This window comes from Trematomus bernacchii, unplaced genomic scaffold (assembly GCF_902827165.1).
Source record: "Trematomus bernacchii unplaced genomic scaffold, fTreBer1.1, whole genome shotgun sequence".
NCBI classification, from domain to species: domain Eukaryota; kingdom Metazoa; phylum Chordata; class Actinopteri; order Perciformes; family Nototheniidae; genus Trematomus; species Trematomus bernacchii.
In genome coordinates, this window is record NW_022987910.1 from 5,301,857 (window position 1) to 5,362,804 (window position 60,948).

A 60,948-nucleotide genomic window follows, 5' to 3' on the forward strand; every position below is an offset into this window, starting at 1 on the left:
AACAGTGGGGCAGATAACAAGGAGAGCACATCTTCCTTCTCCTCTTCTGTTCTCCACCACAAACTTCCCAAATCCTTACAGAGAACAAACAACTCATCGTCCCTCCATCTCTTTCACTTACCCCCACTGCGAAGTCTTTATTTCAAATCTCTTTCAACCAATTTGCTACTCTATCTCTTTCTGTCTCAGTCTCTATCTCACTCTTTTTTTCTTTGCCAGAGAATGCGAGACTTGAGTGCCCTTTTCCTGTTGTGTAAAATTAAAAGATCTCTGTCCTTAAGCTGGGTCCTGTTCTCGTGGATGAAGATATCAACGGACACAGCTGTCGTAACTGTAGAGACGGCCACATCCTGCCAGAGATAGTAACAGAGACATTATTACTTTATTCAACCGAAGATGTTCAATATTTATTTTGTACAATCACACAGACATATTCAGAGAATCCGAAAATGTGTCTGACCCCCAAACTGGTGTTAGGGTCTGAGGAGAGTCTGTGCTGCATGGCGTGACACACCTGGACACATCTGGATCGGGGAGGCCAGCCCTGCTCTGACCCCCGGCACATCTGGAGCTGACACACTCCGAGACAGCGAGGAGATGCATAAATAACACTCACACACATGTACTGTATGTTCTTCATGGGAAATACACAAACGCAGACAGGCATTCACTTCTGCTCCAAAGAACATACGGCCTCATGCAGGTGCCCTGTGAAAGTGTATTCAGATGCACACAGAAATACATAAATGTATGCTGAATCGTGTACTCACAGACACACACGTAGACCAGATGGTCCGTCCTGCCATGTCATGAGTTGTGAGCCTGAGGTTTTATTTTATGTATGGAAGGAGACTAGTGTTTTATCACACTGTCTCAGAGAGAAATATGAGCAGGTGCTGCAGATGTTTGAGGGACATTTAACCTCCCAGAAGAGCCCACTAACAGTGCCGGACAAGACATCCCTCAGCGTCGAACCATAGATACAAAATTATCTGTGTTGTGGTATGCTTGAAAAAAATAACTGGTCATCTGGAGCAGAACCAATACCGAATGGTGACAGATAGTACAGTCATTGTTTACGCAGTCCCTCATTGTTGTTTTTTGCCTTTTCCCAATTCATTGTAGAAGAGCGTAACAAGTCCCTTGAATTTATTGGAGGGCTATTCAGATAACCGGTTGTTCAACCACAAAGGGAGACATCAAACAAAGCAAAATCTTTCAAATTAATAGATTTAGTTTGTTTTTGATGTCTGGTAGAAACTATCACCAGGTGCCCCCATCATGTCTTTGGAAGATCTCAACCTTGCAATGACAGCATTTTAACCTTTGCTTGCTGACATACAAGCTTTTAATCCATAATAATTTTCCTAATTTCTCCATACAGTATGTCAAATATGAGGGTGTGCCACATAGCTATTTATTTAAACTTGAGGGGGGATTGATGCCCATTTACTTACCTATTGCTCATCCAAGACACTCACTTTTTTTAAATTAAAATCACCATACATCCCAATCCTTTCCGTTATCTCTGTGATTCTTCTCCACAGTCCTCACCCTCTTAGAATTTATTTCAACCTCTGCTGTATTTCTACTGTTATAGTCTGTGTTTAAATTCAGCTGTAGCTCATCCACTACCTTCACCCAAGCCCGTTTGGCATCTGCTAAATCTCTCCCAGTCATCCTCATCCTACTATAAACTGTTTGCATGCAGTGCAACTGGTTGTCATGACGCTGGGCCAGGACGAGGGGCGAGCTGCAGGTGTTCCTGTTTGGGACGGACGGCGCTCAGAGTTCAGAGTTTCTTATTTTTAGTCTGGTGGAGAGCTTCACTGCTGGGTGGGTTGAGTGGGCCACTCAGTTGTTTGTTTATTTATTTCAAATAGCCAATCACCCGCGCAGGTTTGTGTCAACATGGAGGTCCAGCTTCCTGTTATTACTGACCACACACATGCACATGTACGCATATACAAACCTGTAATATATGTACTATAATTGTGGGCCGACATAGAAGTACATACTTGCAGGAATGGGCACAAATTGGTGAACAGATTGCAAGACACATGCTCCAACATCCTCTCATTAGGTGTCTGTTTTCTCACAGCTTCTACCTTTTAGCGGTTTCACTGCAGCTCAACTGACAACAAATCTTACAGGCAACTGCATAAATAGGCAGAATTAATACAAAACAAACACAGCCGACCCACAAGTATCCTTAACTGATTCATCAAATTAATTAATAAACGATCTCCTTCCACACAGGTTAGTGTATTTACAAAGTTTTTGAGAAGCTAAAAATAAGTGGGTGTAAATGTGGACAACAAAGCGATTTAAGAGTAATGCTCACAAGAAATAGAAATAATTAAGAAAGTAGTTTAATCAGGAGAGGTATGTAATTTGTCACACTTTTCCATATTCATCATCCTCAACTGTTATCACCTCTAACATCATGGAGGTTCAGAGGATATGTTGTTCAGCTTGACAATCAGTCAGAAAGTCTCTGACATAGTATGTGCTTTGCTGTATGATAATCAAGGCAGTTTTTAGTTATAACCCTTAATCATGTGTGCATGTAGTCTGTCAGTGGCATCACCTGCCTTATAAATATGCACTGACTATATCAGTACTCTATCATCTGGTGCAGGAGCTGGAATGTGCTGCTCATTACATTCACATAAAAGTGTAAATTATAATGTGAGCACTGCATTATGATGAAGCACCATTTAATCGCTTTGTGTTCATGGAGGAAGATCATTCATTTGAATTTTCAACCACGTGTTGTAATTTTGGTTCAGACTTTTGATGTTGTGTGAAAACTCCCATTTGACACCAACATGATCAGTCAAAACTGTACAAAAACTATTATATCTTGGTTACCTTGCATTATTTGGTACACCAAGAAGATTGTGTTTGAAGCTGGAAATAATATAACTGTTAGTAAATGATACACTACAAACCAATGCAGACGATGCATTAAGACTCCCGTGTGGGAGAGAAGACTCACTCTGGTGTGAACTTATACCATTTACATTGACCATTTTCATTCACAAAAACCTATATAATACAGGAAAGAAAAGTATAATAGTGCCTCTTGAATCTAAAGTAGTAAGTAGTCTAGTTCTCATTCTTGTTTTTTTTGGACAGGAGCTGTGTGGTGTGTGTGTGTGTGTGTGTGTGTGTGTGTGTGTGTGTGTGTGTGTGTGTGTGTGTGTGTGTGTGTGTGTGTGTGTGTGTGTGTGTGTGTGTGTGTGTGTGTGTGTGTGTGTGTGTGTGTGTGTGTGTGGTGTGTGTGTGTGTGTGTGTGTGTGTGTGTGTGTGTGTGGTGTGTGTGTGTGTGTGTGTGTGTGTGTGTGTGTGTGTGTGTGTGTGTGTGTGTGTGTGTGTGTGTGTGTGTGTGTGTGTGTGTGCTGAATTAATGAATGAATTTGTGCAGTAGTAGCAGTGTGTAGGTGTATGAATTTTTGAATGCAAGACGATTCCATTGCTGCTTCTCTGTCCTTGAGAGAGATAATGAAGGCCTCTCTCTCTCTCTCTCTCTCTCTCTCTCTCTGGAGGAGTGTGACCCTGAAACTTCCTGTTTTCTTTTTGCTTTTCATTACCCGTTTTATCCACACTCGTAAAATGCATATTAACCTTCCTTCATTTGCTTTTTATAACAAAATAACGTTTTTTGTTTTTGTTTAGTAAAATAGCAAAAAGGGATTATGAAATCCAGCAGCATATGAAATATTCATCAATGCTTTACCTTAAAAAAAAAGTACGATATGTGTCCCTGGTTTATTTATTTACTAATTGTTTAGTGCCAACATATTTCCGAGATCTCTGGAGCATTTTTAGGCCATAAGAAATTTGATAAACAGATTTTCTTAGTGAGTAGTTAAGTCCCAGATTTCCCTTTTTGTAGTTTGATAAGCATGTTCCCTGTTGTTTTGACTGTGTTTGATTGACACAGCTTTTAACAAAGAGGGCATGACACACACATGTATTCCCCACATTTGTCTTTGCAAAAACGGTGACCCTCATGAAAAAAGGATGATATTTTATCACTGCAAAACCTCACGTAGGAATTATTCGCCGCTGTATGAGGAACGTCAGACCCTGTTTATGTGACTGTGTCTGTGTATGGCCTCTCAGTATGTGTGTGTACATTCATGCAGGATGTGTGGCCAGTGGAGTAGACTTCATGTGAACATCTAATGAAATCTCCTCTGTCTCCCTCTCCTTTCTCTGCTTCCCTCATTCTGACATCCATTTGTCCTTCCCAGCACGCAACACTCACTAATCATCCTTCTTCTTTTTCTTGCAGTGTCATTCCCCTCTAAGGCACACTCAATGTCTAAAAACGACATCGACTTATTTACTGGAAGAATCTAAACAGCATTTTAAACAATTTTCTCATCTTGTTGCTGCGTTCTCATTACTATGAACTCCAGTGTTTGACAGTGCAAATAAATCAGTGTAGTCACTTACGTTATGTCTGAGTGGTGTTCAGTCATTGCGAAATCTTATGTTGTTGAGCCTTGTAAAGTGCCTTATTTTAAAGAGGGCATTTTTATTTACGTTATAATTTGTTTGTTGGCAACATAATTATTTCCTCCACTGAGTGCATGGGTGTTTCTCAATCGCGAGTAAAGCTGCTCCAGAGCCACTATTTCAAGCATACTACGTCATCGAGTGCCGCCGAAGTACTGTTCCAATCTCCAGCATACTTGGAAATCTACCGAGCCCGGCGTACTCCGTTTGGAGAAATATCGAGGCTGCACATGAGTAGACTCCGCGGTCTTAAAATCCCCACAATGCTTTGCGCACGGACCAATTTCCCCAAATCTGTGACGGAAAATGTAAGGCGGGGCCTCTCATATGACGCACACCTGCACACTTGCTAGCGTGTTCCACTCTTTGTTTTCCGAATGCAAGGAAGTATTCTTGACTCGCTTCTGAAGCAAGATGCTCGGCAGACATGTGCTACCAAGCAAGCGTACTCGCGATTGAGAAACACCCCATGTCTCTGTGGCCCTGATATGGTGGCCCAGGATGTCCAAACACAACGACATTTCCAAAAATCACAACAACATTCGATTACGTAGAATAGTAGGCACGTATAAGACAATGATTATTCTTCTCTGATTAAATGTCAGTCCTAAGGAATCAGAAATACTTCTAGGGCTACAATGTAGTTGCACATCAAATGCTTCCAAAAAAGGAAAACATTGTAACTTCATTAGATCCACACAATGAAGGTAAATGTAAGGTCATTACAAAAATGACTCTCCAGCTCGCCATATTTGCCATCCAGAATTTCCTGGTGAGCCATCGATCACTTTAAGTGTTTGAGCATCAATCTTTGCTTATTCTTTTGGGGCAGTCAAGCTTTTCTCTCATGACTCACTCTGCTCCGTGACGTGTGCTTCTCAGGAAAATTTGATTTTGGAAAAAGACTGCAGACGAAAAGTCATTAAGCTTCATTGTTTCCATCACTTCCAAAACAAGACTTCACATTATGTTGATGTTGATCAGCGTCACTCCATCAGTTTCATTCTTAAAACAGTGACGGCACTCATTTCTAAGTATTTCTTGTTTATCAATTCATCTGCAACACAATTAATAAATGCTCACAACAATCAGTCTTACAGTAACATATCAGATTAAATCATTTGAACTGGTTCCTTGACTCAAAGTTAATGTATATTAACTTTAACAGGGGTTTACATGAAGTGATCGTATAGCTGGGGTTGATTACTTAGAGCAGGGCTATTCAATTAGTTTGGAATGTGGGCCGGTTGATGAAAATGATCCAAAGCAAGGGGCCGGGAAAAAGATGGCTTGAAATATGAGCAATCATATTAAGAGCTTCAGATACAGTAAATACTACAACAGCATAGTGGAGTGCATACAGTATATTGTGTTTAATTAAATCAAACAACATAGCCCCAAGGCCTTTATATATCTAAATGGCAAGTTCAGAACTCAGTAGGCCTACATGTGAAGCTAATTTAACCATCAACATCATTTCATTTGATTTAATTGAGGTGAAATGATCTAATCATTCACGCAGAGATGCAATAAATGACACGAGTTGTCACTAGCTAGTAGGTGGGTTCGAAACCCGAGCCCGCCGAAGTTTTCAGGCAATGTCTTCCCCTCTATCTCTCAATGTAACACCCTCTCTGGAATAAAGGCACTCTGGCCCCAAAAAAAATGAATTTGATGACTTTTTAACATTATACTCAAAGGGCCAGTAAATATCACCCCGGGGCCGGATTTGACCCGCGGGCCGCCAATTGAATAGCCCTGACTTAGAGGAAGATATGTCCACCTGCTGTGAATGATTTCAAATGGTCTGATAAAAACATTTAAGCTGAAGCAGTTTTACACATATATTCTTAAATTCACTAATCTCACAACTTGAAGATGTGAGATACGTCAGATCTTTTTATTTTAATACATCATTTATGAAAGTAGCACCTGCATTAAATGTTATTATTTTCATCACGTTTGCAATTTCCTAAAAAATCAATGGTTTGGTACATTTTTATGGATGATTTTGCCACCTGGCTTGCAGTCTGTCAAATACTCACTCTTCATTTGGCTCTGTTTCCTTTAACACCTGAAGGAAATATAGCTGTTTAGCTGCCAAATGTTTCACTTTTTAGGAGCAAACACATGTTAAAATACTCTGAGAGCTGAGTGCCAACTGCAGATTCGGGTGTTAAATCTCTGTGGGATCAATCCATTGTTGATGTAAAAATATTGACTAGTTCTGCTTTAAGGGAGTGACAAAAACAAGGGAATCCAAACAATAAATATGTCAAACATGTTTCCTTAGAAATGTTTACTCTTTTTCTCCAAATCAAATATGATGATATTTTGGTAAGAGTAGCTGCTGGCAGTAAGATTGCCACTATGACATTTATTATTCAAATCTGTCTGGCAACATTTTAACATTTCACATCCTGACGTTGCCTCTCTGTCCAGCCGACCCTTCTGTGTTTATCACCTGCCATCTACAGTATAACCACTCCTCAGTATTGTCCCTAAAGCCAAATAACACATATCTTGCATGCCTTCTAATGCCCCTTTGGACTTGTTACCTGTTCCATTTTTCTCTCTGTTGACAAACCTTTTTCTGTTGATCAAATCAGTCAGACAGTTATACATTTGTTCTTCTAACTGTATGAAGTTACAACAGCAATCACAACCATATAGTAACAGCTGACATCACAATATGAAAAGGTTATTGTAGACTTGTAGTCATAGATTGTTGCAAACTTGACACAGTTTCATTGAGTGTTGTTCAAAGATAGCTTTGATAGTTAGGCATTTTATTGAGGGATATAAAGAGCTTCATAAATTCCTGTATTATCACCTTGAAAACATTTACTTAGCACACAAAGACACTTCAGTGTGGATGTGTGTGTGATTACAGCTGTTACTGCTCTTTATGAAGCCAAGTCACCTTTTCTGTCCAGATGTAACGCTCTCCCCCTTCCACTGTCACTGAATGACTAATGACTACGTTGATCGACCAGTAATTATGACGACAATTTGCTGAAAGAGGAAAATAAGGAAGAAGATGGATAGGGAATAAGTCCAAACAACCACCTCCTCTCCTGCCGAGGCCTTGCTCTCTGTGTCCGTGGAGGCATGCAGCCGTATGGAGGTGGGAACACTGGGATGCATAACGGATGGACGGCTTGTTAAGAGGGCGGTGAGGTATTACTTTAAAAGTCTCTCTCCACCCCCGTCGGAAGTCAGCGGGACAGGCAGTCGACGGCTTTTCCAGAGGATGGGAAACCTGGAGGCTGAAATGACTGTTCATTTAAAGAGGCCAGAGCTGTGGCTCAGCTATGATGATTAAACGTCAAAAGGCCTTTATCGATTTTCATAGAACAAATACTCATACATACCATACTTTTAAAGGCCTGTATAAGTGAATTTGAATATTTTAGTAATTATTTCACTTCAGATATAGCTTTAGGTTAGACAAATCCACTTATAGCTGCCCCACTATCTTAAAGTAGTGCGGGCGTTTATGTTCTTTATCAGCTTGTTTCAGCTGTGTCATGGTTACAGAAATCTAAACACTGTCAGTGAGGTTTAAGAGGCTTTTTATAACGCGTTTGTTTATATATCGTTGATGCTGACTATATGTTTCAAATTAGTTTTATTCCCCTCCACAAAGTCTTTGGTCTGAGTTCATACAGTATTAAAGCAACTTAAGGTGACTCAACTTGCTTGAGTCATGTGCCATATGCATTGCATGTCTTAATTGTTTTATTTTATCTTGATTATGCAGTCTACAGAAACAATAATTCTCCTATAAACTGTTGTGGTGTTCAAGGCTTTGTTAGAAGCTCTTAAATCTACAGTTTCAAATTATCTGTCAACAGTAAACATGTTTTCTGGACATTACACGTCAGGGTTCTTTGAATGCACCAAAAGTCCCTATTGGGTATCATGTACTGTATCTAGCAAGATTTGAGTCTACAATAACTAAACATAATAACAGCTTATAAGGTAGTAAATCAGAAATCCTTAGAGTAGGCTTTTGGAAAATGATGAGTTAAATGACAGAGAAAACACATTTTTTGTAGGCAAATTCGTTAGTATTGAACTGGCGGATAATGAAGGTGAGGTTAAATGGAGTTGAGCACAATGGGATGGACAGAGAGTTAAATGGGGATTGATGATAGGTATCCAGATATTGATAATCAGGGTGGGGGCCGCATGGCTTCATTGACCCCACCTGTGGTTACTGTAATGATAGAGACATGGAGCAAGAAAAGGCTCTTTGGTTGAGAACTGTCAAAAAACTGAAATGAGTCAGACACACCTATATTGGTACCACCTGATTATATCAGAGGAGAATGTGTGAACATTAACAATTGGAAAACTTGTTTTTCTTCTCGCTTGTCATTCATTTTCTCACATTTCAACAACAGATTTACATAAAATGGTTAATATTAAAATAACTAAATTCAACCAATCATAAAAAGCACTTTCCATAAGAAAAAGTGAGAACAGAGGGTGTGTTTGTGTGTAAACTTGCATTGTTTGGACAATCACTCAGCCTAAGGTGTGTGTGTGTGTGTGTGTGTGTGTGTGTGTGTGTGTGTGTGTGTGTGTGTGTGTGTGTGTGTGTGTGTGTGTGTGTGTGTGTGTGTGGTGTGTGTGTGTGTGTGTGTGTGTGTGTGTGTGTGTGTTGTGTGTGTGTGTGTGTGTGTGTGTGTGTGTGTGTGTGTGTGTGTGTGTGTGTGTGTGTGTGTGTGTGTGTGTGTGTGTGTGTGTGTGTGTGTGACAAGTTGAGGGGGACAGAGAGGAGGAGCAGGGGGACGTGGGCAAGTGATTCTCCAGATGAGATCTAATATGTGAGACGATGCATCCTAAAGAGACGTTTTCTCATGGGTCCACCCCATGAATACAAATTCACCCCGCCACCCGCTCTGTGCTGGAAGGACAGATGCACCTTGCTTCAAGCCGTAGTGGAGACGTACCACTTTTTCCTTTTTTTCTTCTTACTTCCATCCAATCACAAAACTCAACTGTGCGTGACTTCATGGCAGTCATTGTGAGTCATCCATTCATACCTTTCTCTTGAAACTGACTCTGTGTACTCTCATTCAGTGTCATTGGGCCTCCTATTTATAATGTCTGAATGGAAGTCCGCGACCATGTTGGGCGAAACATAAAATGCCAACGGACAGCAGCAGGTGAGTTTGTTAAAGGAGGAATTGTGGAAAATAATCAGTCTGCTTCTGTGTGCTGACCCCGGGGTTATCTGGAACAGGTAGTATGTGTGGTGTGTGTGTGTGTATGTGTGTGTCTGTTTGTATGTGTGTGTGTGTGTGTGTGTGTATAGCTGTACAGTAAGTTAATTGGGGCTGGTCTTAGTGACATCACTATTTAGGAGTATTTCAGTGGCCAGGTAAGTCACTTAGAGTAAACTGAGTTTAACTGGGCTTAGTGTAGGTTGAAAAAAAAAGCAAAAAGAAGTGTGTGTGTGTGTGGGAGAGAGAGCGAGGAAGAGAGCACGAGAGAGTAAAAGGGGAGGAGATACAAAAGGGAGGAACAGAGTGGAGAGGAAGGGAGAGAGACATAGTAAGAAGGTCTAGGAACTAGAGGGAGTTGTTGCCGGTTATACAGTACAGACAGACAGACACAACTCAATTTCCTCTTGCAGCTTCCATAGACAGCGGCAACACCAGAGTGTTTTAAACAGCCAGTGCAGGCGACAGAGAAAGGGAGTTGCCTACTTGCAGAGGTCAGGCAGGCAGGCAGAAGGGAAGCCTGTGGATGTTTTTAAGAGTTTGCTTATCTGACACTGACAACAGGATGAGCAGCTGAGCCAGGCAGCAGAGAGGGGAGGAGAACATGGAGAGAGCAGCATTACGTTCAGCACATTTACATAGGAGACATAGAGACAGACACTGGTTACCTTGAGAGAGGTGAAAAGAGAGAAGAGGTAATCAGTCCAATTTGTCAACTCTGTCTAAAGGAGCCGGAGCGAGAGCCGAGGGATCGTAACACTGGAGCTCAAGGATAAACCATGGACTCTGCATACATCCCACTACACCTGGACGTGAGTACTACATCTCCTACACACACACACACGCACATACATACACACACGCACATACATACACACACGTACACATCCACACATCTGTCTGTCTGTCAAGCCACAGGCCACAGGAACTGTGCTGCTGAAACCATTAGTCACTCTGGGGAACAACACACACACACACACACACACACACACACACACACACACACACACACACACACACACACACACACACACACACACACACACACACACACACACACACATGCATACACCTCTGGCACACTGTTGCTCAATCAAAAATCTTGCCCGGTGAGAAACTTGTCCGAGAATAATGCGCCCATTATGAGTTCAAAGAGCATAACGTAACTCACCACCTCTGCAACATACACAGTATGAATTGGCCCTCAGTGTTAGCGCTCGGCAGCGTTAATGTGAAAAGCAGAGGTGTGTTTTTGTTCTGTATTTCACATTGGCTAAGCTGTCAGACACACGACGAGAGCAGTCTCTGAGCTTTCAGCAGTCATGGGTTAAATATGTCAGTATTTCCATTGATGCTTGCGCAGTGTTGTGCCTCAGCGGGGCCTCCTGTTAACCATAATGCACATGTGATACTGAGACCTCTGGGCAAGCCAGGCCGAGAAAAAAGAGGAGATACTGAGGAAAAAATGAACCATGATGATAAAAGTTATAAATCCACGGCAACCTGGTGATGCTCAAGTGTGACTTGATGTGATACCTGCTCAGTCAGGAGAGCAAGGAAACGCCGGCTGTACTCCACTTGTGTGTGTGTGTGTGTGTGTGTGTGTGTGTGTGTGTGTGTGTGTGTGTGTGTGTGTGTGTGTGTGTGTGTGTGTGTGTGTGTGTGTGTGTGTGTGTGTGTGTGTGTGTGTGTGTGTGTGTGTGTGTGGTGTGTGTGTGTGTGTGTGTGTGTGTGTGTGTGTGCAACCCAACTCTTCTATAGTTTTACATCTAGGTGAAATTCGGTCTATGTGTAAGTGCTCACTGCCTGGTACTTGGCATGTGTGTAAACCCTGTACTGGAATACACACATGTGTGTTTGAGGTGTGGCTCGTTAGTCAGCTAATTGGTCCAGCTGGGATGAATTAGGGAGCCGTTCTAATAGAGTCCAATAAAACCCAAACAGCAGCTTACCTGGAATATTGTTCTAATGATTTCATCTGTTACGCTTCAAAGAGCCGAACCACCACTTTACTGTGGCAACTGTTTTGGACATTTTCAACCCGCCCCCCATTAAATATCAACTTCACAGCTCAAAGTCGTGCATTAATGACTAGTATTCTGCAGTCATAACCTCACAGTTAATTATACAGACTATGGCGTGCATGCTGCGTTTATATGGCTCAGTTACAAATGGAAAAAGAGCAGCAGTGAATGCAGATGTATCCGCGGAAGTGTTCTCAGGTGTACAGTGTACATCACAATTAGGCTCATGAGGCTGTCTGAAATGACATATCTTTGAGTATTCTCAGACAGAGAAAATGAACTCTTTGGCATGTGCACTGCATGTATCAAGTTCTGAAAGAAAGAGGCACATAGAAAAAAAGAGAGCTGGAAGGGGAGGGGGGATAGGGGTGAATGAGAGAAGGAAAAGAAACACGGGAAGAACAACAGGAAGGGAAAGTTGAGGGACCAGGCGTAACATGAAGACAGCGGCGGTGGATAAATCAGCCGGCTGCGGTGACACTCCGGCCCTCTGGCCCGGCAACAGTCCGCCACACTCTTCCGCAAAAACACCATTCATTTAGGGCCTAGGAAATAAGAGCAACATTAATGTGAGAGGAGGAAAGGGAAAGCAGGAGATAGGGAATAGGAAGGTGAGTTGGAGAAGCACAAAAAAACACTAGAAAGTCAGAAAAATACGGGAGAAAGAGAGAAAAGCAGTTACAGATTGTATAACAGAATAGAGCACAAAGCAAAAAGGACAAAGGTCAAGGAATGCAAAGAGGAAGGAGGAAGAGGAAAGGGAGCAGGGTTTGAAATAAACAGATAAAAAAGAGAGGCAGTGAGATAGAAGCACGCCAAAAGCAGAAGCAGGAACCAACGGACGTCCAGGGCCAGGGGTTTTAATCAGTGAGTTCAGAAAGACACGGGGCAGGCCGGCAACGACACCCGTCTGCCGCGCGCCAGGGTCACGCCACTGTCTGCTCGGGAGGTCAGGTCACATCTCATATGTCTAATAGGCTGATCTGCATGCATGCACACAGGGAGAAGATGCACATTGACCCATTCATCATGCAGCTCTCCCCCTTTCCCCCCTGGAACATTTGATTAGTCCATGTCCCAGCCAGAGAGAGAAAGGAATAAAAAGTGTACATTGAGACAGTCATATATAAAAGCAGAAACTGCGGGCGGGGTGTAATCATAAAAATGTCACGCTTTCTGGCAAACTGGAATGAGTCGACATCAGGCTGCACATGAGACGTAAAGATGCTAAATTAGGCCTGGACCCTGTCTGCGCGGTTTAAATGTCCTAAAAGCAGTCATAACACAGACACCCAGGGAGAAAAGAGAAGCTTTATATATGTCAAAGTGATCTAGGGCAAGCTGCCTCGGCATGCAAACGTTTCTCTTCTCGTCCGTGGTAATGGCTGCGACACACCCTGTTGTGTGATGAGTGAACCTTTGAACCTCAGAGTCACTTGGGTGGTTTTGTAGGTGAGGAAAGTACAGGAGAGAGGTGGTGTTTCTGTCCGTAATCTGCTTTACAAGCCTTCGCAGTATAAGGGAGAGGCTGTCCAGCAGAGAGTCTAATCTGTAATTGTCCTCTGCTCTGTTGCCTCAGGTGAAACAGCCCTGGGTGGGGCTGCAAGACTTTAATGGATAGCCAGCAACAATCCCACGCTTGGAGGTGGGTTTTTTTCCCAGGCCTGCTCTTTGAACCGCGTACCAGATGAACAACAGTGCATTAAAATATACACACCTTCAGACCTGTGACCTCATTTTAACCCTTTTTCTGACAGTGTGGTGAGATTGGCTGTCATTACAGTGCCATTATGTGTTCGATCGGCCATAAACACCTCTGTTATCTCGCTGTAGAGTGCTCAATCAATTCTCTGTCCCTAAGAGAGATGAGATAAGGAGATAAAGGAGAGAGATATGCGAGTGTTCGGACAAGAAAAGAGATAACTACAAACTGAGTGCTTCTTTGAGTAAGTGATGAGACAAATTATACGTGTTCATTCAACCAGCGGCAACAATATGTACAAGTCTCTTGTACTCTATTATGTTGCAGTTTAGATTGCCTAGGTCAGCATTTTTTTACTCTTATGCTCTGACCCTTTAACACCTCACCACACAACCTCTTCAGGTTAAGAGGGCTGTTAACATGCTGGTTTGTAATTACTGGCTCAGTTATAATAAACACCTGCACAACAGAGGTGCAGGGTGTTAGCCAGTTTGTATAGAGGTAATTGCGTGACCCTCTCTCTGTGACTGCGTTCCCGCACAGAGAAAGGCCACGGAGAGAGATAAGCTAATCGCTTGTTTTCAGTCATTTTATCACAAGCAGTCAAGTTTAGTTTAAATTTGTTGTGGCAAAGGTTCTGGTCAGAATTCTGCTTTAGTAACTTAAGAACTAGAGAATGAAGCGGGTGTTTATGTGAATGTGAAACACAGCACGACAGTTGGTAAAATCTCCAAAGAGACATGCAAAGGTACAAATATTGTACAGGTTTTACAGCATCCAACATGCAAACCACAGATGTTGCATTATGCAAGCATATCTTTGATAAAAACACAGCCTGGAATTTATCTCTGCATGCACAGGTTAACTGTTTTGTTGTTTTTCAATAAGTGTCCAACATGATCATTTACTCTGTTTTCTGCACCCTAACGGATCAGGTAATGAAACATGATTGCCCATATCCTGTGTCCTTAGTGATCATTTTCAACTTTCTCTGCATACTGTGTTTTGGCCGTAGAACAAGGAGCAGAAACCTTTGCACACATTGACACGCTTTAAATCAGGGCTTTTGAACATAGTATGTTTTAATCATATTTCTTAATCTGATATTTAACATCAACAAATTAAATATACATACAGTACTGGTGACGCCGATGTGGGAAGAATCAGTACAAAGATTGTAGTTCAAATCATTGAAGATAGTGATTTTTCAAAAATTATAAAAAGACAAAGCTCTTCTCTTCCCCTTCGACAGTATGCATCGATGTTGAGAATTGTTCATATTCTTATAAAAAATTGCCCTCCTGGCCTGCAGAAGTCGTAAATCTTAGAGCAATTATTGCTTGATTGTAACGATTCTGAACAAAGTTGATAATATAATAATATAAACAAAAGGTTTTGATAATGAAGGACTGAACCCTGATATCTGATGTGTTTTGAGGTCTTGATGAAGGTTTGTTTAGTTGCTGTCAGTAAAACTGTAATTTAAGAGACAAATTAATTAAACTTTTTAAATGTAAAGCCTTCTGTCTTCTTTACTCAATGTATTGAAAAACACTGAATGTTTTGATGCAAATATTCTCTCAGGATTTCAAAAGGAACAGAGAGAGGAAAACCCCCATTCATCTGTCATCATGTCAGGCTCCGCCTCCTACAACTCAGTTACTTGTCACTGTGAGTCCACAGCCTGTGATTAATGCTCCAGGTCCTTTATTCACAGCACTGTGATGTCTTTCACACACAGACATGCACCATGATTAAAACAGATAGAGACTGTTTAATTACTCTTTTTTAGGTGTCCTATGAGACATATGGGCCTTGGGGGTAAGAAGCTTGCCATAAATTAACAGAGAAAAAACAAAATGGCAGGTTTCTAGCCAGAAGTAACAAGCAAACAACTTCATAGACAGAAATGTCTTGAACATATGCCACATGAAGGCTGAAGACTAATGAGAAACTAGTGTGTCCAGGAAGGAGCAGACATAAGCATGATATACGGAGTCCGGGAGTATCTCAGAGGAACGATCTCTTTTACCGATTGAATATTGTTCTGGAACACGAACATTTAAAGCATTAAGGATGAAACACAATTAACAATGCTTCCTTTCTGTCTTTCCCCCCCCCCCCTTCCTCTCTTCCTATTTTCCCCATCATACCCTTCCTCCCATTACCTCTCCCTCCAGGTCCACCATGTTCCCTGCTAACCTCCTGCTCCTCATGGTACTGCTGCTACCTCAAGCCTCGTCTGGTCGGCAGGGTGGAGACACCAGCAAGATCGACCATGGCCAGGTGTCCACTGTGCCTTCCTCCAGGCAGCCCCCTCCAGCTGGTGCCCTCCCCCTGGAGCCGAGTGTGGCTCAGACCATCCAGAACCTCCTCCTGAGCCGACTGGGCCTGCAGTCGCAGCCCGACCCCCGACCAGGAGTGGCGGTGCCCGGGTACCTCCTGGATCTCTACCGCTTCCACCAGCAGCAGTACCATCTGGTGGAGGACCCTTCGTTTAGCTTCCCCAGCCGTCACATCCAGCAGGCCAACACAGTACGCAGCTTTCACCACAACGGTAAGCTCACTGGCACATCGTGACACTGTGCTGTCAACCTGTTTATTACCATGATCAAAATGTTTGAATGATAAGAGTTTAAGGAAAGCTTCATTCAGTTTGCATATCAAATACAGATGAGGTATAAAGATACTATTTATGAAGTTTTGACGTTGGTCACCTCCAAGTTCTAGATATTCCAGCACGACATTTGGAATACTTTAAGATAATGAATATAGGTTACATTTGATTAAACACACCTTTATTGGTTATATGTAATTAGGAATAAACTAAAATGATGATGCTTTAAAACTAGATTTTGACATAGGGTCCCTGCAGCAGATTTTGAATCACTCAATGGGTACTGCTGTAGTACTGGTTGACTATCTAAAATGTTCACAAAAGTAAAAGAGTAGAAGACAAAATTAAAATTACAAAAGCACATATATTGCTTCATAACACATGACCATACTCAAACTCTGGTCCAAGTGCAGCTTCTCCTGCCTTTAATTTAACTTAGTTTCAGGGTAAGCTATCTCAATAGGGATTTTACCCTGGCAATTTAACTAATTTGCTAATATTACCAATGTTCCTGCTTGTGAGACAGTTCAAGTTAGATCTAACAAAAACAAATCTGATTAATGAAGCATGTATCTGTTTGTTTTTATTGAGCTTAAAAAAGACCTCAGTAAGTTTAAACCACATTAAACTTGTGTACCCACTTCTCTCTCTTCCTCTTTCTCACAGAGCCACTTGTAGACAGTCCTGAGGATCGTCAGAAGGTGCACATCGCCTTCAATGTCTCCTCCATCCCTAACGATGAGAGGGTGCTGTCTGCTGAGCTTCGGCTCCTCCGCCGTGACAGAGCTTCCCTGGGTCCTGGTGCCCACAGACTAAACCTATACCTCACTGAGCACCCTGAGGACCCTAAGCCCACCCTGCTAGAAACAAGGGTACTGACCATCGGCCTCCACAGTCATAAAGCAAGTGGTTTCTGGGAGGCTTTTAGTCTAAGTGCAGAGCTCCTCCATCGGGCCCTTGCTGGGACTGGCAGTCTGAGCTTGCTCCTTGAGGTCAGACCTGAGAACAGCACCTCCTCGCTCCCTGAACAGAGCCTCTCCTCTGCTACAGGAGAGGAGGAGAGACACAAACAGGGACACTTGAGGGTGGGCAGGTCCGTGGGTCAGGACGAGCACAGCTGGGCCAAGGAGAGACCCCTCTTGGTGACTTACAGTCATGACGGTCGTGGAGAGGCCTTAGTCAAACATGGCAGGAGGACCCCCAGTGGAGGCCAGAGGAGAGGGAGAAAAGGAACAAAAGAGAGGACCAGGAGCAGCAACAAGGGCCGCAATAGAGACCAAGCTTCGGGAAAGACCAAAAAAACGGCGTATACAATGCCAGGTTGGGGAGGAGACAAAGGAGGGGGCAGTTGGAGCGATAATGGAAGGGTGAAGAGAAATGGTGGTCGTGCCGCAAAACTGAAACGTCTTTCCCGTAACAGATGCCGCCGTCATCCTCTCTATGTAGATTTCAATGATGTAGGCTGGCACAAGTGGATCATTGCACCCAGCGGATACGACGCCTTCTTCTGCCTGGGAGAGTGTCGCTTTCCTCTGGCCGACCACATGAACTCCTCCAGCCACGCCATGGTGCAAACGTTGGTGAACTCTGTGAATGGAGCCGTGCCCCGGGCCTGCTGCGTGCCCACCTCCCTCAGCCCCATCGCCCTGCTCTACCTGGACCCTCAAGACCGAGTGGTGTTGAAGAATTACCAGGACATGGTGGTGGAGGGCTGCGGCTGCCGGTAGTGGGCTAGAGAACTCACCCAGAGAAAGCATGAGGTGGATGGTGAAACATCGAGGGAATAGGAGAAAGACAGAAACATGAAAATAACTGCAAACAGACAGTGGTAGAGACAAGGGTAACAATGTAAAATGTAAGAGTGAAGAGGAGGATAAGGCAACTAAATATGTATCATCAGGAGAAGAAAAGAAAAAAAGGGCAAGCCTTTGAAAGAAAAATAAAATAAGAGGGTCAGACATATATAAAAAAATAATGGGAAAAAGAGTGAGAGAAAAAGACAAGAAGTTGGTTGAACAAAAAGGTAGAAATTGTGGTCAACAAGGATAAACTGCCAGGAATTACTTTTCACTTTTTCCCATTTTGCGATGCAGCTATTTACACCATCAAACAAGATACCACTTGTTCTCTCATCAAGAGCTGGCGTTTTAAAATCAGATGATGTCTATTCTATATCTCAGTGTTTGCCACTCATCTCACTCTCACTCTCATGTGTTTAGCAGCCAAAACGGTGAACATTCAAAGCAGGCAGTCATAGACACACAGTGTGAGCTCTGGAGCAGAATCCTGTAACTTCCTCATGGACGATCAAGATTAGCAATACGACGATGGCACTAGCATGACATCTAAACTTTGTGTGACAGTGTTGTTCCTGCAGTATTTAAACCAAGATGTAGGGTGCTTCTGTTTTTATGAACATTGATAAAAAATAAAAGACGGTCCCTTTAGAAGCACCCTTTCATCACAAGCTATTTAAAACCACAACAATAATGCTATTGTTTGAATGTACTACTATCACTATTATTTAAAAATACTTTTTTTGTACATTTCCTTTGCAGACATCAAGAAAATCCAAGTGATGGTTGTCTTGTGACTATATATAATTTTACTGAATGGCCATTCTAACTTAAAAGACACGTTATGTATTTAAATATCAGCAATATGTTGTATTTCATCTTGAAAATATTTAAGATACCTGCACTCAACAGAGCATACAGCAGACAGAAAGCCTGCCGTCCACATGAAGTAAGTTATGGTAGCTTTACATCCGTACAAATAATAAATGTATTGAATCCACCTCCAACCTTATCATTGCACACATGTTGTTGTCCTACACATGATAGCAGACATAGCTAGTGCTGCCTTTAAAAGCTCAACTAACAAGTCAATTGAAAGCTGTGTGTATTGTAGCTACTGAAGTGTGTAACAACAGGTGTATTTGCTAGTTGTGTCTGCATGTGTCATGAAAAAATAGGACTGATATTAAAACTGGGACTTTAGTGCCTTTCAAACAGGGGCTTTAAAAGTGTTCTTTGCTGAGCTTAGTAATTGTTTTTCAGTGTTGCATTTTTCTCTCTAAATGGAAACATTTAAGCAGCAGCTTGTAAAATGTTTGACAATATACCTCTAATAAACAAAGCAAACAGCACAACTGTCTCTTATTTTTGCATCAACCACGTTCTCCCTTTCAGCAGTTTGTTTTTCTTTTGCTGGGACCTGAGTGCATGGAAAAAGCTTTACATTTATACAGTTTTCTTCAGTCTACAGTGGAATTACTGCCATGTTCAGGAAGAAAAAAAGGAAACCAGATGTCCCAGAGAGAGATCTAAAAAGATGTGTGTGTGTGTGTGTGTGTGTGTGTGTGTGTGTGTGTGTGTGTGTGTGTGTGTGTGTGTGTGTGTGTGTGTGTGTGTGTGTGTGTGTGTGTGTGTGTGTGTGTGTGTGTGTGTGTGTGTGTGTGTGTGTGTGTGTGTGTGTGTGTGTGTGTGTGTGTGTGTGTGTGTGTGTGTGTGTGTGTGTGTGTGATACTGTAGCTGAGGACGAAGTTTCACATTCTTACATCTACACAGCTGTGAGGTTTCAATGTGAGGGGAAATGTCTTATCTCCACCGCACACCCTTTCTGCCAAAACCAATGAAACCCTTCATCCACTTCACACCACCACCCGTGAACAGTGAACACGTTTTGAATCATAGATATCACACAGGGAGGCAGAAAGACATAGAAAGAGATAGAACATGTACATTCCTCAATGCAGGGTTCAAATCATTTCAACAGCGTTTTAACCTTCACATTCCTGTGTGTTTGAGGAAAAAGGCTCCTGCCCTCTGCAGCCAACACCAGATGGACCGGCTTACTACAACTCACAGGTGAGGGAAGCAAATAACCTGTAGGAAGCAGGGAGAGATTAGTTTTGGGCGACATAGAAAAAGTGCTGTACGTACTCTATTATCATCCCACATAGCAACACACTGGGATGCACCAGACTACATCAACATGCAGACAATCTAAAACTAAATCAATTGTCTCACCTGGTCTTCCCTTTCTCTCTTTACTCTACTGTAATATTACTTCTCATATATATATTAATGGAATAACTAAAATCTCCAGCATTCCTTTACATATATTAAAGTTTGATTTTACACACAGAGCTGCTCATAAAGAATTTGAAATGAAATCTAATCACACATTCATGTTGGGTCCTGAAATGGTTTTGGAGAAAAAATAAAACAACATATTTCAAATAAAATAATCATTTAAAAAAGTCACAGATCACTTAAAGGTGGGGTAGGTAAGTTTGAGAAACCGGCTCGAGATACACTTTTTGTTATATTCCATGGAATGCTCTTAACATCCCGATAGCAATGAATATCTTAAGTGCTTTGACAAAAAATCCATAAAAAAATCATCTGTGGAAGCCGTAGAACTGTAAAAAGCACGACCAATCATTTTAGCCGGCCCGGCTAAAATAACTGGATGGCCTACCTGCCTGTCAGCTTTCCATCTGTGCACAAACTTATCTCGTGCCCTCATTGGTCATGTGCGCGTTCGTGTGTGTTGGAGGAGGGGCTCTGTAAGGAAGTGGCAGATTTTTTCCGGCTGTGTATTTTCAAATTCTAGCGCACTCGAGCTGGTTTCTCCAAAATTACCTACCCCACCTTTAAAGGACCACAGTACCTGGAGCCAATTGGACAATGCCTGTAAAAATTAAAAAACTGAATAAAACTGTCAGCAAAAACATAGCCGGTCAAGACACTGAAGAGAACTACTTCATTTAATGAGGTGGTTAGATCAACACATACTCTTAAAGGTGCCTTCTCTTTAAGATGTTTGTAGCCCCATAGCGACACCTGTTGAATGTCGCTCTATGCTCTGGTTTTGGGATATAGGCCTGCATATCTTGTTGACCTGTCAGCAAAGTCTTTGTTTACAGATTTTGAGCTTTATTTTGTTATTGATATACTCTGTCACACATCTGGACTGTAAGACATTTTTGCATGAAAAGGAGCTGGCCGCATGCAGCTGGAACTCTCTAGACTTCCTTCCCCTGCATATTTCACCTCTCAACACATGTCAGGAGCACCCTGTAAATGTGTGTGTTTGAAGAGAAAAACAGAGCAAAGAAAAGAAAGAGCAGAGGCAGATAAGGACACATAAAATGTGTCATATGATATTATGTTCAGATGGTTTGTTCCTCTGATGCTCGACAGAGCAGATAACACTTTGGGTTAGGCCCAGTATATTTCATCTCATGTGCTAAAACACATCGTGGTTCACTTAGTGGTTGACTGATAACCTCTGGCCTTTTTCCTCCTTGACCCCTTACTCACTTTTTCACCTTCAATCAATTCCCTTTTCCACCTTTCCCAACCTCATCTATCTCTCTCATCCGTCAGCATCCCCCTTTGCTCTTCTCAGCTTCTTCAACCTTGTTTTTATATCAGCCTATTTGTCAATCAGCTGCCACAGTTTTCAAATTTAAGCCTTTTCCTTTTTCAACTTGACCCAGACCCCCTCTTCTCCCAGGTGCTATATAAGAAACAGGTGTTAAACATACCTGCATGATGAGGTGAGTGGAGGGATTATTGATAAGGCCTGAGCTGTTGATTTATTGTGCTGCTGTTTGTATTGTTAAAATAAATCCCTGATATGTGGATGTTACGGGACTTAGAGGAACAATTGCAGCTTGCTACAACAAATACATCATATTCCTCAAGCAACATGGGGGATCTTTCAAGGCCATTTCAACTCGTGTTTCTTGGTTGTTTATGCATATTATGGTCAAAACTTTTTGATATATTTTTTAATGAAACCAAAAAAGCCCATCTTCAATCCAAGAATATTTCTGCTGCTCCAGTCATTACATACTGATGCTCTGCAGTGAAACACATGTTTTTGTTTAATATTTTCCGCTGCATTTTAAGATAATTTCTTTACAAAATGATGCTCATGACATCTTGGACATTTAATAGAATGGTGCAGCCTTAAAAAAGATTGAATACACATTTGTATTATGTCAACAGATTTCACTTAACTGTATTAGGTTAGTTGAAAGCAATAATATTAAGTTTCAATATATTGTTTTAAACTCAATAGAATTGCTTTCGACTAACCTAATGTGACTTTTTTTGAAATAATACATTTATATAAATTCAACATTTCAGTTTTTTTCAGTGTGTGTAAATGTCTTTAATCAGGAGTTGGAACAAATTGATATTTTATATTTAATTACAATTTGTATATCATTGATAACATGTGTATTCTTACATCTTAAGTAAAAGCAGTAATTATCTGCAAAGTCTCATACTTTTCTTTTGGGGTATTTCAATTGTGCAGTAGATCATCGTACCTCTTCCTTCTTCAGGTCTGTAAACTGCCTCTGTCTCTTATCTACCATTGAAACATGTTTTCTCCCTCTCTCCTTCCTCATGGGGCTCTGCTTTTGAATTCTTAACGGAGAGGAGCACAAAGACAGGATATGACCAGGCTTATCTTGTCTGATGTGGAGTCTGTTTGAGGCTGTGTAGCAGTGGCCTTTTCCAGTCAGCCCTGAGGAACACCTTCCCTCAGTCCATAAATCATGCAGGGGGCACATGGAGGAGCAGTGGAGGGTTACTCCCAGGGACAGCGCCGCTCGGACACATGGCTGTGCTTCTGACCAGGTGCCTGGATTTATCTGTGATGTAGAACAGATAAGCACAGGGAGAACAGGAAGGAGTGCAAATGCCTGACATTACCAAGAGAGTTTTATCAGGGATTTTAGATAATTACCACTAGAGAACAGTTGAAATAGTAAATACTTGTTACAATTATAGGCAATGAGTTTCACAATGATTCTACAAATAAACACAAATCATGTGGTTTATGTCATATTAATTACGGCCAGTCTGGCATGTGGCTGCTAACAAATATTATACCAATGAGCCTCATCCAATACTGTGCTTTGAGATAGTCTCAGGTTCAAATTGAAGTACAGCAAATTAACAAAACGTTATCTCAGTTGGGAACGAGACACATTGCCCCCGTGCAGAATTCCTCTAAAACGTACTTTATATAAAGTGAAATTCCCTTTCGTTAAACTGCGCTTTCTTTATTTGTATGTGTACATTACAAAATATCAAGCTTTTTGGTATTGTTTGCTATAATATGGCTCTGAAAACTTGGAATATAATATCTGTGTCGTTGTTGAATGTCATTTCTTATCCAGGTTGTTAAAAACTGTAAAATCCCAGAAACAAAACTGAGGATTCAATTCAATTCAAGGCTTTATTGTGCACATTAGCTACAGTGTAGATATGACAATGAAATACTTAGGTCACAGGTTGCTCGAACAGTGCATCATGAATATATATAGGACATAGAACAAATTAAACAGATAAAATAGTGCAAGAGAATGTTTTGAGATGTGCAAGTAAATACAAATAAAATATAAATAGTGTAAGAAGAGTCTATACAAGATGTGAGTTCAATAGGGTCCAGTGTACGGCTCTCTGTGTCAAAATTAAAATGTGTCAGCAAACAGCGCTGCAGTTGAGTACATCCTCGAAAAGCATATTATACGAGCAACAACAGAGAGATGTCATACATTGATGGCAGACATGGGGATTGCTTCCTGGTTGACTGAGTGTGGACAGATTTCATGAGGACTGGCCTGCCACTCTTCCCACCCACACTGACAGAGCTGAGGTGAGCCACAGACAGCCTCCCTCGTCCCTGGCGTCCCCTGCAGACTAACAGCTGCTCCACGGAAACTACCGGACTCCCACCTCCCTGCTTCACTGTTGGACTCACTGCTGGGTCAGCTGTGCAGCCCACCCACCGTACATATATCACATTTAATGTTACCTGTCCAAGCACGTCTTGGATTACTACTTTTTATATTTCAATATGATGTTTTAATGAACTATGATTTTGACGTTTTGTGTGCACACAAGTAAATACTATTATATTAAGACGTGGCGTTAAAATGAGAACACACATAGTCTTTTGTTCCATAACTTTTTTCCATGCGTTTCTGAGATCAATTTTATTTGTGAAAATGTGTTTAGCACAAGAAGCCCAGCTATAAACAATGTATGCCTGCAGGTCTTTCAAACAGGGATGATAAATAAAAAGCCAAGATGACAGTGATATACCAGCAGCAGAAGTACCAGGGCACCACTTATACTGCCGGGGTCACAGACCCTTAATGGCTGCAAAATATTCCCTTTTGGACATCAGACACAGTTTTCAATCATTCTAACCCCTTAAGTGCACTAAATTGCCGTTTGATACATATAGTGTGTCGCAAAATAAAATAATAGTGTCCCAAATCACTATAGCAGATGTGGATGCATCCAACAGTTGTGTGCTGAGTTGGTGGTTTCAGCCTGGAACACACAAAACAGATAGCGAGGGTTTTGGGTTTCGCCTCTACACATCAAAGACCGACTCATGCTGAAACGCAACGAGTAAAACTGGACCTCTGGGTCGCAGAGTTAGGCAGGTGCAGCGCATTGAAACGGCAGGCAGGCCGACCGGAAACAGACATATCACGAGCCAGAACCCTGACCCCTGAAGTCAGGGAGTGCTGCTGCGTCCGCCTGTCTCTCTGAGAGTATGTCTCTTTTTATCCAGCTCTCTGTGCATGTGTGTTTGATGTAGCAGTGCAGAGGTTGCATAAGGACCAGCAGTTGCCCTGAATTCATCCTTGTCAGTTGGTTCTGCCTGAAAATGTACCAGATAGCATCTTGATCAAAAGAAACATTTGGTTAAATATTGAAAAAACAAACAACACTCTGTACACCATACACACTTTTTCATTCTCACCTGTCGTCTAACCATCTTCGCATTCATGTTTTCATCCCCATCTTCTCTCTTCCCATTCCCTTACAGCTCAGCGATGAAAGATTGTGTTTTTACAGGTGTCTCACAATGCGGATGCTGTCCCTGCTTGAATGAAAATTGCATTCAATCCTTCCCTCCTTTCTGCTATTCCTACCTCCGCTCACCACTTCTGATTTGCTTTTGACACACAAGGCATGCGTTCAGGGACATATACCACCAGAGTTTAAGAGAGAGAGGAGATGTTCTTAAATTCAGTTTAATTAGGCCTTTGCTGAGGATGGAGGCAGAGATTTACACTCTGCAGAGTCCCATACGACATTTACTCTCACCTGAAACATTAAAGTTTGTTTATGCTTCATATACAGCTTGGCTCTTATTTTCATAGCTTAGTCCAATATTTCTTAAACATATGTGAAAATAGTGTGTCACTAAAATATTCTGGAAACACAACAGCATCACTACGAAAATGTACGACAAGGTAAAAGACATTACAGGTACGACATCATCAGGTTGTTTACAAACCTATATTCTACCCTTATGATTTAGACCACTTTATTAGAAGAAAAAAGAAAAAAACTCGAGCCAACCATCCCTCATTTTAGAGGAAAATGTAAAAAAAAAAAAGCACCAGGAAGTCGGGGGGGGGAACTGCTTACAGCGTCATTAGCCTTTAAGCATTCTTATACTGTATGGTTGGTTAACCTGGTACCAATCACACCAAAGCGGCAGTTTGGAATATGAGATCATTTTCATTCATTCTGACTCTATACTTGCAACCGGTACAACCATTTAGACAGAAAAACCTCCCTGTAACTGTTACCATCACTCATTCTGTGTCCTCATCGTTCAAGCGTAAACACTTCCATCACTGAAAGTTACTTGATAATGCGCCAAGAGAGAAGAAACAAATAGCAAACAACTGAAACACACAGCCTGGGAAGTAAAGGATGTAATGAAGGAAGACAGAGATGATAAGGGAGAGAGACAGAAGCTGGTGGACAGCTGTTGGTCTGTTTACTCCGAAAATATCACTGTTCTCCAGATGTTTAGCAGCACTCAGAGGAAGAGGGAGAGAGTGAGAAGGGACAGGAGTGACGAAGAGCAGCAGAAAGATGTGAGTGATTGGAGGCTCGATGGTGGTTGCCAGGTTGGACTCATCATGGTGTATTTTATGACTCAACGTGCAACGTGGTTGGCAATCAGGAGCGAGTGGTAGGAATGCCCTGTAACAGGAAAACACAGGAAACACCAGGCTCAACAACAAGGAACCACGTTTTTCACAAATCCCCCTAAATCACCTTGAGAAAGTGAAAAACATAAAGTGCAAATCACAATGTGGACATGAACTGTCAACATATAAGTAATGAACTTATGTCTTCATGCAAAAACATGATTTAAAGCTTTATTTCTTCTCACACGTCCACATGTGCCTCTAATCTCTGCCTATGTTTCCAGGTTTTGTGACCTGGGGGATTTTCTCTGGCAGTGGCCTATTTGTTTCTTGTGTCAGGAGGAAGAGGCTTAAACCACAGGATTTTGGTTTGCTATTAAATTCTGCGGTGAGATTAACTCCTGTGCAAGCACATCCGCTGAATCTGAGGGAGCTGTCAGTGTATTTCAATGCAACCACTGTCCGACTCCCTCCTATCGGACAACAAGGCAGGAAGGCTGAAAAAGCAAAATCAAGGAACAGGTTGACAAGCGGAAGAAATGAGTGGGGCTTTAAAATGTATAGGATTTACTAACATGAGAGGTCAATGTAATCCTCCTTCATCCTGTGTCAGAGCATATAATACAGACGCAACACACTTTTGGCAGAACTTAAACAAAAGGCAAAGCCTAGGGAGCAATTAGGTGTCCGAATTGAATTAAAAAAAAACCTCACTCTTGCCATTCCTCCCTTTCATCCTTTCTTATAAGCAGTTTTGTGCAAGGTTATTTTTTATTATACTTTTTTTTTCTCAGTTCTAAACTCATTCATTGCAATGGCACATGTTTCTAAAAACAGAGCTGATAACAGACGAATGAATAACTAGGGCTGAGCAGCAGCAGTACATGATGCTCCTGAGAAGCGTTAACACAGGCCACAGCCTTTCCAACCTCCCTCCAACAAAGTTAAAGGAGGAAAAGAAGAAAAAACTGAGATGGGGATAGGGGAAAGTAAGAGAGAGGAGGGAAGGCCTGGCATAAAGATTAGATTAGCACTTTAAAACATCTGTGAACTCGTCCGGCCCAAGCTACTGCTTCCCCAAAGATTTGGGCCTGATCTCATATATTCTTTCCTCCGCCTCCCCTCCCCTACTCTCCATCTCTACTTCCTCCAGCCTTATTCCACTTTCTGCAGTTTGTCTGCTCTGTTTGTCCTGCCATTGGCCTTTCAGTTTAAAGGTAAGGCCGATGTTGATAAGCAAATACTGTCTGTGTAACCTGGTTTATTCATGTCACCATCCTCTAAAAAGTAAAGCACAGTGACATCCTTTTAGATCTCTAGAGAAAACCAAGAGCATTAGACTTAGGGAACTGCACATTAACCTCATATAGTTACAAGGTCTGTTACAATCAACACAAATTGAGTCTCTATCTCTCTGACATATGGAGACGTTTAGCATTGCAGCTCTCTTGCATGCCGTTTAGTATAGCAAGTGACGAAAGTAGATGTGTGAAGAGTACATGAGAGCTTGAGAGAAAGCTTTAAACTTTGTACTTTTCTCACTTCTGCACATTGCCAATCATTGCGTAATGTAATCATGGATGACACGCTCTAAGACAGAAGTTATCAGACGCAGCACACTGACCCCTTCATAAACCTTTTTAAGGGGGAAGGTACGGATGGATTTTTGGGTCTACAAAGCCTCTCTCCTACCAACTCTTAGCATTGGTTTCTGATATGGTCCCTTGTTTCTTTCTTTTTTCCGTTTTGTACCAATTAGATGAACGTGTTGATCTGAAACATAAAGTAAAGATTCATGATGAATTGATAGTATGTATAGTAGGCCTATGTTTGTTCATATGTGTTTCCTATCAGGCACTGCACCATCAACACTCCTACTTTCCAACAGTTTTGTTTACTTACAGTAAGGCTTGATAATGTGTGTTACATTAAACACCCTCTTCCAGACCATCCATCTCTGCAAGTAATGGTAAGGGACCACATGCCTCCTATTTCTGTTAACATCACCACTATGTATCCATTGGGAAGAAAGCATTGGCCTGGTTTGGAGGAAAAGGGTTTCCTCCATTCCTTTCCCCTTTAGCTATGAGCTTGTTTCCAGCAGCACTGAGCTGTAACTCCAAAGGGAGGAAGGGTGGGAACAGTATGAAGACAAAGCGATGGAAATACTGATATATGCCCTCTAATCTCCACTGGTGGGCTGGTAAAGACGAAATTATTCAGTTTGAAATCAAGAGATGAGCCGAGTCTCTCGAGGAAACACAGGAATGCCAAACCAAAACCACAAATGTGTACTGAATACCGTGTAGTCCTAAATGAACTGCCTGATGTCTTAATAAAGCGTGTGTGGCACACACAGAAATCTCTAAAATGTAAACTGTTCCTCAACAAAAAAAAAATCAGTAATGACCAGCATGGTACTTGTAAAAAGGAGGTTCAAGGTTCAAGGTTCTTTATTGTCAATCTGACATAGCTACAGAGTAATTATGCAGTTGAAAATCTTATGTCACAGGCTTCTTACACAGGTACAGGTAATCAATCATTTGTCTTCATGGGTTGCAATCGTAAACTGCTAAATGAGAGCACCACAGAAATGTTGGCATTAAGAATAACAGTGGATTAAATCGCTAGCAAAATATAGCAGATCTGCTAGCAGCAGTTGTCATTTAAGACAAAAAAGGCAAATTACCCAAAGCAAATTGTTCAATGTTAGCATTGTAAACTGAATGTGCAGCGCTTCAACAGGAAGCTTGACAGACATTGCAACAGTAACTACGGGGGTGGAGCTTAGTGAGTGATCAGTTGCCAGGTACTACTGGCTGTTTGCGGCTGGCCGCTCTAAAAATAATGTTTTTGTTGAAACATAATATTCTTCATGGCATGCTGTAAAGCTCTTCACATTCCTTTAACTGATGTACTTCCCCTCTCTAACTTTCTCTGGCTCTAATAAAACACAAATTTTACTTTAATTCAAAACCCAGCTCTTACAGACAATTTCACCATCGACCAGATGTCCAGCAGAGATCAGTGGTTTACTGGAAGCACGGTCTTTAAATAAAAACAAGCCGCCACATGGTCCTGCAGATTCCCAAAATGTATTCTGAGTCAAGATCAGGTGTGCGTGTGTGTGTGTGCGTGTGTGTGCATGCGTGTGTGTGTGTGTGTGTGTGTGTGTGTGTGTGTGTGTGTGTGTGTGTGTGTGTGTGTGTGTGTGTGTGTGTGTGTGTGTGTGTGTGTGTGTGTGTTTGACAAAGAGAGTGGTGATTGTGCGGGGATGCTATGTACCTTACATTTGGCAGATTCTGTTAACAGCTACAAAGGATGAGAAGTGAGTCCAGCAGTTCCCATGGCGCATTTCCATCTGAGCGCTTACGGGACATCAACAAAGCCTGTTTTAATAACAATGAGAACTTTAGCAGGTGTCCATATTATACTTGTTTTGAAGATGGTTGGCAAACATTGTTACAAAATTCCTCCTTATGAAGTAGTATTATGTTTTACTACGAGAGAGAAAGACATTATGATTGTGTTTTAGTCGCAGCATGGAAACACCAAAAAACATGTTATATAAACATCAAACACACTCCATTTGAATGAATGTATTCAGGAAGCAGCTCAGGAACCTGGACTTAGAGGTTTCACAGTATTAAATCATAGACAATGGTTACCACAGCAGGAGAGTATATCCATTAGACAGACAGTGTATAAAAATAGGCTAAATAGCAATAATTTTACCAGCCATTCCACACAAAAATCAGTGTATGGCTTGTGTGCAACTACAAAATGTGGCTGTTTGTTTTCATAAAGAAACTGTCAATTGTGCCTGTTTAAATGCCAAACAGGATTATATGTGTGTAACGACCACTGTGCCATACTGTAATTTGCGTGACAGCTGGGCAATATGAATCACCTCCAATTATTAATTTGTCAATTTACAACTGGTAGTGCTCAAGTTGAATAAAATATAAAAATCACACGTTATTTTAACTGCGTTTTTTAATGTAATTCTGATTCTCTGTTGTTTTTATTCATATATATATTTTTTAATCTTATGACCGCACCTACAGGCATACAGGACACTGTGATTTTGTATTGATTGCAATGCTCCAATGAACACTGTTTTGTGTTGCTTTTTCTGACTTTAATTGGGATAACAATCCCTTTGCGGGTACTTTTAGGTTTGATTCGTTCATTTCAACGTAAACATTGTTCCCACATTGCATTGCAAATGTGTATCAGCAGTGACCAAGCTTGGATCATAGCCAGTACAGATCAGCACACATCATACATATATCAGCGTGATATTGTATACTGAAACAAAATATCCATCAAAATGTTTTGGCTTCACTTTTGGGGAGTTGTCATTGCTTCAATCTTGTTATACAGGCAATGGATTGGACTAACGGTCAACACCCCAGGCTCTTCCTAACTATAATTGAGCTGTCAACACTAGCACTATCGCTGATCTGTCTGTCTTTTCAGCCCTCTTCCAGTCTTGTTTTGGCCAAAGCTAAAGCAGAATAATATGAATCACAGGTCTGTTTGTAGCCACAATGAGAAAACCAAGCCTGAAGCTGCGAGAGCATCTGTTCTCGTCCTCTCAAACACACAAACATACACAGAAAGGCACGCAAACAAACACAAGCATGGGAACAGCCTTGAGCTGTCAGCACCGGGGCCTGAATCCTGCAACAGGTTATTTTTATATATATTGACAGGCGGGAAGGGACAGACCTGAGGCGTCGCAGGGTCCAAATGGGAGAGGGAGGAAAATATGAAACTGTGGTGGAGTGGGAAATGGCAGACGGAAAAGAGGAAGAAAACTAAGATCTCAAACAGGAAACAGAAGAGAACACAGGCTATGAGAGGATGGAGATATCCAAAAAGCAGCTTATTGATCTCTGTGTTTTAAAAAAGATCTGTAGCAAAGGTAACTAGCAAGGCGTTTTTAAATGGAAGAGTAGAGTGTTCCACATGGAGAGGAATGGTTTATAGACATTAGTTGATTTAACAATTGGTCGTCTTGAATTAACTTGTTAACCTAACTATCCTGTTAGTAACCTTGCTAACAAGTGTTACATTCAAAGGCTTGTCATATTTAATTTGTTTTCAATTTTAAGATGTAAGAGGAGTTTAAGAGGGGTCTTAATGTATGTCATATGTGATACTAGATAGAGGACAGACACATCATGAAACGAGAGTAAAGACCATCAATGAAGTACAATAAGAGAGATGGATTGAACAACGCCATGTTTCCCAAAGAACACGATGGAAAAGATATGCATGTTTACAAAACACCACCAAGTCCAAAGAATATCAATTACTTTATTCAATTAATTATCCAAAGGTCTTGGCAATTCATTTTTATTTGTCATCACTGTACCCTGTATGCAAGGGCTGGTCTGCCTTCACTAACTGTACGGAGGCTCAGTCACTGGTACATTTTTATATATAAAGCCATGTTAGGGAAACTTCCATCCTACATCTGCTCCCTGATCTCACGGCGAATTGTAAGTGGCTACTGCCTGAGATCGCATGCTGTGGTTTTATTAAATGTGCCAACTGCTAGGACTGTCTTAGGGAAAATAGCATTTAGATGCGCAGCTCCACTGTCCTGGAATAGTCTGCAATTAAAATGGAAACTGAGCAATCTGTTGCCACTAAATGTTTTTAAAGCTCGGTTAGATGCTACTGAATCGGAAGCTGTTGGTACCTGTGCATGTGGATAGTATGTAATTTGTAATCCCTGTAATGCTACTGTATGATGTCCTTTTGTTGTTCTGTTTATGTTTTTAATGTTTCATGTGGAACCTACTTGAGCAGGTCTCCCTTGAAAAAGAGGTCAATGATCTCAATGGGATACAACCTGAATAAATAAAGGTTTGAAATGAAATGAAATGTGATACCATCCAAATTTAAGTCTGGTACTACTTGAATCAGTCTCATTAGCACGGAGAGCATTTTCACTGTTCATTTCTCGAAAGCTGCAGTAGTTCACATATGAGCCCGGCGAGTATGACATAAAGCTGCTTAAAAAGAATATTTTGAAAAGAACTGCGGATGAATTTCAGTTTACTTCCTGGTGTGCCTGGGCCTTAAAACTGAATCATCAGCCAAATCAGCTGCACATACATTCAAGATGTCGCCCTGTTTCCCCTTAATGACCCCTCCTTAACTCGAGACCACCACAGAGACCCTGGTGAGCTTCATCACCTGAGAGTTTACAGTTCCTCTGAACTTAGAATCAAAAGGAAGTAATCTTCATGCCAGATTTGGAGAAAAAAAATGATATTTTCCAGTCTGAAATAAAATGCACTGGTTCAAGTTCACATGTTTGGGGGAAACACGCCATTGCTTCCTGACAACCTGGGAATTGGTTCTGTCAAAAGAATTAGATAAATTCTGTGAACCCTCCAGCTTTGAAACAGAGTAATACGCTGAGTTTATTAGCGAGCAGTGGTGTGCAGGTTGTCCAGTAAAGAGGGTGATATTGTCTGGAAAAGGGTTTTGCAACAACAATTTTTGTAACAAAATGCAGAAACCACTAATGTTAAATGGACGTTAACCTTCATGGCAGAGGTCCATCTCTCTCTTTCCCTCCCCTCAGCCTCTAGGTGGGAATTGGACCAGTTGGAGGGGGAGGAGGAACTAGTGCCAGGACTGCCACTTCCTACATGGCGGTTCTCAGGGAAGCAGCAGGGCTGGGAACAGGAAACTCCCCAAAACACATCACAGACAGGCGGAAATGAATATTTAAAGAAATGAAGTGTGTGAATGCCTCTGTGTGTGTGCTGGACGATGAGGTACCAAGAGTGTAAGGTAGAGAGAGAGAGAAGGGACAGGAAGAGAATTTGTTTTTTTTTATACAGTGGACATTATCCAAAACAAGTTATGCTTGAAAAGAAAGAGAGACAGAAAGGAAAGAGAGAAAAACAGATGGAGGAGTGAATGGGAGTTTTGCACAGGTGGGATGGATGGGTGGGTGATGGAAAATCTCTTTGTCCTTCGTTCTCCCCCCTTCTTCTTCCAGTGACGTGGCATTGGTTTTTCAGTGCCTGTGTTTTTTGGTTGATCCCCACACAAAGGTGTTCAGTGCCAGATAAAATCCTACCTTGATTTTATATCTCCTGAGATCCACCCTCTGTTTTCATCATGGTCAAAAAGGGAAATGGCTCTATTGGGAAACCGGTGACATGTGGTATGGACATATGGTAGCCATCACAGCTGGCTTATGACCTGGATTGGATAAAAGATGCGTAGGATGATGCAAAAGATGAGGAAGGTGGAGAGGAGAATGGTACAAGAGAGGAAGGGCCGGAAAGAATAAAAAATTCACAATTTCCAGAAATAGTATGCACAGGAGGTAATGTTATTACTTCACCATAGCAGAATGACCAACCTACATGGAGCGTCAGCAGTCTTTTAGGAGAATTCAAATCTAGAAAATGATGTTGAGTACCTTTCTGACACGTTGGAGGAAGCAGGAATTCATTTTTATATAAAAGCCTAACATTGGAATTTTACTTGGTTAACTCCTGAATCCTCATATTAGCTTCACCTGAGCTTTAGAATAAATGTTTGCACAGGACTTATCGCTTACACAGGTAACATGCCAGACAGGAATATCCGAATGGCCTAGAATGAAACGGAGGAGCAATTACAATAACAAAAAAAAAATGTCAACATTCAAATGAACCTGTCCGAAAAACACAGCACTTGCCAGAATTCCTCTGTTTCTAGCTGTATATTGAATGGACAAAGATGAGAGTGGCATCAGTCCTTTCGTCTAACTCTCGGCAAGACAAACAAACAACAAACAAACCAGAGTTCTTACAAAATTGTTTAACTATTCCTTTGAAAGCATCTTGGGAGCATTAAGATGTTCATATGAATGAGAAATTACACATGAAACGCATGAACACACTGCTTCTGTTTCTTAAACCAGTTTCTGCTTTATTTAATGAGACTGAGCAAAAGCTGTTTCAGAGGAAATTATGGAAAAACTATCACAGCTTCGCAGGCATTTTTTTCAGGTTGTGAAAGATTTAAGCACCGGAGGATCCTGAGACCTTATTAAGACACCCTGCTGCATGGTGCTTGTCTATATGGTTTCATAATTAAAGTAGATGCACTCAGAGAATGACTCACTTACCAATTACTGGTTGAACACCTCACATTAATTGTCCCTTTATTGACTTCAAATTACAAGAGGGGCCATATTTAACACCTTTCACTTGCAAAAGGCACTTCATGAGGCTACTGTCACTGTCATCTGGGAACTAGTGTATGAGGAAAAAGTGGTTGATAATGAATAGGTTGAAAGAGATGAAAAGTTGCATTAAATTATGTTCTGGAGATTTTGCCATTTTTAGTGGGAGTACTGTCCTTAAAACATGCAAGTATAGTCAAATATGAACATTTTTATTTCCATGTGAAAGCATGCCAATATTGTACAAGTATCTGTGCACTTACACAAATTCATTGACCTTTGAGTTTGTTTCATGTAGATCAATTGCTTTCAGAAATTCAAGAATAATCTCTTCTAGTCCGCCACTGACATATCCATAAAGCTGACAAAAGGGGAAAAACTAGTAGTCAAAGTAACAGCACAATCCTCCTAAAAGCCACATCTACAGATGTATTACTGCTCAGGGAAAAGAGAAAAAGAGGCCTCTGTGTGTCAGCTTAAAAGCGCATGAGGCTGCTTTCACTGTTTACTTGTCCACCTGTCTGGTGCTAAGACCTATCTGTAAATTCAGCAGTCAATTTGGTGAAAAATGGCATATCGGGGAGAGATAAACTATCTAATTTAAATCATAGTGGGTTAGCAGACATAAAAGAAATGTTGTTGGGGCTTTTACAGTATGTCTGGTTTTGCCTTCAATCTCAAAAAAGTGCAATCGTATGTTTGGATCATTTCGTGACTTCCTCGGCTCTCCCTTTCATCTCCTTTCCTCACTCGGCAGCAGACTGCAAACTTCAGTGTTAGTAGCTACTGTTGCTAATAAATACAGAGGGCCTTCAACCTTTATCCAGACGAAAGCTCTCAGGAGAACTGCACGAAAAAACAAATGGCTTGTTTCAATGATGACAACTCACATGATGAAAAAGGAGCTTATGCGCTGATCTAGTCTCCAATGAGTGCAAATAAATTGTTTTAGGAAGCAGCTCAATGTGTACACTGGCTTTATACTTAACATTTGAAAGTCAGCCTGCAGAGCTATTCATTAGGAACTGCTCCGTGACCATTTGTGAGTCCCGTCCTTTCCTCCCTGTGTCGTGAGGGTGTTGTGAGGTTGAACAGAATCACATCCAATCTGTCCAAGGACAAGCTGTTGGGAAGGTCCCCACTTAATTTGTCTTCCCGCTGCTCTGCGATTGGCTCTTTGCCATGTTTTAAAGTGAATCCTAACAGTCAAAATGTCTGTCTTTGTCTCCCCTCAATCTCTCACTGTCGGCACATGAGTGAGAAGGCTGAGGAAAGGACAAACCTGGTTGCCTTCAAATTTGGCAATGAGGATATTGACAATGTCAGAGACGCCAGTCATTGCTTAGATCATAAAAAAAAAACTGAGGAAACATGTTGTAAGAACAATGAGGGTGATTCCAGTGTGATGTTAAACTATACACTTTTAGCTCAGCTTTGTCAATGCTTCTCATTTCAAGTGTGAAACTGAAGTACTTAGGAGCATTGTTAAAATGTCCTGACAGATTTACTAATGCCTACAGTGTCATATCATATAAATGACAGTGTATCTAAAACAAATAAAGTTTCATATGAATAATATCACTTGTACTAACAATCGGTCTTGGTTCTCTAATCAGAAATAAGTGTTTTAAACCCATGCTCTAAAATTGACATTAACCTCATCAAATAACATTAACGCCCTCTTTCGATTTAATTCAACAGTTTAATTTCCACTTAATGTATACACATAGCCTTTTCTTTTAACTGTAGAACATGGTCCTCATTTTCAGATAGAGATTTCAGATAGGATGGATGGATGGAAAGGCAAGTTAAGTTAAGCTATAATAAGCTGAATAGTGTGATATGCATTATGTGAAAGTGCAAATATAACATCTATGGATGAAATATTAACAGCTGACCTTGATGTACTACGATTGAAAAAGCCAGTTAGTTGAGCCTGATAACAGGATTGGTGTGTTTCCAAGATCAAGAATTAACTATATTGCTTAGTTTAAGCAGTGTTTCATCTCTAATATTAAATACCAGCCCAATAATTACCCTTTAAATATAAACACAGGCCATACCAAGTTTGGCCTGTCCTCCTACAAAAAACGACCAAATAGGTCGATTGTTCAGCAGCTTATTACGACCCATAGTCACGTTTTAAAGTCTAGCACCGGACGTGGATTCTGAAAGTACAATATACACAGGGGTGCACATAACTGGTACGCAGGTACGCATGCGCGGCAACAATCTGAAATGCGTAACGTCACTTGTGTCACAACGCGCCTTTGCGTACCTGATAGGTCATCAAAACAAAAACACATATTTCGTCTATACGTGTTTCTTGTCAACACTCAGTGGAGTAAATGATTAGACATGTCCAAAAAAAACAAAGACATTAAGCAGCCACTTTGCCGTTTCGCTCCCTGCAAAAATCTTCGGACTTTCTATGACTGATTGAACTGGGTGCTGGCTGTGCCGCGCAGGACATAACCGACGGACCTGTGAAGCTTCACAGGAGAAAGAGGCTTAGATCACTGGACGACAGAGTTGGTCGCCGTGTGCACAGACGGGGCTGCTGTTAACGTCAGTGTGTAGGCCTACAACAGAATTGTACCAAAACTACATCAACTGGCTGCAGTGGGAGACTCCCCTGTGCACATTCTGTGCCCCGCGCACACACTGGAGAACTGCGCAAAATCAGCTGATCACAACGGTCACGCTCTGTGGTCAAGCTGCTGCAGTTAAAACACACAGCTGCCTGCAAACTTACTCAGGCTGTTAATGGAAGAGTTTGAAATCAGACAGGGTTAGGTGGATGAAGTGTTACTCAAGTAAAATTAGAAAAGTATTATCATCAACACCTAGTTAAAGTAGCGACAGTAAAAGTAGTCATTTTGCAGATTGGTCCATTTCATAATAATGTATATGATATGTTTTATAATTATTGATCATTAAAGTGTTTAAAAATGAGTTTGAATGACTTTGTATACTGCAGGGTAGCTTGTGAATTTACTCCAGGTGGAACTAAAGTCTGATTTAAGACTTGATTATATTTCACATCATTCATCCAGATCTGTGAAGTAACTAAAATGTATTAACTACATGTAGTGGAGGAAGAGTACATGATTTACCTCTGAACTGTAGTGGAGTAGAAGTACAAAGTAGCATAAATTGTACCTAAGTACAGTACTTGAATAAATGTACTTTGTTACTTCCCTCCTCTGAAATCAGATATGACTACAAGTCATGTGATAATTTCTTAGTATTTGATCCTTCAACTTGGCCTCAGGAAATGCAAGGACTTCACAGTTTTGGCAACAAGTTTTGGAGAAAGCAAATCGGAGGCTTAAAAAGAGACAGGGAGGTGCATCTTCATCATCTAGCATGCAAGAAGTGTAAATAGAGGACAGTGAAGGAGACACTGAGGAGGACAGTGAGGAAGACTGCACTTATTAAAACCACGCTTCATGTGGGGTGAGTACCAAACGCTGTCTCCTGGTACTCATCTGAGTAACTCACTAAAAAAGTTATGTGCACCCCTGAATATACACTTCTCGCTAGAAATCTAATAAAAAAGCATTTAATGGCCAAACTATCCTAAAATGTAGGATTTTCCAGAGAGCGTTATTTGTGAATATACGACCCTGCGTAGCGTTTGCATTCAACGTGAGCACTAGAGGTCGAAAACTTTAAAACGTGATTATAGGTCGTAATAAGCGCATGAACAATCGACCTATTTGGTCGTAATAAGGGCTTGAACAATCGACCTATTTGGTCGTATGAGTTGGAGGACTTGTTGCATTATTTACCTTTGAGACCTTTACACAGGAATTAATGTCTGTTTATCTCTCTGTGTTCTGTGGGTGTAATGAAACACTTAATAATGATTTGTACACAGTGGTACGAGATGAGTCATCATGAAGTTAGTTAGTAAGCACATCAGGCGCTCAGAAAGACAGAGACTGTCAAGCACCTAATCATAAAGTGAAGGATCATGACACCACTAAGGGTGGTTTATAAGTGCACCTTCATTAAGAATAAGTAATTTCAGTAAAAAGCAATAAAGACAAACTGCCCAAGCTACAGTATGGCATTGAATTAGTCTCAAAGAACACGGACACACTAGCGTTAATTCCATCTGTCGATGTTGCCAATTCTTTACTGATCACTTTTTATCGATTATTAATAGACATGCCCCCCTTAGAAAATTCAGAGTTAAGAATAGGAACACTCCCTGGTTTACTAGAGAACTATCTGATCTCATTCATGATCGAAATAAGCAATGGTCTTTAGCTAGAAAGTCTAACACTAGTGATGACTGGCTTCTTTTTCGTGTCCTCAGAAATAAATGTTCAGCCCTTATTAAAAAAGCTCAAGCTGATTACTATCTGAGCTTAACCACTGATTGTTTCAATGACCATTCTAAATTCTGGAAAACAATGAAATCACTTCAGAACAAGAAGGTTTCTAGTTTCCCACAAAAACTGAAGGTCAGTGATTATTTTATTTCAGATACAAATGATATGTCTAACGCCTTTAATGCTCACTTCAAAAAGGCTGGTCACATTTTTGATGAGCAAAGTCATGACTCTCTGTATGGTTGTACTCACAGCCATAGTCAAGAGATGAACTCCCCTGTTTTTGATTTCGCTTCTTTCTCGGTCTCTGAAGTCTTACACGGTTTGCACTCAATTGATCCTAAAAAGTCTGCCGGGCCTGACGGCCTCGACCCTTTCTTTTTAAAAATTGCAGCTCAGATGATAGCACAACCAGTTACTGATCTTTGTAATCTCTCCCTGTCCACTCACACACTGCCAGCTGTGTGGAAGCAAGCTCTTGTATCGCCCCTCTTAAAAGCTGGTGATCCCACTGAGTTGAATAACTATCGTCCTATCTCAAATCTTTCTGTGTTATCAAAGATTCTTGAGTCCCTAGTTTCTACTCAGCTAAAACTTTTTTTAAATTCACACAACATCCTTAACCCTATGCAATCTGGATTCAGATCAAAGCACAGCACTGTGACTGCCAGTCTGAAAGTCTCAGACGATATTAAGGCTGCTTTGGATGAAAAATATGTTTGTGTTGCATTGTTTATTGACTTAGCCAAAGCATTTGACACTGTAGATCACCACATTCTGTCTAATGTTATGTTGGTGTCTCGTTTCGGTCATAACACCATTTGCTGGTTTCAGAGTTATCTAACCGACCGTACTCAATGCGTCAGGTTGGGTAGTACTGTCTCTGACCCTGTCACCTTGGAGAAGGGAGTTCCACAGGGCTCTATTTTGGGGGCCTTGCTCTTTTTATTATATGTAAACAATATTTGTAATCAGATGCAATTTTCTACCTATCATATGTATGCTGATGACACTATTGTATACTCATGTGCTCCTTCTCTGTATATGGCCGTTTCCAATTTAAAATCAGATGTTATCACGCTGCAGCATGCGCTTCTTGATTCGAAACTGCTATTGAACTGTAAGAAAACCAAAGCAATGCTTTCATGCTCCCAAGTCAGCGTCCTCTTGCCTCTCCATTGACACCCTTGATGGCGTCTCCGTTGAGTTTGTCGATACATACAAATATCTGGGCTTTTGGTTGGACAGAAATCTAAACTTTAAACACCACATTGAAGTTCTAACTAAGAAATTGAAATTCACTCTTGGCTTCCTTTACAGACTTAACTGTTGTTTTTCAATTTCTTCCCGTAAAAGGTTGGTCTCTGGCTTATTCCTGTCCCAGCTTGACTACAGTGATACAATTTATAGATTTGCCTGTCCCACTGTTTTGGCCAAACTTGACCCACTCTACCATGCTGCACAGCATTATATATCAAATGCACCCTATAGGACTCATCATTGCAAACTGTATAGCCTAACTGGATGGTCCTCACTTAGTATGCGTAGGATGCAGCATTGGTTTTTATTAATGTATAAAGCCATTTTAGGTAAGCTTCCACTGTATACTGTATATGTGCCAGATTTGCTCCAGTTTGTGACTCTTACAACCTCAGATCCAGTGCCTGGATACGGTTCCAGGTAACTGCCATTTTTTTTCGTCTTTTTGATTACTTAGTTGTGTTCTTTGTATTTTATATGTCTGTGTTATGTGTAATAATGTGTAACGTTGCTGCCTTCTTGGCCAGGTCAGCATTGTAAATGAGATTTTATCTCAATGCCTTTTATCTTAAATAAAGGTTAAATTAAAAAAGTGATACGAGTGCACAGAATATTATCCCTGAACCCTTTTTATGTGGCCGCTTTTCATAGAATCTGCTATATTCACCTACTCTAAATGCAAAAGTTAAATGTATTTAGTGAACACAACAAAAGTATATAAGAGGATTTGTATATGGATGTTTTCACACTTAACATAATATACTAGGCCCGACTAAGCGCAAGTTTAAAACTATTGGTCCATCACGTCTCTTTGACTTTTATTTATAAGGGTTGCAGATGCTTGGTTTTCCCACAAAAGGACACTATTACATATGCTGCCACGAAAGAGGCTGTCATATCTTCAGCCAAGACAGCCAAACCGTTGTCATCCATAAATATGCTGTTGAAACTGATACCAACAGATATACACTAATACATGGCCTGCCCATTGAAAATTCAATATGTCTTTGGTTCAAATATACTGCTCCGTAAATATAAAGGCTGTATTTGTATGTGTGGAGTGTAGACGTCATGTCAATACCTATCCTAAGCAAGGAAGCGGAGGGATGAGAAGTATTTTTCTGAGCAAAGACACAGTTCAAGTTAAGTCTAAGTTCAAGGGCTGACATTTTGGTTTAAAACTTCAACGTTTGGCGCTGTTCACATCTATACTAGACTGTTAAAATCCTATCAGGTGCACTAAGGTCTTAATGAGCATGTTTTAAATCTGAGGATTGTGCTGCCATCTGCTGTTGAAGTTTTATCAGCTCAAGTGGGAAAGATGATAATTGTGTCAGGCCTACATCCATCTTGACTTATAGCCCTCAGTTGATTTTAGATCTTAATTTAGAGTAAAAAAACTGAAAGAAACAGCTCTTACTTTACTTCTTGTTCTTAGTTACAGACCACTTCACTTTACACAAACAAATCTTGCTTAAATTGTACCAATCTAATCTAGCACATTTGGGATCTCTAAAGTTTTATTCATTAGGAGGTTGTACCTCCATAAATGATTTAAATTAAATATTCCACTAATTTAAACAATATTTGTGTGTTTAGGTAATTCTGCTACCACTAACAGCGCATACATCTAAAGCTAGAAGAGATATTTTTTAGGCTGTTATTGGGATCTAGTTCACAAAGGTTTTAGTTTGGTACTTAGTGTGTGAGCGTTAGCATCGTCTGGTTTAATTGAAGGACATCCATGAAGCAGAGGAGCCAGGTGTAATCAATCAACCAATTACTGGCTGACTCACATAAAACCAGTAGTCTGTGGTTCAGTGTGTAGCTCCTGTCTCAACTTGAAGGAAGTGCAGAATACTGGTGAGTGTTCATTTATGTTTGATTTTGTTCTACAGCAAGAGTTTTGAGTATCATTTGTTATGTTGTGCTTTATAAGATGGTGATGGCTCTAATGTTCAAACGTTCCAAGAGGTCCCTATGAAAGCCATTTAGCCTTATGACTCAACAATTCTGTAAGCCTTAATTTTAGACAGCAGCTCTTTGTTAGGGATCTCTAGTTGAAGGAGGATATGTGTTGATTTGAATTGACTCTAAACTTGTCTCTCAACTCCAGATTGAAGATGTCTGGCCGTGGAAAGAAAGCTGTGTCCAAACCAAAATCTGTGTCCCGGTCATCCAGAGCAGGGCTCGCTTTCCCAGTGGGCCGCATCCACAGGCTGCTGAAGAAAGGCCAATATGCCAAGCGAATCGGCAATGGTTCAGCAGTGTACCTCGCAGCAGTCATGGAGTATCTCTGTGCTGAAATCCTGGAGTTGGCAGGAAACGCTTGCCGTGACAACAAGAAGCGTCGCATTGCTCCACGACACATGTCGCTCCTGCCAGCAGTCTGCTGATCTCTTCGTCATTTTTTTACTGCCAACAAGAGTCATAATCTCTGAGGGTGGTGTCCTCCCAAACATCCAGGCAATCCTTGTCCCCAAGAAGAAGACCAAGGCGCCCAGGGACGAGAGTCCAGCTAAAGTTGTTCAGTCGATAGAGTTTTAATAATATACTGTACATGTTTTACAAATGTTATAATAAAGTGTTGTGTTTTTTTTAAACTGATGCTTGCCTTATTTGACACTTCCATAACAGATAAGCAAAATTGGTTGAATGCTAAGAAAAGTGCTCAATGTCTTTCTTCCTAGCTAAGGAAACTGCATGCGCTTTGAGGAATCCCAAGTTGCACTGATTATTTGTAGGATAAACTCTGCCAACAGCAACCCTAGGACCCTACTGTAAATATGTGCAGGTTGTGATTTTTATTTTAGAATAAAGATGCAATTTTGTCTGCAGAAATATGTCGCTGTCCAACTAGCCACATGCTGTTGAGAAACTAATGACATTGCTGCAGTTTACTATTAGGCACCGCTCATGATTTACATTTCTGATCAGTAACAACTGTCAAAGTAAATGTAGCAATACTTAAAGTGGACCTATCATGCTATATTTAAATGATATATTGTAGGGCCATACCTATATAAGGTATATTTATACGTTTCTGTTTTCAAAATACCAAACAGATCATGCATTTTAGCCATGCCTCATTTCGCTCTGTGCTGTTTGCTGTCTACGGGTCTGATTCTGCTGACCACGCCCCCCTGCAGGAGAGGTGAGCCGTGCTCTGATCAGCTGCTGGGCTGTCAAGAGGGGGAGAAAAAGAGATCTCCGTCCGTGTTTTATTATATAGAGTCGTTATTCATTTGTTTTAAAGCTCAATAAATAACAAAGACCTTTGACCGGCACTTTTCTAATTTTGTCCGGAAGATTTCAACTTTAACGGACATCTTGACCGGCGAAAGAAACTGAAACTCTGCCGCACGGTCCCCTCGTTCCTTGGAAGAGGGGACCTGCTCAATGCAATCCCTCCCCGTCGAGGCAAGCACTGTAATTCTCTCCGGTTAGTCCACCAGCAGATGACAAACACCCACCTCTCCGCCTCTTCCAAGGAACGAGGGGAACGAGGCAAACGCTTGCCTCGGGGAGGGAGAAAAAAATCCACAGCGGAGAATAAACGGAAGCGTAACCATGGTAACTATGGGCGAGAAGTCTTCTTCGCTGCTTTTGTGGCAGACTACAGCGCCACTTACAGGCCTGGCATATGTACTACAGCGTCTCCAACGCTTTCGAGCAGCAATGGCCGTGGCCCAACCCCACATTCCCCTGATAGGTGGAGAGTTGGCCCAATAGCCGTAGCGCCACCGTCCTGACGTCAGGACAGTGTTCAAATCTGGATCAGTTTTTATCAGATCCGTTGCAGCCCCTTTTTTAGAGATTTGGGTATGGAGGAAAATAGAGAGGGTTGTGTTTTCTGACACTTGGTGAGTTCCCTGGAACACCGGGGACACATATTCATGTATAAAAGACGTACAAAAGTGCATTTTGCATGATAGGTCCCCTTTAAGTTTTAAAAATAGAATTACCACCTTAAACCTGTTAAGCCCGGAGCCCCCGGGGGCTAAAAACAACAATATTCACGAAACTGTGTCTCAGGGCTTAACATTTAACAACCTATTAATGTGTCATACCCACTTAACTGGAAGAAATTCAGCTACCTGACGATATGAACAATTTTTACCTAAACAAAACATAACTCTAACGCCGAGCGTCTGAATTAGCACCAAGCGAAAGAGTGCTAACGCACTTGGCACATAACTCACAGTAGAAATATGTTATACTTCATCGGATCTGCACAAACTAGAGATCTCATGAAAGCTGAGATTCCAATGGTATAAGTATCATCACTGTGCAACCAAAACTGAGCAAAGATACAGTTCAAGTTAAGTCTGAGTTCAAGGGCTGACATTTTGGTTTAAAACTTCAACGTTTGGCGCTGTTCACATCTATACTAGACTGTTAAAATCCTATCAGGTGCACTAAGGTCTTAATGAGCATGTTTTAAATCTGAGGATTGTGCTGCCATCTGCTGTTGAAGTTTTATCAGCTCAAGTGGGAAAGATGATAATTGTGTCAGGCCTACATCCATCTTGACTTATAGCCTTCAGTTGATTTTAGATCTTAATTTAGAGTAAAAAAACTGAAAGAAACAGCTCTTACTTTACTTCTTGTTCTTAGTTACAGACCACTTCACTTTACACAAACAAATCTTGCTTAAATTGTACCAATCTAATCTAGCACATTTGGGATCCCTAAAGTTTGATTCATTAGGAGGTTGTACTTCCATAAATGATTTTAATTAAATGTTCCACTAATTTAAACAATATTTGTGTGTTTAGGTAATTCTGCTACCACTAACAGCGCATACATCTAAAGCTAGAAGAGATATTTTTTAGGCTGTTATTGGGATCTAGTTCACAAAGGTTTTAGTTTGGTACTTAGTGTGTGAGCGTTAGCATCGTCTGGTTTAATTGAAGGACATCCATGAAGCAGAGGAGCCAGGTGTAATCAATCAACCAATTACTGGCTGACTCACATAAAACCAGTAGTCTGTGGTTCAGTGTGTAGCTCCTGTCTCAACTTGAAGGAAGTGCAGAATACTGGTGAGTGTTCATTTATGTTTGATTTTGTTCTACAGCAAGAGTTTTGAGTATCATTTGTTATGTTGTGCTTTATAAGATGGTGATGGCTCTAATGTTCAAACGTTCCAAGAGGTCCCTATGAAAGCCATTTAGCCTTATGACTCAACAATTCTGTAAGCCTTAATTTTAGACAGCAGCTCTTTGTTAGGGATCTCTAGTTGAAGGGGCATATGTGTTGATTTGATGCTTGCCTTATTTGACACTTACATAGCAGATAAGCAAAATTGGTTGAATGCTAAGAAAAGTGCTCAATGTCTTTCTTCCTAGCTAAGGAAACTGCATGCGCTTTGAGGAATCCCAAGTTTCACTGATTATTTGTAGGATAAACTCTGCCAACAGTTACCCTAGGACCCTAAATATGTGCAGGTTGTGATTTTTATTTTAGAATAAAGATGCAATTCTGTCTGCAGAAATATGTCGCTGTCCAACTAGCCACATGCTGTTGAGAAACAAGTGACATTGCTGCAGTTTACTATTAGGCACCGCTCATGATTTACATTTCTGATCGGCAACAACTGAACAAAAGGTTGACCTGGCAGTTCAATTTGGATACATCTCAAAACGTAAGAGTTTCTCATGTGAAGTTATTGACTGCAACAGTCTAAATACCAGTGACGTGCGGTGAGGTTCATGGCTGGTGAGGCACTGACTCTTTCAGAGTCAGATTTACAAATATTATATTTTGACCTTAATCGAAATATTCGGTTATTTTCTAAAGCTTTTTTAGTCTGATGCTTCGATTCATTTTAAACGGACCGTTCAAAAGGATACCCAAAATCTAAATATTGGATTGTTCTTAGTAAGATAAGATCCCATGTTCATTACAATTGTGGTCTTACCTTGACTTGAAGATGAAGTCCATGCTATCCTTCTGGACAACAATCTCCATTACTTTTTTGTAAAAGTCCTCCTTATCTTCCTGTAGTTTCAAAACAAAAGTCTAGTTGTTTGCGTCTACCGTCTCTGTGTAGAATAACAGTAGCAACAAGAACCTGTGGGCTCACGTGGGCTCACGTGCGCCCCCTTCAGTGCGGCAGAGGTTATGGCTGCCTCTCCTGGTGCTTTTTTCATTGCCGTTGTATGAGACCAGCGAGCCTAAATATCATATACGTGAAATAAGTTATTTAGAGACTATGGATGGCGAGCATAAATGTAATAAAGGGATCTACAAACATTACATTGGTGACCTACAGTGAGATGGTAACAGGCATGCGCTTAGGGCCCGCTTTCCAGCCAGTTTCTGTGGGGTGACACATTCTGAGGTGAGGCAGAGCTCATCTGTGCCTCACACCTCACCCCCACAGTAAGCAAATGAGCCTGGCTTGAGCGCGCTCACAAAATAAGTGCCCGCGCTCCAGCCAGTTACTGTGGGCTTACGTGAGGCAGAGCTCGTCCCTGCCTCACTCCCATGTAGTTGTAGCGGAGCTCGGCCAATTTGCTGATTTTGACTATAAAAAGCGATTGGAATCATACAGAAATCACACTTACAACACAGATCAGTGGAGACATTTTATTATTATTACTATTTAGTTTTTCTTTAGTTGTTTTTCTCATTGGAGTATGACAGGGGAGGCTCTGCCTCCCCGTCGCTGCTAAATACGCATGCTATTCCAAAAGTATTCATTTCAACCTGACTTGTTTTGGCTGCTTTATGTAATCAGACCTTAAACCTTACTTGGGAGGATTTTATACAGTTTTCTTTTTGTGGAATATGATCAGGGCAATGATGCATTTCAGATAGCAAGTATAACAATAGAAATTAAGCATCACCCATAAAATGGCTCCTACACTGTCCTTAGTCTATTTGTAAAAGTTTAAATTAAGTAAATGTAGCAATACTTAAGTTTTAAAATAGAATTACCACCTTAAACCTGTTAAGCCCGGAGCCCCACCCCCGGGGGCTAAAAACAACAATATTCACGAAACTGTGTCTCAGGGCTTCTTAACATTTAACAACCTATTAATGTGTCATACCCACTTAACTGGAAGAAACCCAGCTACCTGACGATATGAACCATTTGTACCTAAACAAAACACAACTCTAACGCCGAGCGTCTGAATTAGCACTAAGCGAAAGAGTGCTAACGCACTTAGCACATAACTCACGAGTCACGATAGAAATATGTTATACTTCATCGGATCTGCACAAACTAGAGATCGCATGAAAGCTGAGATTCCAATGGTATAAGTATCATCACTGTGCGACCAAAACTGAGCAAGGACACAGTTCAAGTTAAGTCTAAGGTTGCGGTCGAATAGTCCAAAAATCAGCTCCTAAATTCTAACCCTATCGTCTATTCCTTGACCTCTGAGTGAAACGTCACGGGGTTAAGGGATAGTGGATAGGAGAATTCAAAAGGATTTAGGAGAAGAGACTGCGGTGCTTTAGAGAATCCGACTGCACTTTCACTATCCGACGTGTTTATGATGCGCCAGCGGAGGTCATAAATGTGGCCTGCTGCTGTGGGGAAACTATGGAAACTACAGTTTTCTATACAGCGGACTACAACATGGATGTATAATAAGAACGAGGGACTATTGTAAATTCATCTAGAGACTCTGCACCGTGCTCTGATGCTGTTGTTTTATGCTTTATGAACGTGGACAACAGAGAAACATATTCTTCATGACCAAAGTTGGAATGGAAATAAAAAAGGAAAGTGAAACTTATGCTCGTCACCCTCTCCCTCCGCATTAATACAAATGATCCCAATACGTATGATTGTATGAAAAGATCTTAAAATCAATACAAATGTATTTATTATTTACGTTAGTCCTTAACATCTATCACTGTGTATATCACCATTCAAACATCTTTTAAAAGTTGAACAAACCCCACACAGCTCAGTAAAGACTGTGAAATGTTGACTTTATTTGATCATTTCAGTAAAAACTAACGTTCATATTTCTCTTTTTGATTATAATACTGATGAACGTTCAAAACAAAGCACTTTGGCAACTTACCACATACGTTTTGAAATGCTTAATAAGCACCGTAACTTTCATGATATCATTTCTCGTTCATAATCGGTTGTTTCCGTGAACGGCCGTCTGTTGTGTGACGGCAAATGCTGCGGCTGCAAGGCATTGTGGGGCAGCATTTTCTCCTCTCCTTTCGGTTAGGGAGGTCCAGTGGTTCCTAAGCTAAAGGAGGTTATAAAGGAAGTTTGAAACCTCCTTTCCTTTCATTTAGAGAATTCGAACGGCACTTATCATGGCTGCCACTGAGGGACTTCCGGGTCATTTCACTCCGTTAGGAAGGTTCCTAAGCTAAATGGACTATTCGACCGCAACCTAAGTTCAAGGGCTGACATTTTGGTTTGAAACTTTAACGTTTGGCGCTGTTCACATCTATACTAGACTGTTAAAATCCTATCAGGTGCACTAAGGTCTTAATGAGCATGTTTTAAATCTGAGGATTGTGCTGCCATCTGCTGTTGAAGTTTTATCAGCTCAAGTGGGAAAGATGATAATTGTGTCAGGCCTACATCCATCTTGACTTATAGCCCTCAGTTGATTTTAGATCTTAATTTAGAGTAAAAAAAACTGAAAGAAACAGCTCTTACTTTACTTCTTGTTCTTAGTTACAGACCACTTCACTTTACACAAACAAATCTTGCTTAAATTGTACCAATCTAATCTAGCACATTTGGGATCTCTAAAGTTTTATTCATTAGGAGGTTGTACCTCCATAAATGATTTTAATTAAATGTTCCACTAATTTAAACAATATTTGTGTGTTTAGGTAATTCTGCTACCACTAACAGCGCATACATCTAAAGCTAGAAGAGATATTTTTTAGGCTGTTATTGGGATCTAGTTCACAAAGGTTTTAGTTTGGTACTTAGTGTGTGAGCGTTAGCATTGTCTGGTTTAATTGAAGGACATCCATGAAGCAGAGGAGCCAGGTGTAATCAATCAACCAATTACTGGCTGACTCACATAAAACCAGTAGTCTGTGGTTCAGTGTGTAGCTCCTGTCTCAACTTGAAGGAAGTGCAGAATACTGGTGAGTGTTCATTTATGTTTGATTTTGTTCTACAGCAAGAGTTTTGAGTATCATTTGTTATGTTGTGCTTTATAAGATGGTGATGGCTCTAATGTTTAAATGTTCCAAGAGGTCCCTATGAAAGCCATTTAGCCTTATGACTCAACAATTCTGTAGGCCTTAATTTTAGACAGCAGCTCTTTGTTAGGGATCTCTAGTTGAAGGAGGATATGTGTTGATTTGAATTGACTCTAAACTTTTCTCTCAACTCCAGATTGAAGATGTCTGGCCGTGGAAAGAAAGCTGTGTCCAAACCAAAATCTGTGTCCCGGTCTTCCAGAGCAGGGCTCGCTTTCCCAGTGGGCCGCATCCACAGGCCGCTGAAGAAAGGACAATATGCCAAGCGAATCGGCAATGGTTCAGCAGTGTACCTCGCAGCAGTCATGGAGTATCTCTGTGCTGAAATCCTGGAGTTGGCAGGAAACGCTTGCCGTGACAACCAGAAGCGTCGCATTGCTCCACGACACATGTCGCTCCTGCCAGCAGTCTGCTGATCTCTTCGTCATTTTTTTACTGCCAACAAGAGTCATAATCTCTGAGGGTGGTGTCCTCCCAAACATCCAGGCAATCCTTGTCCCCAAGAAGAAGACCAAGGCGCCCAGGGACGAGAGTCCAGCTAAAGTTGTTCAGTCGATAGAGTTTTAATAATATACTGTACATGTTTTACAAATGTTATAATAAAGTGTTGTGTTTTTTTTAAACTGATGCTTGCCTTATTTGACACTTCCATAACAGATAAGCAAAATTGGTTGAATGCTAAGAAAAGTGCTCAATGTCTTTCTTCCTAGCTAAGGAAACTGCATGCGCTTTGAGGAATCCCAAGTTGCACTGATTATTTGTAGGATAAACTCTGCCAACAGCAACCCTAGGACCCTACTGTAAATATGTGCAGGTTGTGATTTTTATTTTAGAATAAAGATGCAATTTTGTCTGCAGAAATATGTCGCTGTCCAACTAGCCACATGCTGTTGAGAAACTAATGACATTGCTGCAGTTTACTATTAGGCACCGCTCATGATTTACATTTCTGATCAGTAACAACTGTCAAAGTAAATGTAGCAATACTTAAAGTGGACCTATCATGCTATATTTAAATGATATATTGTAGGGCCATACCTATATAAGGTATATTTATACGTTTCTGTTTTCAAAATACCAAACAGATCATGCATTTTAGCCATGCCTCATTTCGCTCTGTGCTGTTTGCTGTCTACGGGTCTGATTCTGCTGACCACGCCCCCCTGCAGGAGAGGTGAGCCGTGCTCTGATCAGCTGCTGGGCTGTCAGAGAGGGGGAGAAAAAGAGATCTCCGTCCGTGTTTTATTATATAGAGTCGTTATTCATTTGTTTTAAAGCTCAATAAATAACAAAGACCTTTGACCGGCACTTTTCTAATTTTGTCCGGAAGATTTCAACTTTAACGGACATCTTGACCGGCGAAAGAAACTGAAACTCTGCCGCACGGTCCCCTCGTTCCTTGGAAGAGGGGACCTGCTCAATGCAATCCCTCCCCGTCGAGGCAAGCACTGTAATTCTCTCCGGTTAGTCCACCAGCAGATGACAAACACCCACCTCTCCGCCTCTTCCAAGGAACGAGGGGAACGAGGCAAACGCTTGCCTCGGGGAGGGAGAAAAAAATCCACAGCGGAGAATAAACGGAAGCGTAACCATGGTAACTATGGGCGAGAAGTCTTCTTCGCTGCTTTTGTGGCAGACTACAGCGCCACTTACAGGCCTGGCATATGTACTACAGCGTCTCCAACGCTTTCGAGCAGCAATGGCCGTGGCCCAACCCCACATTCCCCTGATAGGTGGAGAGTTGGCCCAATAGCCGTAGCGCCACCGTCCTGACGTCAGGACAGTGTTCAAATCTGGATCAGTTTTTATCAGATCCGTTGCAGCCCCTTTTTTAGAGATTTGGGTATGGAGGAAAATAGAGAGGGTTGTGTTTTCTGACACTTGGTGAGTTCCCTGGAACACCGGGGACACATATTCATGTATAAAAGACGTACAAAAGTGCATTTTGCATGATAGGTCCCCTTTAAGTTTTAAAAATAGAATTACCACCTTAAACCTGTTAAGCCCGGAGCCCCCGGGGGCTAAAAACAACAATATTCACGAAACTGTGTCTCAGGGCTTAACATTTAACAACCTATTAATGTGTCATACCCACTTAACTGGAAGAAATTCAGCTACCTGACGATATGAACAATTTTTACCTAAACAAAACATAACTCTAACGCCGAGCGTCTGAATTAGCACCAAGCGAAAGAGTGCTAACGCACTTGGCACATAACTCACAGTAGAAATATGTTATACTTCATCGGATCTGCACAAACTAGAGATCTCATGAAAGCTGAGATTCCAATGGTATAAGTATCATCACTGTGCAACCAAAACTGAGCAAAGATACAGTTCAAGTTAAGTCTGAGTTCAAGGGCTGACATTTTGGTTTAAAACTTCAACGTTTGGCGCTGTTCACATCTATACTAGACTGTTAAAATCCTATCAGGTGCACTAAGGTCTTAATGAGCATGTTTTAAATCTGAGGATTGTGCTGCCATCTGCTGTTGAAGTTTTATCAGCTCAAGTGGGAAAGATGATAATTGTGTCAGGCCTACATCCATCTTGACTTATAGCCTTCAGTTGATTTTAGATCTTAATTTAGAGTAAAAAAACTGAAAGAAACAGCTCTTACTTTACTTCTTGTTCTTAGTTACAGACCACTTCACTTTACACAAACAAATCTTGCTTAAATTGTACCAATCTAATCTAGCACATTTGGGATCCCTAAAGTTTGATTCATTAGGAGGTTGTACTTCCATAAATGATTTTAATTAAATGTTCCACTAATTTAAACAATATTTGTGTGTTTAGGTAATTCTGCTACCACTAACAGCGCATACATCTAAAGCTAGAAGAGATATTTTTTAGGCTGTTATTGGGATCTAGTTCACAAAGGTTTTAGTTTGGTACTTAGTGTGTGAGCGTTAGCATCGTCTGGTTTAATTGAAGGACATCCATGAAGCAGAGGAGCCAGGTGTAATCAATCAACCAATTACTGGCTGACTCACATAAAACCAGTAGTCTGTGGTTCAGTGTGTAGCTCCTGTCTCAACTTGAAGGAAGTGCAGAATACTGGTGAGTGTTCATTTATGTTTGATTTTGTTCTACAGCAAGAGTTTTGAGTATCATTTGTTATGTTGTGCTTTATAAGATGGTGATGGCTCTAATGTTCAAACGTTCCAAGAGGTCCCTATGAAAGCCATTTAGCCTTATGACTCAACAATTCTGTAAGCCTTAATTTTAGACAGCAGCTCTTTGTTAGGGATCTCTAGTTGAAGGAGGATATGTGTTGATTTGAATTGACTCTAAACTTGTCTCTCAACTCCAGATTGAAGATGTCTGGCCGTGGAAAGAAAGCTGTGTCCAAACCGAAATCTGTGTCCCGGTCATCCAGAGCAGGGCTCGCTTTCCCAGTGGGCCGCATCCACAGGCTGCTGAAGAAAGGCCAATATGCCAAGCGAATCGGCAATGGTTCAGCAGTGTACCTCGCAGCAGTCATGGAGTATCTCTGTGCTGAAATCCTGGAGTTGGCAGGAAACGCTTGCCGTGAAAACAAGAAGCGTCGCATTGCTCCACGACACATCTTGTTGGCAGTGAAAAACGACGAAGAGCTCGACAGACTGCTGGCAGGAGTCATAATCTCTGAGGGTGGTGTCCTCCCAAACATCCAAGAAATCCTTCTCCCCAAGAAGACCAAGGCGCCCAGGGACGAGAGTCCAGCTAAAGATGTTCAGTCGCAAGAGTTTTAATAATATACTGTACATGTTTTACAAATGTTATAATAAAGTGTTGTGTTTTTTTAAACTGATGCTTGCCTTATTTGACACTTACATAGCAGATAAGCAAAATTGGTTGAATGCTAAGAAAAGTGCTCAATGTCTTTCTTCCTAGCTAAGGAAACTGCATGCGCTTTGAGGAATCCCAAGTTTCACTGATTATTTGTAGGATAAACTCTGCCAACAGTTACCCTAGGACCCTAAATATGTGCAGGTTGTGATTTTTATTTTAGAATAAAGATGCAATTCTGTCTGCAGAAATATGTCGCTGTCCAACTAGCCACATGCTGTTGAGAAACAAGTGACATTGCTGCAGTTTACTATTAGGCACCGCTCATGATTTACATTTCTGATCGGCAACAACTGAACAAAAGGTTGACCTGGCAGTTCAATTTGGATACATCTCAAAACGTAAGAGTTTCTCATGTGAAGTTATTGACTGCAACAGTCTAAATACCAGTGACGTGCGGTGAGGTTCATGGCTGGTGAGGCACTGACTCTTTCAGAGTCAGATTTACAAATATTATATTTTGACCTTAATCGAAATATTCGGTTATTTTCTAAAGCTTTTTTAGTCTGATGCTTCGATTCATTTTAAACGGACCGTTCAAAAGGATACCCAAAATCTAAATATTGGATTGTTCTTAGTAAGATAAGATCCCATGTTCATTACAATTGTGGTCTTACCTTGACTTGAAGATGAAGTCCATGCTATCCTTCTGGACAACAATCTCCATTACTTTTTTGTAAAAGTCCTCCTTATCTTCCTGTAGTTTCAAAACAAAAGTCTAGTTGTTTGCGTCTACCGTCTCTGTGTAGAATAACAGTAGCAACAAGAACCTGTGGGCTCACGTGGGCTCACGTGCGCCCCCTTCAGTGCGGCAGAGGTTATGGCTGCCTCTCCTGGTGCTTTTTTCATTGCCGTTGTATGAGACCAGCGAGCCTAAATATCATATACGTGAAATAAGTTATTTAGAGACTATGGATGGCGAGCATAAATGTAATAAAGGGATCTACAAACATTACATTGGTGACCTACAGTGAGATGGTAACAGGCATGCGCTTAGGGCCCGCTTTCCAGCCAGTTTCTGTGGGGTGACACATTCTGAGGTGAGGCAGAGCTCATCTGTGCCTCACACCTCACCCCCACAGTAAGCAAATGAGCCTGGCTTGAGCGCGCTCACAAAATAAGTGCCCGCGCTCCAGCCAGTTACTGTGGGCTTACGTGAGGCAGAGCTCGTCCCTGCCTCACTCCCATGTAGTTGTAGCGGAGCTCGGCCAATTTGCTGATTTTGACTATAAAAAGCGATTGGAATCATACAGAAATCACACTTACAACACAGATCAGTGGAGACATTTTATTATTATTACTATTTAGTTTTTCTTTAGTTGTTTTTCTCATTGGAGTATGACAGGGGAGGCTCTGCCTCCCCGTCGCTGCTAAATACGCATGCTATTCCAAAAGTATTCATTTCAACCTGACTTGTTTTGGCTGCTTTATGTAATCAGACCTTAAACCTTACTTGGGAGGATTTTATACAGTTTTCTTTTTGTGGAATATGATCAGGGCAATGATGCATTTCAGATAGCAAGTATAACAATAGAAATTAAGCATCACCCATAAAATGGCTCCTACACTGTCCTTAGTCTATTTGTAAAAGTTTAAATTAAGTAAATGTAGCAATACTTAAGTTTTAAAATAGAATTACCACCTTAAACCTGTTAAGCCCGGAGCCCCACCCCCGGGGGCTAAAAACAACAATATTCACGAAACTGTGTCTCAGGGCTTAACATTTAACAACCTATTAATGTGTCATACCCACTTAACTGGAAGAAACCCAGCTACCTGACGATATGAACCATTTGTACCTAAACAAAACACAACTCTAACGCCGAGCGTCTGAATTAGCACTAAGCGAAAGAGTGCTAACGCACTTAGCACATAACTCACGAGTCACGATAGAAATATGTTATACTTCATCGGATCTGCACAAACTAGAGATCGCATGAAAGCTGAGATTCCAATGGTATAAGTATCATCACTGTGCGACCAAAACTGAGCAAGGACACAGTTCAAGTTAAGTCTAAGGTTGCGGTCGAATAGTCCAAAAATCAGCTCCTAAATTCTAACCCTATCGTCTATTCCTTGACCTCTGAGTGAAACGTCACGGGGTTAAGGGATAGTGGATAGGAGAATTCAAAAGGATTTAGGAGAAGAGACTGCGGTGCTTTAGAGAATCCGACTGCACTTTCACTATCCGACGTGTTTATGATGCGCCAGCGGAGGTCATAAATGTGGCCTGCTGCTGTGGGGAAACTATGGAAACTACAGTTTTCTATACAGCGGACTACAACATGGATGTATAATAAGAACGAGGGACTATTGTAAATTCATCTAGAGACTCTGCACCGTGCTCTGATGCTGTTGTTTTATGCTTTATGAACGTGGACAACAGAGAAACATATTCTTCATGACCAAAGTTGGAATGGAAATAAAAAAGGAAAGTGAAACTTATGCTCGTCACCCTCTCCCTCCGCATTAATACAAATGATCCCAATACGTATGATTGTATGAAAAGATCTTAAAATCAATACAAATGTATTTATTATTTACGTTAGTCCTTAACATCTATCACTGTGTATATCACCATTCAAACATCTTTTAAAAGTTGAACAAACCCCACACAGCTCAGTAAAGACTGTGAAATGTTGACTTTATTTGATCATTTCAGTAAAAACTAACGTTCATATTTCTCTTTTTGATTATAATACTGATGAACGTTCAAAACAAAGCACTTTGGCAACTTACCACATACGTTTTGAAATGCTTAATAAGCACCGTAACTTTCATGATATCATTTCTCGTTCATAATCGGTTGTTTCCGTGAACGGCCGTCTGTTGTGTGACGGCAAATGCTGCGGCTGCAAGGCATTGTGGGGCAGCATTTTCTCCTCTCCTTTCGGTTAGGGAGGTCCAGTGGTTCCTAAGCTAAAGGAGGTTATAAAGGAAGTTTGAAACCTCCTTTCCTTTCATTTAGAGAATTCGAACGGCACTTATCATGGCTGCCACTGAGGGACTTCCGGGTCATTTCACTCCGTTAGGAAGGTTCCTAAGCTAAATGGACTATTCGACCGCAACCTAAGTTCAAGGGCTGACATTTTGGTTTGAAACTTTCAACGTTTGGCGCTGTTCACATCTATACTAGACTGTTAAAATCCTATCAGGTGCACTAAGGTCTTAATGAGCATGTTTTAAATCTGAGGATTGTGCTGCCATCTGCTGTTGAAGTTTTATCAGCTCAAGTGGGAAAGATGATAATTGTGTCAGGCCTACATCCATCTTGACTTATAGCCCTCAGTTGATTTTAGATCTTAATTTAGAGTAAAAAAAACTGAAAGAAACAGCTCTTACTTTACTTCTTGTTCTTAGTTACAGACCACTTCACTTTACACAAACAAATCTTGCTTAAATTGTACCAATCTAATCTAGCACATTTGGGATCTCTAAAGTTTTATTCATTAGGAGGTTGTACCTCCATAAATGATTTTAATTAAATGTTCCACTAATTTAAACAATATTTGTGTGTTTAGGTAATTCTGCTACCACTAACAGCGCATACATCTAAAGCTAGAAGAGATATTTTTTAGGCTGTTATTGGGATCTAGTTCACAAAGGTTTTAGTTTGGTACTTAGTGTGTGAGCGTTAGCATTGTCTGGTTTAATTGAAGGACATCCATGAAGCAGAGGAGCCAGGTGTAATCAATCAACCAATTACTGGCTGACTCACATAAAACCAGTAGTCTGTGGTTCAGTGTGTAGCTCCTGTCTCAACTTGAAGGAAGTGCAGAATACTGGTGAGTGTTCATTTATGTTTGATTTTGTTCTACAGCAAGAGTTTTGAGTATCATTTGTTATGTTGTGCTTTATAAGATGGTGATGGCTCTAATGTTTAAATGTTCCAAGAGGTCCCTATGAAAGCCATTTAGCCTTATGACTCAACAATTCTGTAAGCCTTAATTTTAGACAGCAGCTCTTTGTTAGGGATCTCTAGTTGAAGGAGGATATGTGTTGATTTGAATTGACTCTAAACTTGTCTCTCAACTCCAGATTGAAGATGTCTGGCCGTGGAAAGAAAGCTGTGTCCAAACCAAAATCTGTGTCCCGGTCATCCAGAGCAGGGCTCGCTTTCCCAGTGGGCCGCATCCACAGGCCGCTGAAGAAAGGACAATATGCCAAGCGAATCGGCAATGGTTCAGCAGTGTACCTCGCAGCAGTCATGGAGTATCTCTGTGCTGAAATCCTGGAGTTGGCAGGAAACGCTTGCCGTGAAAACAAGAAGCGTCGCATTGCTCCACGACACATCTTGTTGGCAGTGAAAAACGACGAAGAGCTCGACAGACTGCTGGCAGGAGTCATAATCTCTGAGGGTGGTGTCCTCCCAAACATCCAAGAAATCCTTCTCCCCAAGAAGACCAAGGCGCCCAGGGACGAGAGTCCAGCTAAAGATGTTCAGTCGCAAGAGTTTTAATAATATACTGTACATGTTTTACAAATGTTATAATAAAGTGTTGTGTTTTTTTAAACTGATGCTTGCCTTATTTGACACTTACATAGCAGATAAGCAAAATTGGTTGAATGCTAAGAAAAGTGCTCAATGTCTTTCTTCCTAGCTAAGGAAACTGCATGCGCTTTGAGGAATCCCAAGTTTCACTGATTATTTGTAGGATAAACTCTGCCAACAGTTACCCTAGGACCCTAAATATGTGCAGGTTGTGATTTTTATTTTAGAATAAAGATGCAATTCTGTCTGCAGAAATATGTCGCTGTCCAACTAGCCACATGCTGTTGAGAAACAAGTGACATTGCTGCAGTTTACTATTAGGCACCGCTCATGATTTACATTTCTGATCGGCAACAACTGAACAAAAGGTTGACCTGGCAGTTCAATTTGGATACATCTCAAAACGTAAGAGTTTCTCATGTGAAGTTATTGACTGCAACAGTCTAAATACCAGTGACGTGCGGTGAGGTTCATGGCTGGTGAGGCACTGACTCTTTCAGAGTCAGATTTACAAATATTATATTTTGACCTTAATCGAAATATTCGGTTATTTTCTAAAGCTTTTTTAGTCTGATGCTTCGATTCATTTTAAACGGACCGTTCAAAAGGATACCCAAAATCTAAATATTGGATTGTTCTTAGTAAGATAAGATCCCATGTTCATTACAATTGTGGTCTTACCTTGACTTGAAGATGAAGTCCATGCTATCCTTCTGGACAACAATCTCCATTACTTTTTTGTAAAAGTCCTCCTTATCTTCCTGTAGTTTCAAAACAAAAGTCTAGTTGTTTGCGTCTACCGTCTCTGTGTAGAATAACAGTAGCAACAAGAACCTGTGGGCTCACGTGGGCTCACGTGCGCCCCCTTCAGTGCGGCAGAGGTTATGGCTGCCTCTCCTGGTGCTTTTTTCATTGCCGTTGTATGAGACCAGCGAGCCTAAATATCATATACGTGAAATAAGTTATTTAGAGACTATGGATGGCGAGCATAAATGTAATAAAGGGATCTACAAACATTACATTGGTGACCTACAGTGAGATGGTAACAGGCATGCGCTTAGGGCCCGCTTTCCAGCCAGTTTCTGTGGGGTGACACATTCTGAGGTGAGGCAGAGCTCATCTGTGCCTCACACCTCACCCCCACAGTAAGCAAATGAGCCTGGCTTGAGCGCGCTCACAAAATAAGTGCCCGCGCTCCAGCCAGTTACTGTGGGCTTACGTGAGGCAGAGCTCGTCCCTGCCTCACTCCCATGTAGTTGTAGCGGAGCTCGGCCAATTTGCTGATTTTGACTATAAAAAGCGATTGGAATCATACAGAAATCACACTTACAACACAGATCAGTGGAGACATTTTATTATTATTACTATTTAGTTTTTCTTTAGTTGTTTTTCTCATTGGAGTATGACAGGGGAGGCTCTGCCTCCCCGTCGCTGCTAAATACGCATGCTATTCCAAAAGTATTCATTTCAACCTGACTTGTTTTGGCTGCTTTATGTAATCAGACCTTAAACCTTACTTGGGAGGATTTTATACAGTTTTCTTTTTGTGGAATATGATCAGGGCAATGATGCATTTCAGATAGCAAGTATAACAATAGAAATTAAGCATCACCCATAAAATGGCTCCTACACTGTCCTTAGTCTATTTGTAAAAGTTTAAATTAAGTAAATGTAGCAATACTTAAGTTTTAAAATAGAATTACCACCTTAAACCTGTTAAGCCCGGAGCCCCACCCCCGGGGGCTAAAAACAACAATATTCACGAAACTGTGTCTCAGGGCTTAACATTTAACAACCTATTAATGTGTCATACCCACTTAACTGGAAGAAACCCAGCTACCTGACGATATGAACCATTTGTACCTAAACAAAACACAACTCTAACGCCGAGCGTCTGAATTAGCACTAAGCGAAAGAGTGCTAACGCACTTAGCACATAACTCACGAGTCACGATAGAAATATGTTATACTTCATCGGATCTGCACAAACTAGAGATCGCATGAAAGCTGAGATTCCAATGGTATAAGTATCATCACTGTGCGACCAAAACTGAGCAAGGACACAGTTCAAGTTAAGTCTAAGGTTGCGGTCGAATAGTCCAAAAATCAGCTCCTAAATTCTAACCCTATCGTCTATTCCTTGACCTCTGAGTGAAACGTCACGGGGTTAAGGGATAGTGGATAGGAGAATTCAAAAGGATTTAGGAGAAGAGACTGCGGTGCTTTAGAGAATCCGACTGCACTTTCACTATCCGACGTGTTTATGATGCGCCAGCGGAGGTCATAAATGTGGCCTGCTGCTGTGGGGAAACTATGGAAACTACAGTTTTCTATACAGCGGACTACAACATGGATGTATAATAAGAACGAGGGACTATTGTAAATTCATCTAGAGACTCTGCACCGTGCTCTGATGCTGTTGTTTTATGCTTTATGAACGTGGACAACAGAGAAACATATTCTTCATGACCAAAGTTGGAATGGAAATAAAAAAGGAGTAGTATTACATATCCCGCTTCAATCTCATTAGTATGCATAAAAAAGTGACAGGTCACACCTTCTAAGTCCCGCCCCCTAATTATGTTAATGACCCCCCTTTGATATGCTAATGAGCCCTTTGTTCGAGGTGTTATCGCGTACAGGTGTGACATCCTCCCCGGTACCCCCCCCCCCCCTCAGCCCACCCCCCCTCCCCCTCACATACAGGTGCTACATCCTCTCAGGTAGCCCCCCATCCCCTCCTCAGCCCCCACCCCTCTCAACCCCCTCCTCCTCCTCCCCCCTCCTGTCCGGTCGGCATGTTCGTTACAGTTTAAATCTTCCGTGGCAAAATTAGAAAAGTGCCGGCTAAAGGTCTTCTATGTTATTTAATGAGCTTTGAAACAAACTGATATGATTCGATATTAAACCAACTAGTTATAGTAGATTAATTAACTATTCAAAACGTGTACAGTAATTTACAATAACACGGGAATAATAAACGGACTGCTCTCCCCCCTCCTGACAACACGCCAGTATCATGCAGCTCGCGGGTCCAATAATGAGTGACTCGACAGTAAAACTAAAACAAACTTTAACTAGTTTAGGTAGTTTGAGAGGTAATTAAAATAGCTACGTGTGTTATCTACGAGTGTGTTTTGTTCCGCTCACCGCATGCAGAGATGCATGTCGAATAGTCCGCAGCACCGGGGTCTCCCTCCGTCAGCAACAGCGGGTATCCCCCGTCAGATTAGACGTTACTAGCGTTTATGTCCATGCATAATCAGCCCCTATAGGACATCTTTTGTCTGTCACACACTATTCTTGTATGTCACATAAGAGGTGCAACTGATGCTGTATTGCGCTAAAGGGGATATCATTCTGAGAGATTTCCATCCACACACACACACACACACACACACACACACACACACACACACACACACACACACACACACACACACACACACACACACACACACACACACACACACACACACACACACACACACATACCCGT

The 60,948-nt window shown here is 41.2% G+C and overlaps 3 protein-coding genes and 2 pseudogenes across 3 annotated transcripts; all 5 read left to right on the forward strand.

The window, feature by feature from the left end:
* Window positions 1-10,091: 10,091 nt before the first annotated feature.
* Window positions 10,092-19,258, forward strand: bmp16 (bone morphogenetic protein 16). Its single transcript, XM_034115095.1, has 3 exons — window positions 10,092-10,576; window positions 15,671-16,047; window positions 16,774-19,258. Exons 2-3 carry the CDS (start codon window positions 15,678-15,680, stop codon window positions 17,832-17,834), a joined length of 1,431 nt encoding a protein of 476 aa, XP_033970986.1. The 5' UTR covers window positions 10,092-10,576; window positions 15,671-15,677; the 3' UTR covers window positions 17,835-19,258.
* Window positions 19,259-41,767: 22,509 nt separating this feature from the next.
* LOC117470496 lies at window positions 41,768-42,519 on the forward strand (annotated as a pseudogene).
* Window positions 42,520-44,946: 2,427 nt separating this feature from the next.
* On the forward strand, window positions 44,947-49,746 carry LOC117470497 (annotated as a pseudogene).
* Window positions 49,747-52,071: 2,325 nt separating this feature from the next.
* LOC117470498 (late histone H2A.2.2-like) lies at window positions 52,072-52,915 on the forward strand. Its single transcript, XM_034115292.1, has 2 exons — window positions 52,072-52,186; window positions 52,440-52,915. Exon 2 carries the CDS (start codon window positions 52,447-52,449, stop codon window positions 52,858-52,860), a length of 414 nt encoding a protein of 137 aa, XP_033971183.1. The 5' UTR covers window positions 52,072-52,186; window positions 52,440-52,446; the 3' UTR covers window positions 52,861-52,915.
* A 3,703-nt stretch (window positions 52,916-56,618) lies between these two features.
* LOC117470276 (late histone H2A.2.2-like) lies at window positions 56,619-57,471 on the forward strand. The gene is made up of 2 exons (XM_034114987.1): window positions 56,619-56,742; window positions 56,996-57,471. The coding sequence occupies exon 2, from the start codon at window positions 57,003-57,005 to the stop codon at window positions 57,414-57,416; it is 414 nt and encodes a 137-aa protein (XP_033970878.1). The 5' UTR covers window positions 56,619-56,742; window positions 56,996-57,002; the 3' UTR covers window positions 57,417-57,471.
* The last annotated feature ends 3,477 nt before the right edge of the window (window positions 57,472-60,948 follow it).

Coding starts and splice junctions, on each gene's coding strand:
- LOC117470498 (XM_034115292.1), top strand. CDS start 52,447: ATGTCTGGCCGTGGAAAGAAAGCTGTGTCCAAACCGAAATCTGTGTCC.
- LOC117470276 (XM_034114987.1), top strand. CDS start 57,003: ATGTCTGGCCGTGGAAAGAAAGCTGTGTCCAAACCAAAATCTGTGTCC.
- bmp16 (XM_034115095.1), top strand. CDS start 15,678: ATGTTCCCTGCTAACCTCCTGCTCCTCATGGTACTGCTGCTACCTCAA. Junction 16,048..16,773: donor ACGCAGCTTTCACCACAACG/GTAAGCTCACTG, acceptor TCTTTCTCACAG/AGCCACTTGTAGACAGTCCT.